The sequence below is a fragment of the Pteronotus mesoamericanus genome, unplaced genomic scaffold, assembly GCF_021234165.1.
Source record: "Pteronotus mesoamericanus isolate MK-2021 breed Mesoamerican mustached bat unplaced genomic scaffold, CSHL_Meso_final scaffold_128, whole genome shotgun sequence".
Classification (NCBI taxonomy): domain Eukaryota; kingdom Metazoa; phylum Chordata; class Mammalia; order Chiroptera; family Mormoopidae; genus Pteronotus; species Pteronotus mesoamericanus.
In genome coordinates this window covers 480199-552287 of record NW_026555305.1, presented here as the reverse complement: position 1 = coordinate 552287, position 72089 = coordinate 480199, and the positions used below count along the sequence as shown (strand labels likewise).

The 72089-nt window shown below is 43.6% G+C and overlaps 2 protein-coding genes and 1 long non-coding RNA gene across 3 annotated transcripts; 1 reads left to right on the top strand and 2 right to left on the bottom strand.

Moving 5' to 3' along the window:
- The first annotated feature begins 9233 nt into the window (after positions 1 to 9233).
- On the top strand, positions 9234 to 13945 carry LOC129082539 (zinc finger protein 154-like). Its single transcript, XM_054588239.1, has 2 exons — positions 9234 to 9384; positions 10598 to 13945. The coding sequence occupies exons 1-2, from the start codon at positions 9351 to 9353 to the stop codon at positions 12154 to 12156; spliced, it is 1593 nt and encodes a 530-aa protein (XP_054444214.1). The 5' UTR covers positions 9234 to 9350; the 3' UTR covers positions 12157 to 13945.
- An 18050-nt stretch (positions 13946 to 31995) lies between these two features.
- LOC129082543 (zinc finger protein 345-like) lies at positions 31996 to 61506 on the bottom strand. The gene is made up of 4 exons (XM_054588243.1): positions 61307 to 61506; positions 59149 to 59275; positions 57007 to 58051; positions 31996 to 33605 (listed from the first exon to the last, which is right to left on the bottom strand). Exons 1-4 carry the CDS (start codon positions 61319 to 61321, stop codon positions 32834 to 32836), a joined length of 1959 nt encoding a protein of 652 aa, XP_054444218.1. The 5' UTR covers positions 61322 to 61506; the 3' UTR covers positions 31996 to 32833.
- On the bottom strand, positions 34964 to 39092 carry LOC129082544 (uncharacterized). Its single transcript, XR_008530424.1, has 3 exons — positions 38501 to 39092; positions 37025 to 37082; positions 34964 to 35245 (listed from the first exon to the last, which is right to left on the bottom strand). It is a non-coding gene; the product is annotated as an uncharacterized LOC129082544 (long non-coding RNA).
- Positions 61507 to 72089: the final 10583 nt, after the last annotated feature.

The window sequence follows — 72089 nt, the reverse complement described above, 5'->3', positions numbered from 1 at the left end:
CTTTTCAATTAAGGCTAAATTATTTAAGTCTGTTAACAGATTTAATCACTTAGAGCCTATCAATTAAGTCTAAACTCTTTAACATCTGAGTTCTCCTATCATTACCCCTGCTAGTTTTTTTAAATTATATTTTATTGATTATGCTATTACAGTTGTCCTTATTTTTACCCCTTTGCCCCCCTCCACCCAGCACGCCCTACTCCCTCAGGCAGTCCCTGCACCAGTGTTAATGTCTTTGGGTCATTCTCAAAAGTTCTTTGGCTACTCCACTTCTACTGTACTTTACATCCCCATGGGTATTCTGTGACTATTTGTAAGTCTTAATCCCCTCACCCCTTCACCCATTCTCCACATCCCCCTACCTTCTGGCAACCATCAAAATGCTCTCTTTATCCCTGATTCTGTCTCTGTTCTTGTTTGCTTAGTTTGTTTTTTAGATTCAGTTGTTGATATATATATATATATATACATATATATATATTTATATTTATATTTGCCCTTTTATTGTTCATAGTCTTGATCTTCTTTTTCTTAAAATTTCTTTAAAATTTCATATAATAATGTTTTGGTGATGATGAACTCCTTCATTTTTTTTCTTGTCTGGGAGCTCTTTATCTGCAGTTTGATTCTAAATGATAACTTTACTGGGTAGAGCAATCATGGCTGTAGGTCCCTTCTTTCCATGGCTTTGAGTATTTATTACCAGTCCCTTCTAGCCTGCAGAGTTTCTTTTGAGAAATCAGCTGACAGTCTTATGCAAACTCCCCTGTAGGTAGGTAACTGCTTTTCTCTTTCTGCTTTTAAGATTCTCTCTTTATCTTTAACCTTTGGCATTTTCATCATGATGTGTCTTGGAGTGGGTTTCTTTGAATCCATCTTGTTTGGGACTCTCTGTGCTTACTGGACTTGTGTGCCTAATTCCTTCACCAAATTAGGAAAGTTTTCTTTCATTATTTTTTCAAATAGATTTCCAATTTCTTGCTCTTTCTCTTCTCCTCTGGCACCCCTATGATATGACTGTTGGACCTCTTGAAGTGGTCCCAGAGGCTGCTTATACTATCCTTTTATTTTTGGATTCTTTTTTCTTGTTATTCTGACTGTTTGTGTTTTGCTTCCTTATGTTCCAAATCATTGATTGGATTCTCAGTTTCATCCACTGTACTGTTGTTTCCCTGTAAATTGTTCTTTATTTCAATTAGTGTATACTTCATTTCTGACTGGATCTTTCTTATGCTGTTGAGGTCCTCACTAAGTTCCTTGAATATTCTTATATCCTGTGTTTTGAACTCTGCATCTGATAGATTGGTTGTCTCCATTTAGTTTAGCTCTTTTTATGGAGTTTTGATCTTTCATATGGGCCATGTTTCCTTGCCTCCTTGTTTTTGCAGCCTCCTGTGTTGTTTCTATGTAGTAGGTAGAGCTGCTTTCATTCTGTGTCTTGGTAGTGTGGCCTAATGCAGTAGGTGTCCTGTAGGGTCCAGTGGCACAGCCTTCTCTATCACCCAAGCTGGGTACTTGAGGTGTGCCCTTCATCTGGGATAAGTACATCCTCCTCTTGTAGTTGAGCCTTGGTGGCTTTCAGCTGACCAATGGGGAGGATTTACTAAGTCCAGTTAACTCCTAGGATTGGCTATGACAACTTACCACCAACCTCCGCCTTCCCTAGAGGATCAGCTGTTCAGGGGCGGGGTGATGGTTCTCCAACATGGTCTGTAACTGTTCACTGGATGTACAGGCTCTGGGGTTTCCCAGGTGGTTCTGGCGCAGTTCAGTCACCAACTGTGTTCTGCTTGGGTTCACCCTGTATGAGCTATAAAGCAGTTTGAGGTGCCTGCTACTCGTGCTAGGCTTGGAGATTCCCAGGCCAAGTCAAGCTGCTCCTAGTGCCAGTATAGGAAATGGAGTAGCCAGAAAGCTTATATGCATGACCCATGGACATTAACAAAGGTCTGGGGATTGTTGGAGGGAGTGGGGATTGCTGGGTGGAGGGGAGCAAAGGGAGAAATTTGGGACAAATGTAACAGCATAATCAATACATTTTAAAAAGAATCACAAGTATCGGGATTGGGATCAGCCTAATTCAAATTTCAGTTTCTCTTGATTAAATTATCTGGCATCTTAAGTCTAATTCCTCCTCTACTGATATTTCCTCAGAGCTTTTTCAACTATTTTTGAATAACTACATAATCATTATTAAGAGTTCTCTGTAAATTGCATTTCACAACTTTTTTCTGGTATATCAATACTCATGAACAAGAGTCCCAGCAATCGCCATCGAAAAGATAATCTCTTCCCTGCAAAATGAGATGAGATAATGGTTTTCAAGTGTTCCCTTTGCGCACGTGATGTGATGAGAATACTGTGGTCACTATCCCATACTCAAACAGAATTCGATAGGTTGTTCACCATTGATGAAATATGTCAGGTTCCTAAAGGAATATTTATCTTAGTAGGATTGAGTAGGATTGGGTATCTTAGTACTATTGATTAGGAAATACTAAGCGGATAAACAATGTTGTTTTATAGATTGACACTGTCACTGAGGATAGTCAGGAGAGATGTTCTCTGTGGGAACCAAAGGAAGAGTTAACTCCTTGTCCTTCTACTTGAGGACGACCGAAATCCTCCTCACCTTTCTAGTCATGGCTCAAACTGAATGTTCAGAAGGTTACAAATTGCATTAATGTTTCTGATTCCATGCAGTTAAATGGCAGAAAATAGTTAATGCATTCTGGCTAAAAGTAGGTGCATTTGGAGTTTCAGCATGAATAGACGTAAATTTGGGTTTGAAATAATACTTTTTGTCTCATGCAGCCAGACAGAATCTGGTAAGACTTTTTTTTTTTTTTTTTTAAGATTACTATCCTCTTCTGTTCCAAACCTCCCCAATTACCTCCAGAATAGACACACAACTTCTCAGTCATTCCAGTCCTGACTCCTGCCTCTCTGCTCTTTTTTCCCACCTAAAGGAGACCTGTGTTTTCCCGAACACTCCTCAGTTATATCTCTGAGCACCTCCCCATCTTGGTACCACTTGCTGGAGGAACCCTCTAAATTGTTTATATTGGTTGCCAGAAACAGGAACACCAGTATATAAGCCTGTCATGGATGTGGCACCCTCAGCGTGGTGGTTCTCAGACCCAAGATAGAGGGAAAGGCATAAGAGCTCAGGGACACCATGATCTAGGGAATATGTTGGTGGGAGTCAGAGCAAGGGAGGGGCTGACCTATGTAGGTTCCATAAGCACTTCTGCACCATGGGAAATTATGAAGTGACTGGCAATTGAGGAAGGGGTATATGTGGGGTTCAATAGGTTTATACTTTCCTGGCCCCTTTTATGTCCTTGGATTTAGGTGACCTTTCAGACTGTCTAACCTTCGTGTCTCAATGTCCAGCATCCTTTTGTACCAGCTGTGTCACTTAAAGATTCAAGATATTAAATAGAGAAAAGTATTGCTCACTGAATTGGACAGGTAGGAGAGATATTTCCTTTGAGAACTGCAGACAGATCTATTAAGAGCCTTGTTAAAACTGTAAGGCAGGCTTTATTCAGGATCACTGAGATATGTGTAGGGACAATGGGGTTTTCCAGTAAGGGATAGAGATTGGCTTCAACTACAAATTTTATTTATTAGAATAATATTTTAAGTTTATTGATTTTAGAGGGAGGGAGAGAGAAAGTATGTGAGCAAGAGAGGAGCTGATGTGTTGTTGCATGAATTTATACATTCATTTGTTGCTTCTTACATGTGCCCTAATGGGAGATCCAACCCACAACCTTGGTGTATGGGGATGACCAATGCTCTAACCAACTGAACCACCCAGCCAGAGATCAACCACAAATTTTAAAGAGAAAGCTGGGGTTTATAGCCAAGGAGCAAGGGTGGGGTAGGTGGATAAAAAATTACTTAAAGAGTAGGGATATCCTTCCTAAACTGACCTAAAAGATCTTGCTTAATGCAGGTCAATGTAATCAGATATAACTTGTGTGATGGTGAGGGATGAGAGATCTTGTATCTTCCTTGACATGGCCCAATCAGAAGTATTTTCTCTCTTGTCCCTGACCCCACTTCAAACATAATATTTACTATCTTATGCTAACAGTGGACATATTTTTTGTTTGAATGACTCTATGCAATATATTTATTTAGATTTGTAGCCTTTGGGAGCATTAGAAATAAGATTTTGGTTTCTGCTCCAAGATGGCAGCCTAGGTAAACATGGTTCACCTCCTTGCACAACCACATCAAATTAAAACTGAAGTATAGAACCACCATCACTCAGACCCACAGAAGTTGGGTTGAATGGAGGTCCTGCAATGATGGAATTAAAGAAGAAACCACATCTATATGGACAGGTAGGAGGAGGACACAGAACAGACTCGTCCTGCACCCCTGTGTGGCAGATAAAAATCGGAAGGGATATCTCAGGAGTGAGGGGTCCCACCCCACACCAGGCCCTCCAGCCCGGGGCTCCCATGCTAGAAAGATAAGTCCCCATGGCTCCAGGCTGTAAAAACCAGTGGAGACTGGGTTGGTGGAAGAAATTTCTGGATTACCAGGCAGTTCCTCTTAAAGGGCCTGCATATAGACCTATTCAAACTCACTCCTGCTGAGCTCCAGCACCAGGGCAGCAGTTTGAAAGGCACCAGTAGCACACAGTGAGGACCTGAAGTGTCTGGCATCAAAGCAAGAGCGGAGGGACAACCTTCTCCAAAATAAAACTGCTAGCAGAGGCCATTGCTCCTCTTCTGAGCCCTCCCCCATAGAGCCACAGACTGTGGTGGGCACCAAATCTGAGATTCTGTCAACTTTGCTCACACTGTTAACCCTGCCCTAGTGATTCCGAGACTCTGTCCCACCCAACTGATGGGCCCACCCAGGTGATTAACAGTGGCTTTTCCATATGAATGACTTATTTTGATTCATGCTTCTGACCTTCCAGTCAGAAATGAAGGATACACTAATTGAAATAAAAAGCAATTTACAGGGAAACAACAATAGAGTGGATGAAACAGAATCGAATTAATGATTTGGAACATAAGGAAGCAAAAAACAACCAACCAGAACAGCAAGAAAAATAAGGAATCCAAAAAATGAGGATAGTGTAAGGAGCCTCTGGAACAACTTCAAGCACACCAACATTCTCATCATAGGGATGCCTGAAGAAGAGAAAGAGCAAGAAATTGGAAATCTATTTGAAAAAATAATGAAAGAAAACTTCCCTGATTTAGTGAAGGAAGTAGACACAAATCCAGGGAGCACAGAGAGTCCAAAAAAAAACGGATGCAAAAAGGCCCACTCCAAGACACATCAGGATTAAAATGCCAAAGGTTAAAGATGAAGAGAGAAACATAAAAGTAACAAGAGAAAAGCAAGTAGTTACCTACAAGGGAGTTACCATAAAATTGTCAGCTGATTTCTCAAAAGAAACTTTGCAGGCTAGAAGGGATTCGCAATAAATATTCAAGGTGATGTAAAGCAAGGACCTACCACCTAGATTACTCTATCCAGCAAAGCTATCAGTTAGAACCAAAGGGCAGATAAGGAGCTCCCCAGACAACAAAACGCTGAAGGTGTTCATCACCACCAAACCATTATTATATGAAATTTTAAAAGGACTTATTTAAGAAAAAGAAGATCAGCCCTGTCCGGTGTGCCTCGGTGGACTGAGCGCTAACCGAAGGGTTGCGGGTTACATTCCCAGTCAGGCACATGCCTGAGTTGCGGACTGGATCCCGAGTTGAGGGCGTGCAAGAGGCAACCACACATTGGTGTTTCTCTCCTTTTCTTTTTCCCTTTCTTCCCTTCTAAAAATAAATAAATAAAATCTTTTTTTTTTAAAGAACAAAGTATGAACAATAAAATGGCAATAAATTTATATCTATCAACAACTGAAGCCAAAAAACTAAGCAAACGAGCAGAAAAGAAAAGGAATCATAGATATGGAGAAAGGTTTAATGGCTGCCAAATGGGAGAGGAGATTGGTGGAACAGATGAAAAACTGAAGGGATTAGGAAGCACAAATTAGTAGTTACAGCATAGTCATGGGGATGTAAAGTACAGTATAGGTTATGAAGAAGCCAAAGAACTTACATGCATGACCCATGAACGTGAACAAAGGTGTTGGGCTGGCCTGAGGGAGTGGGGGATGCTGAATGGAGAAGGACACAGAGGGAAAAACTGGGACAACTATAATAGCATAATCAATAAAATACAATTTTAAGAAATCTTTAACCTCCGGGAGCATGCTGAGCTTCGAAGTCTCAAATAATGTATCTCCATAATCTGGATGACCGTTTGCAGAGAGCACATCGCAGAAATATGATGAAGATCCTCTTAAAGAGGAGGTGAAGCCAACCTACCGAGACGTGCGGTGCCCCGATGCTCCTCCCAGGCGAGCATATAGCCTTTTGGGCAATAAACCCATTAGTCTCTGAATTTTGACTCTGCGGGGACTACATTACCCAGAAGGCTCAGAGACGAGCGGCAGCATCGCTACCCAATGAGAATTTAGGAAAAGGAGACTCCGTGTTGGCTCATTCTGCGGGGGCGGGACTTCTGGTTCTGTCTTGGCGGCCATGTTAGCTGCTCTTGGTTTTGTTCACTGCCGGAGGCTCCCGACCGTGGAGACAGGGTGGAGGTGCCGGGTTCAGAAGGCTCAACAGTCTGCTCCCGCCGCACAGTGGCCGCTGTGAGGCTCGGCGACGCTGCCTGTGTGACCCACGGCGGGGCCAGAGCCGGAGCCCCCGTGCCCGTGCTCCCTTCTCGGCCGCCGCTCCCGCCCCGCTCCGCCTACAGAGTCCGATGGCGGCGGCCGCGCTGAGGCTCCCGGCGGAGGTGAGTGCGCGACCCCGGGCCCTCCCTCCTCCGCCCACCGAGCCCTGCAGCCCCGGGTGCCGGGCGCCTGTCACGTCCTGCAGCCCCAGCCCCGGCGTCCGGGACCGTGAGGCGCTCGAGGGTGATACGGTGTCACGAGGTGGGAGGCGGTCAGAAGCTGAGGAGCCCCTGGTAAAGGATGAGCTGAGCACTGAGGCCCGAGGCGAAGCAGCCGGCTCGAGGCCCAGTCTTCAGGGCGCGGAGGACCGGCTCGCCTGAGCCCGTGGAACCCGCCATGAACTTGTTTCTCCAAGGCCTGCCGCGCTCTGTCCACGTGTGTCCCGGCTGCGGACGCGGTCGTGGAACCACAGGAAAGGGGAGGGTGTCTCCCTCCCTCCCAGGACCCGACCCCCACCCACGTATTCTCTGTAATGTGTGTTTTCCGACCGTGAAGTACTGTCCTCGGTTTTGGGCGGGGAGAATCTGGAGGAACCCTAAGCGCAGGGTCCTAAGCCCACGCCAAGAGTGGTCTCGTTTTTTTGAAGCTAAGGCAGGGGGACAGGAGGCAGGGCTGGAATGGCTACCTGAGAGGTGGGGTGTCTATTCTGGCGCTAATGCAGGGTTTGACTCTGAGCGGGGAGGAGATATTCCCGAAGTCTTACCTGGGTCTTTCTGGCTTTACTATCATTAGAGATTGGGGTTAAGAGAGGAAAAAGGAAGATCGGGGCGGGGCTATTGCCATAGTTCAGCCGAGGGTTAATCGAACAGAGTCGTGGTTTAGGAGATGTGATTGCATTATGGATGTGTATTTTTTTTTAAGATTTTTTTTTTTTTTAATCCTCACTGGGGGACATGCTTATTGATTTTAGAGGGAGGGAGAAACATCGATAGGTTAGCTCCCATATGAGCCGTGTCTGAGAATCAAACCTTTAATGTAGGTATGTGCCCTGGCCGGGAATCAACCTGTGGTGGGGGCCACCTGTTTTCTAACATGGACTGTGAGGGTGTGAAAAGGGACTCAGATAATCCTAGGGGTTTTCTCAGCAGCTGCTAAGAACGGAAGCTCCATCCACTTAAGATGAGGAAGTTAGCCCTGGCTGGGATGGCTCAGTGGATTGAGCACTGGCCTGCGAACCCAGGGTCACTGGTTTGATTCCCAGTCAGGGCACAGGCCTGGGTTGTGGACCAGGTGCCCAGTAGGGCGCACGAGAGCAACCACACATGGATGTTTTCCTCCCTCTCTTCCTCTCTAAAAATAAATAAATTTAAAAAAAAATTTTTTAAAACATGAAGTTGGTAGAAGTAATATTCACAGGAGATACAGGATGTTATATGAGATTTGAGGGTGGGAGCACTATGTGGAGGCATTAAGTGAGCAGCTAAACACAGGTCTGGAAATCTGGGGAAGGGTTGAAGATGGATACATCTAAAATGTCATGGTTGTTGTGTGGGCCAAAGTGAATGATTTGGGTCACTTTTAGGAGTGTTTTTATGGTTATGGTGGTAAAACTGTGTTAGGAAATGGGGAGGTTAGGGGCTCAGAACTGGCTCTTTTGCTTGGATACCTGGGCAACGGTATTGAAACACAGTTGAGGGAGGTAAGTGGCCATGGAAGGGGAGTGTGTCAGGAACAGGACAGTCTGGCAGGTGGCCAGGGTTTCCAGTGGAGAGAGTAGACGTGAGATGGACGCAGCAGCTTAGGAGCAATGAAGGCAAGATGACCCTCAGGTCCATGGTAGTGCTCATTCACCCACCACTCTGTGAACTCCACCAGGGTTTTATGGGGACTTTGGTGGGACCTGAGCTACTGCTGTTCACTCTTTTTCAGGATGCATCCCGCAGGTGGCCCTGTGTGGTGACCTCCTCTCCCAGACTGTGATATTCATTGCCTTTGTACAGAGTCGGGTGTTGTGTGTTTGGCCATCCGTATAACCCAATGATGGGAATCCTACGCTCACCATTGGGGTGAAGAGGAAGTGATTAAAATACAAGTAACATGTGGGGAGGCCAGGAAGATGCCTTAGGTGTGGAACAGTGAGATGGTGGTGACCATAGGCATAGGCATGTGGCTGTGGGATCCAGTCCCAAGAATTATGTGTTCTTGGAGGGGAGTATGCCTGATAACTCCAGGGACCTGGTATCAAGACTTATTTGAGCTTAGCCACACCAGCAGAATAGCCTGGCATGAGTAGGGGGAGCCCTCTATGCAGATTCATAACTTGGATATCTGCTTATCCATATGCCTCCTTGCTGATGGCTGGACCCTGTCATCCCTGAGCCCATGAGGAGACAACAGCACTGATGGAGCCAGGGCTTGGCTTGTCCTTTGAGTTGGGGATATTGGGAGGAGGATGGGCACAGGGTAGATGTTGGGGGGAAGGGATTGTGGGTTCTCAGTAGAGGAACTTTTGTGGTTTCATCTGTCCCCATCATGCCAGGGCAGGGTGACCTTTGAGGATGTGGCCGTGTACTTCTCCTTGGAGGAATGGGATCTACTTAATGAGGCTCAGAGACATCTATACCACGATGTGATGCTGGAGAACTTGGCACTTGTAACCTCCTTGGGTAAGGTTTTCAAACTCACCCCTGTGCCGTGAACTAGTAGTCTCTACCCTTCCCTTCTTCCCCAGGAGCAAGCAGGTCTGTCCTCACAGCAAGACCATGAGCTCTGCTTCCTTCCCTAGGTCCCAGGGAAGGTGCTGTGGTTATTGGGCTGAGGTGTGTGCTCCACACTCTCCTTCGTTAAGCAGCCCCAACACTTGTTTTTCTGCAGACTTGCAGGGAAGGAATCAGGGTCAGGAGTCTTCTAGTAAACCTAGTTGATAACACCTTACTTGCCCTCTTGACCAAGTGATTTTTTGTCCGGATCCAAGGCCCCTGTGTGTCCAGGTTCTGCTTCCTTCCTCTAGCTGACATTTCCTCAGGCCTGCCTGTGCCAGGAATTGCCATCACTGACATGATTACTTCTTATATGGCCCACAGCCTGTTCTTGCAAGGCTCTCGAAGTTCTCTGTGTAGCATTTAGTTTTATTTTCTGTTGGCTATCATGTGCTGAATTGTTCTGGGCCAGTGCTGGCTCCTCATCTGTGCTGCCCTTCCCTTGTATAAGCTGCCGTGAATTTGCTCATTGAAGTTGGGTTGGGTTGGAAAGCAGTGGTTCTCAGGATGAGGCCATCTACATATAGCACAATGGGCTCAGAGGGAGCCTGGCTCTGAAGAGTGGCACCTGGGGGAGGGTGTGAGGTCACTGTTGTGTTCAAATCATACCAGACACCTATTCTGTTGGACTAGTGTTTTGGTGCCAGGACCTATGGCCACATACTGTGTCTAACCCATTTTTTCTTACCACTCCATCTGCAGTGCATTCCTCATTGGCCCCTGTGCATTGTCTTGAGTGGTGTACCTATTCCTAAACAGTCCTTGAACACCAGCTCCCCTGCTGTAGTTGTAGTTTCTTGGGTCTTGATACACCCTTCTACACAGCATTCATGTATCACCAGTAGAGAAGTTACTTTGGAAAGTTGGTAGTAAAGTGAACAGTAGACCCTGCCTATCCTCTGTCACACTGCATGGTTGTGTCGTTCACCTCATGAGGCCTTCCCCCATCCTGTGCTCTGAATAGCCCAATACTACTAACCAGCCCGATCTTCAACCTAAATCAATATCCTGGTCCTGCACACAGTGCCACAGGCTTGCTCCTGGGTTTGTCAGACGCACACATGTGCTGCCCCCTCCAACCAAAGGAAGCATGCACTTGACCAGCACTTCTTGCTTTCAGGTTGTTGGCATGGATCCCAGAATGAGAAGGCACCTTCTGAGCACTGTGATTTTTTACAAGGAGTGTCACAGGTTTGGACTTCCAAGGCAGGTGTGTCTCCCCAGAAGGCCCATCCTTGTGAGATGTGTGGTGTGGACTTGAGAGACATTTTGCACTTGACTGAGCACCAGGGAACACATCATGGGCAGAAACTCTGCAGGATGGGGGCATGTGAGAAACAGTTGTATGTCAGTGCAGAATTTCAGCATCATAAGCAGCACACGGGAGAGAAGTGCTTCAGAAGCAACATGGGCAGAGCATCAGTTGTAAAGGACTGCAAATTGTGTGTGTCAGGGAAGCCCTTTTCCTGTGGGGAGGTTGTGAGGGACTTCCTAGCCAGCTCAGGATTTCTCCAACATCAGTCCACACGCACCAAGGAGAAGTCAAGCAGGAGAATGGAGTGCGGGGCAGCTTCTCACAGGGGAAAAGCTGTATATAACTCTGGAGAATACACGACAAACTTCAATTGCAAACGCTCACTTGTTGAACACAAGAGAGTTTTCACCAGAGAAAGATGCTACATGTGCAGTGAATGTGGAAAGTCTTACAGCAAAAGCTACAGCCTCAATGACCATTGGAGAGTTCACACTGGGGAAAAGCCTTATGAGTGTGGAGAATGTGGGAAGTCCTTTAGGCAAAGCTCTAGCCTCATCCAACACCGAAGAGTTCACACTGGAGCAAGGCCTCATGAGTGTGACTTATGTGGAAAACTATTTAGCAACAAGTCCAACCTCATTAAACACCGAAGAATTCACACTGGAGAAAGGCCTTATGAGTGTAGTGAATGTGGGAAGTCCTTCAGTGAAAGCTCTGCACTCCTTCAACACCGGAGTGTTCACACTGGGGAAAGGCCTTATGAGTGCAGTGAATGTGGGAAGTTTTTTACCTACCACTCCAGTCTCATAAAACACCAGAGAGTTCACTCTGGATCAAGGCCCTATACATGCAGTGAATGTGGAAAATCCTTTACCCAGAACTCCAGCCTCATTGAACACCGCCGAGTTCACAGTGGAGAAAGGCCTTACAAGTGCGGCGAATGTGGGAAATCTTTTAGCCAAAGCTCTGCATTTCTTCAGCATCGGAGAGTTCACACTGGAGAAAGGCCTTACGAGTGCAGTGAATGTGGAAAATTCTTTACTTACAGCTCTAGTCTCTTAAAGCACCAGAGAGTTCACACTGGATCAAGGCCTTATGAGTGCAGTGAATGTGGAAAATCGTTTACTCAAAACTCTAGTCTCATCAAACACAGGAGAATCCACACTGGAGAAAGGCCTTACGAGTGTAGCGAATGTGGGAAATCTTTTAGCCAAAGCTCTGCGCTTCTTCAGCATCGGAGAGTTCACACTGGAGAAAGGCCTTACGAGTGCAGTGAATGTGGAAAATCCTTTACTCAAAACTCTAGTTTCATCAAACACAGGAGAATCCACACTGAAGAAAGGCCTTATGAGTGTAGCGAATGTGGGAAATCTTTTAGCCATAGCTCGAGCCTCATTAAACACCAGAGAATTCACACTGGATAAAGACCTTAGGAGTACTGGAATGTGGGGAGTTATTTACCTGCCACTCCAGGCTCCTAAAACACCATATCACATTGGATGAAAGCCTTGAGTGGCAGTGTGAGAAATTATTTACCAAAGTCTAGCCTTGTTATCTTACATCCAGAGAATTCACAGTAGAGAAAGGTCTTGTAAGTGCAGTGAATAAGAGACAGCGTTCAATTGAAGGACTTGCCATATTGGATACCACAGATTTCAAAGGGAGAACTGCCTTAACTGCACAGGTATATACTATATCTCTGTTCAGTGAGCCGGCACTGGAGGAGATTCTTTATGAAGGTGCCATTTGCCTGTATTGAGCCTCATACATGTGAACATCCACATAAATCCCAGGTATGTGGGAACTGCATTGCACTTTTTAACCTGTCCAGGGCCATGGCCAGATTTATGTCACTGGCAGTTTGTAGCAGAAGCCATTTCATCTCTACCTCCTGGCTGGAGCCCAGGGTATGCAATGTTTATCAATCCCAAAATGTTCAGGGAAATAAACCCCAGTGTGCTCTCATTAGCAGAATGATTCATGAGTAGCCTGAGCACTTAATCTTACCCAGTTTTTTCCTCTCTGATGAATTAGCGAGTGGGCCTTACCTCGTTTTAGCCTAGAGGACTCTGTTGGGCTTTTGAAAAGATAGACTACATTTTTCAGGGATATTGTTGGTCTCACATGACTTCTGTGATGGCATTTTCCAGCCTCCACATCACCAACCCAGGAATTGTGCCTAACATTGCTCTTGTTTGTATGACAATAAAGGTCTTAGTCTTGGGGGTTCTAGTCACTGTTCAGGTGCCTTGAAATTCACTGGGGTTTGTTAGAATGCAGGCGTGAACAGCTTTGTTTGGGATCCCAAACTGTTTGCCTAAGAGTGTATATATTGTATGATGGTAGAATATACCTCTTCAATTTTGACCTAGTTTACATTGCTGCTCAAAGCCTTTAAGGAAAGACTGCAGAGCTTTGGGGTCCTATTGTGTAGCTTGGATGCCATGACTTTTGTAGGTTCAGAGTTCAGCCTGAGGAAGGGGTCCTTGTGACAGCCCTCAGTGCTTCTGAACAGCCCTTGTTCACAGAGGCTATTGTATTGTGCTCAGCACTGGTGACAGGACATCTGTCCCACAGGTCCTGCAGTGGAGCCACGGGCCCTGATGTCCTGAGTTCTCTGGGACAATGTCACTGGTTTTAAGATTATGGGGTCCAGAAGAATAGTCATTGTTACAGAAATAATAGATTAACAGAGTGGAGGAGACTGCTGCAAAACTGGTTAGCATGCTCTTTTATTTATTTAAAAACTTTTTTTCTTTTTTTAATAAAGAATGCACCTCTTCTGAAAGGTCTACAGTGTTTAGTACCTATGGCTGTGAAGGATGAGTGGGTACAGACATTCTCAGGCCCTCCAGAAACTATGTATCTTGTGTAGCTAAGGTCCTGTCAGAGAAAAATCTAAAGGTTTTGTGGGTTTCTGTGGCCTCTCTGGGCTGTTTACCTAAGGTAACTGCTGTGCAGGAACACTAGACAGGAGACCTCAGTCCAGCGATGTGGTCTTTGTGACCCAGTCAGCGTTCCTGTGAGTGAAGTGGAAACAGCCTTCAGTGCTCCCTTATTTTTGCTGCCACTGAGGCAAGTGTCCCCCTCATGAGGAGAGAGACTGTGGAGTCATTTCATTTGCCAGACCTGACTTTCTAACGGGTAAGAAATCCAAACTTTAATTTGAACCTATTTTTAAAGTTTTAATAAGGTATAAACAACATGCAGTACTCTGTCCAGTTAAATTGTACAGTTTTATAAATTTTGACATTCCTGTAAACCTTTGAAACCATCAAACAATAAACCTTTCCATCACCCCTATATTTACCTTGTGTCCTTTAATAATCACTGTCTTCCAGGCAGCGAGATTTGCATTTTGCAATAATAGATTGGTTTTCATTTTCTAAAATTTTACACGATTGAATCAGTGTTTAGTCTCCCTTGGGTGCTCTCATGTAGCGTATTTATTCATCAGTGTTGCTTACCTGAGTCGTTCATTCTTTTTATATTCATAAGCGTGTTACATCAATGTACCACCTGTTTACAGAAATTCTAATTGTTTCTAATATTAAATATCCATAATTCATCTGCTTATGGATATTTTAATTGTTTCTGATTTTGGCCATTGCAGAAATTGGACAAAGTTCATATTGATGTTTCCTTTCTCATGTTAATACCTCGAAGTGCGATACCTGAGTCAGAATGTAGGTGAATGTATAACTTTAAGAAACCAAATTGTCATCTAAAATGGTGGTTCCTTTTGTATTTTACCAATAGTGTATATGGGTTCCAGTTCTCCCACGGCCTGATAATAGTGCATAGGCCTAGCCTTTTAAAATTTTGACCCTTTTAGTAAATGTGTAGCAGTATGTTGCTCTGATTTTGCATGTTCCTGATATTTCATGATGCTGAGCGTAGCTAATGTACAAGAAATACGCAGGAATGGTGAGCATGTTAAATAGTGTGAAAGAAATCAACAAGCCAACTCTAGATTGTGTTAAATTCTAATGGACAGATGGCCTAGCATCTTCACAAATGTGTAATTTCATTCACTAAATGCCATACAGCTTTTAAGTCCATACAGTTTTAAATTTCCACAATTATTTTCAGGCAGGGTCCCGTATGGCCTACTGATGGATTCCACTTGTAGACCCTCCCCTCTTGAGTCTGCCTCACTCAGGCTCTACTCTGCCCTCAGCCTCATCCCTCTCCTCTCTCATTTCAGGATCCATCTGAGAGTAAAGCCTCTGATTCTCTGCTCTCCCAGTCTGAGCACTAAGCTTGGCTAGGCTTCAGGGCGCCTCCGGAATTCCAGACCTGTGAATACAGTTGTCCACGTGCCACCTCCACTTTTGGGGCATCTCAGATTCACCATGCCCAAAATCCAACTCAATTTTATCCCTGAATCCTGTTCCTACCACCAGATTACCCATTTCCATTCTTCTAGATGTTCAGGCCAAAAAAATCGGGTGGTTATTTACATCTTACCTTCATTCACAGTCACATCTGATGTAACAGGAAAACCTGTAAGTTTTGTCTTTAAGCTCTATCAAGAATCTGCACTTACCCCAACTCTACTCCCGCCTCCCTGGCCCACCTGAGACAGGCTAGTAAGCCAGGACAAGAGGAATAGGGAAACTGAGACAGAGTTAAACACCCAAGCAGGTTACAACCATCATAGTAAATCACAAAATCCTATCTTGTCTGACCATGGACACTTAGGAGTAAATGGTTTACACTTCTCTCCAACCAGAGGGTAAATAGCTTAAATCATCCTACTCAGCTAGATAGGTAGCAGAAATCCAGTTAGTGCCATTTGCCTGCCACACCCAAGGACAGATAAAGTTAAGGGAATAAATCTCATTTTGGCACATCAGCACAAAGCTGGTAAATGTCCTACTGAAATCCTCCCATATGACCTCCCCTAAACTCCCAGCCTTTAAAAACCCTCAAAACGAAGGACCCAGCGTGCCACCTAAACCCTAAGGGACTTCATGAGACTTGCAACCAGGGGGACAATGGGCAGCGGCAGCAGCTGTCCCAGGCTGACCCCCTCAACCTGCCTCCAAGGTGCCCGCTTCTCTGACTTTTCAGGGAGCCAAAGCAGCCCCACCTAGGCTCACTTTCCTTTTCCTGTTGCTTCTGTAAGTCCTTGTTTCACTGTCCCCAGCTTTAATAAACGTACTCTCAAAATCACCTAGACTCACGTTGTGACATCTTCCCTGTATGAAGTCAAGAAACCCACACACTACCATGGCTGGTGTGGCTCAGTGGATTGAGTGGTCCCCAGTTGGGGGCGTGCAAGAGGCAGCCACACATCAATGTTTCCCCCTCTCCCTCCCATCCCCTCTTTATATGAATAAATAAATAAAATCTAAAAAAAACTCCCCAAAACCCACACTACAGGACAGCTGAGGCAGATCTGCTCTACCAACACCAAAACTCAAGGGGCCTCCTAACTTCCTTTCCTTCCACCACCATCATGACTTCCTGAGCAACATTTGGAATACTTTTAGAACCATAATTTTTTTTAAAAAAAGAAAACCATAATTCAGACTCCTTCCTCTGTTCCAACTTCCATGGCTCTCAGGAGCCCAACAGTGGCTGCTGGGGAGGCATATTCCATGGCAGGCACAGTCTGCCCCCTGCAGACAGGAGTAGGTTTCCTGACTGCTCCCAGCTCAAGCGTACTTCAAGGCTTTGTGCTTGCTGGTCACTCCAGCTGCACCTCTTCCACACTTCATCATACTGCCTTTCACAAATGGGGACCCCACCCAGGAACACCCTACTTGTTCTGGAGACGGGCCTGAACTGCAGTGATCTGAGCAGGGTGGCTTCAAGATTTGGGTGGGGTTCAGCCAGATGCATTAGCACAGCCATCGCCCTGAATGTGGAGTGGTTTTGGGGAACTCAAGCTGGGTGGCTTGGAAGGTCATCCGGAAGAGACCTCTTGCTCTCCTGCTCCAGTATCAGGCCATCCCACTGACTGGGTGAGCAGGATCAAAAGCAGCTGAAATCACCACTACAAGGAAAACACTGGAAGACCCGTTCCTAAATGGTACACTCACAGAAAGAACCCACTTCTGGGCTTTCCTTAGTTCAGTGCTGTTAGGCACTTACGGGGCACATTCTTCTGGGAAATACAGTTGGTGTTACGGAGGCAGCCCCTGGGAGGGGAGCCTTGTCCTGACCTCCTGCATATTGACTAAGTACTAGGAAAAAATACACCAAAACTTGACCTGGCTGGTGTGGCTCAGTGAAAAATATGCCAAAACTAGAGTGGGAGAAAGAATAGGATCTACTTCACATTTCTCAACATAAAAATGGATGCAGCATTACCGTATATTTAAAATGGGTAGCTCAGTTGCGGTATCCTGATACGCCAAGGTTGTGGGTTCAATCTCTGCTCAGGGCACTTAACAGGAATCAACCACTGAATGCAAAAATAAGTGAAACAAATCAAGGTTTTTCTCTCTCCCTCTCTAAAATCAATAAAAATAAATACAGAGAGTTGGTACAGTTCTTCTATTTATTTTTTTTTACTACGTGTTTTTCCTATATAAAGACTACCTAGATGGAAATCTTGGAGAGAATATTCAAATAAGTCAATAGGAATAAAAATGGAAAGGTAACGTTGGTAGGTTTCATTTTGGGCTAAAATTTTTTTATAAAATATTCATGGCAGACATCTATTATCGACAGTCTTAACTTGGAGTACTTAGTGGTACTGCAAAACGATTGCTATTATTTTGGGGGGCTTCTAATAGAAATGAAAATCTTACATTGTTTCATAAGTGAAGTTTCTAAACACTATAAGGCAGAAATTGATAACAGCTGCTTTAATATGTAAAGTTGGAAATAATTGAAAAGCTATAAAGCATGTTATAAGTCTACATTAAGTGATGTGTCTTAATGGCATGATATTTAGGTTAAAAAGTAGAACACTAGATTCTTGATTTACAACTGTGGTGGTGCTTACAAAATAATTGAGAATGGAAGTTTTTAAATAAAATTTTCTGGGGCCATGTGGTATATAAGTTTTAATTTTCACCAAAGTGCTTCTAGTATTAAAAAATCAAAAATTGAAATAGCAAGCCACATGCTTGAGAAAATGTTTGAATCCTCTATTATTGCTAGTATGTAAATAAATTTAATAAGTCCTGCAAGTTAATGAGAAAAACTTCAAATGCTAATGAGTGCAGAAAGCATGTAGAGTCACTGTAGAAGCATTCCAAAGGACAATTGATTTGGATGGGGGGGAGAGAAACATCAATTTGTTGTTTCACTTATTTATGCATTAATTGGTTGACTCTTTGTGCCCTGGCTAGGGATTGAACCTGCAACTTTGACATATTGGGACAGTGCTCTAACCAACTGAGCTATCCTGCCAGGGCCCAAAGGACAATTTTAAAGAGGTAAAATCCACCTATTGGCAATCAGGAAAATGCAAATTAAAGTCATCAGCCCTGAAGGATATGACTCCATTGGGCATCATCCTGCAAAATAAAAGGTTTCAGGTTCAATTCCCAGTCAGGGCACATAAAATCTTTTTTAAAAAACACAACAAAAAACACCAAAAAGCCAAAGTCATCAGATTGGTTAAACATTGTCAAGTGCTGGTAACACTGAAGAAATTAGTAAATATAAACAACCAGAGAGCATATAGAGTGGCAAGATAATTTCAGAGAATAGTTTGACATTGTAAATTTAAACCAGTGGTCCTTGTGGAAAAAAAAATTTTATCCTTGATAGATACATACTGTAGGTCAATGTTTATAACCTAGAAAATGTGGACTATGTCTGCAGTAGAAGTGCTTATATTTCCCAAAACCATGCAAAAGGAACCCCCCTTCAAAGAAACCTCCAACAAAGAACGTAGGAATACATTTATTCGCACATTCAAGCTATGGACTACTATACAAAAATGAAAAAAGCAGCACTTGTTAAACATGCAAAACAGTGTTAAAATCATGAATATTGTATTGTGCAACTGGAGTTAAACACATAATTATCTTTATCACCCAGTTCCATTTGTACAAGGTTTACAGAAAGGCAAAACTACTGCATTGGTAAGTGTTCGCAGCACAATAAAACAAGATAACCAAGGAAATACTTTAAACATCAAACCATTAGAGGCATGTGACCTCAGTGGAGCTCCCTGAGCTCAGGCCTCTCCAGCCACTGGCTCAGCTGTAGAGCCAGGTGATCTGGGATCAAACCATGACCTCTGGGCCTCTGCTCTCAGTACTCTTAACACCTGTGGGACCTCAATCAAGGCAACCTTCCTGCACCTCAGCATTATTACCCACCCGGATCCAGTCTATTCTGCCACTAAGCACCTAAGATTGTGTCCTTCACAACCCTCTGGTTTCCAGCATCCTGAGAATAACTATACAACTTTTCAGCCTGCCAGTCCCCAAGCCACTCCTAACATTTAATATGGAGCTGGAGCCCTGAGCAGGTAGATCAGTAGGTTAAAGTGTGGTCCAGACATGCCAAGGTTGTGGGTTTGATCTCCCATCAGTGCATACAAGAAGCAACCAATGAGTGCATACATAAGTGGAACAACAAATAGGTGTATCTCTCATCAGTAAATAAAAAATAAAGCTGGCACAGTTGTGCCAGAGGACGACCTTGCATGCCCCCCCCTTTTTTTTTTTAATTAAGATTATTTTTAGAGAGAGGGGAAGGGAGAAATATCAATGCGTGGTTGCCTCTGGTGCACCCCTTACTGGGGACCTGACCCAAAACCCAGGCATGTGCCCTGACTGGGAATCGAACCGGCGACCCTTTGCTTCACAGTCTGGCGCTCAAGCCCCCGAGCCACACCAGCCGGGCTACCTTGTCTGCCTTATGCCTGAAACATTTAGGATGGTCAAACTGAAAAAATACCTTTTGGACTGGACCTAACACAACCTTGGAGCGAAGAACTTTTAGCAAAGATAACAAGAATGCACTTAGTATCCATGGACTAACTCCAGGACTGAAAACAACATCGCTCAAGATAATATCACTTTCCTATCTCACCTGCACCCACGGAAATGCTTGCCTTCTACTGATGGGATGCCCGCCCCATTTTCCCCCAGGTGTACCCATTGCCCGTGTCTCTCAGTGCGAACACTATTTCGGCTTTTGCCCGAATCAACACTTCCCCGGTTGCCGCCGCTCACTTCGAAAGACCTATTTTTAGGTTAGGAGCTCTGTTCCCTGCAGGAAAGAGGGAACCGAGGGTCCGGGATCCTCCCAGCTCTGGCGCCCCCGTGTGTGTGCACACGGCGCTTCAGCCCGTCACCCTCTCTCACCCCGTCACACGTGCGCCTCACTGTCCCGGAAGCCGGGGCTCGGTGGGGTGAGGGAGGAGGCCTGGGGGGATGCGCACTCACCTCAACCGGGCCCCGCTGCGCGGCCTGCAGACTCTGTGGGCGGAGTGCGGCGGGAGCCGGGGTGAGGCGGGGGCGCCCAGCACAGCGGCTGCTGCCTTTGCCCTGGAGCAGGTTGGCGCAGGTCACGGGGCCGGCGTCGCGGAGCCTCCCAACGGACTCTCTTTAGTGGAAAAGCGAATCCTAGGTCCAGTTCTTTGGGTTCCCGCCCCGCGCTGGGGGAGCCAAGATCTAAGCAACCGACACCTGGACTCCCGGCGTCCCGATAGACTCGGAAGTGGCACATCGCATTGTGGGTAATGTAGTCCTCGCCGCCCGGGAGCGGTAGCAGGAGCCGAAAGCGGAGTTGGCCCGTGGCAATGGCACGCAGTCTAGGACGGGATTGGCTGAGAAAACTGAATACCTCGAGGGCCCATGGAACTGTGGACAGGAAGATTTGAAATAACAGAAGGGCTCTCAGCTGGCTGGTTCAGGCTCTCTGGCTCTTCTCCGAGGATGCAAGAGGATGCTCGGGTGATCGCGCCGCCGCTGCCTGCGTTTCCCGACAGACAGCGTTTTGGATGGAAAGTAACTCTGGGCACAGCCTGGGGTCGGGCTGGCCTGCTGAGGGTGACAGCGTTATTCTTTGGGTGTTTTAGAGGGGACAACCTCTGAGACCAAAGCCTGCCATTCTTCCCAAAGTGTGTAGCGTTTGTATCTTACGTTGTTTTAGTTTCTAAACTAACCCTATAGAAATAAGATAATTAAAACTAAGAGAGGGAAAGGATAGAGCTCGGGTGTTAGGGTTTAGCCTTAATTGATAGGCCTAAGTGACTAATACACGTGGAAAACTGTTATTTCAAAATTGTGACGCTTTTGAATAAAAACTCCTTTATCGCCAAACCTTTGCCTCTAGAATTTTGCCTGAAGGGTGATGGCAGGAAGCGGGACCCCAATTGCTATTGGGTAACACGGGGCCTCTGGTATCTGGAAGTCCCCAAAGCCAGACCCAGTCCTGCGAGGGGCTCCTCCTTCCGTGGGCGATTGGGGGTGTGAGCTGAGCAACCGCCAGTGACGCTCAGGTGCCCCTAGAAAATGAAATTATTTCAACCTCTCCCAGAGCTTCAGACCCACGTGGTCAGCTACTCCACCGTCTTTCAGGCGCACCTGCATCCTTGAAGCGGGAAGCGAGCAAATGTCATGTGACTGCCCCTCAAGCACGGTGGCCTGGCGCTTTGGAGTCATCACGGGGCTTCCCTGGGCTGGGTCGGGGTGGAAAAGACTCCAAGCCGCATCTCCTTGGCGCAGTGCCAGAGTCCAAGAGGCCCCAACGGGGCCTAGTCCTGGGTCATTCTGGACTTGACCCCCACACCGGCCGCTTCACCGTTATCCCGGGAAGGCTTCCCTCAAGGCGCTCAGTTGCACGTGCAGTCTGACCCTGCTGGGACGGCGGGTCGCGTCCGGAGGAGGGGTGGGGTGGGGGGCGTCTCTGGCCTGGTCGCTGGACTAGGCCTGTGAGGGAGGAGGGGTGGACTCGTCCTCTAGAGGACAAATGGGGACTCTAACTCGGAAATACAGCTTTCAGGCGGCTAAGTGTGAGGGGCAGGGAGATTGGGAGGATGAAAAGGATGGGGAGGGGAAAATCTTTTCACAGGTTTTCCTGAAGAACACCCACGGGAAAAATCTGTGAAAAGACCAGGTGAAAGTCACAGGTGCAATGGGGACACTGGTATTTGCAATGACGCAGAAGGAAGCGGAGAGCAAGAGCGGCCTGAGTTTCATGCCACCTCAGGCTTTCTCAACTCCAATGTGATTATTTCTCAATTCTGAGAACCTTATACGCTGGCAGCCTGAACAAGTTGCCCAAGTTTTATAAATTAACAAGTAAACTGGGAAACCTTAACTGCTTCAATAAGCATGTGGTAAACGTGTAACACATTCCTTGTATGTGAGATGCGTAGGAGAAGAGCTGTCATCAGAAAACCTCCCTGCCTGCAGCCAGTGTGATAGTTAAGAGAGAGAAACACTAGGCAATAACAAGTAACTGCTTTAAAAATGTAATATGATTACTGCTTAGGGAGAAGAAAAAGGAGCTCACTTAGAGGTGTGAGCAGGAAAGAGTACAGATGAAGTATGAACTGGGCAGTCCCAATTTTAATTTTCTGAAGAAATGCCATACTATTTTCCGAAGTGGCTGCACCAGTCTTCATTCGCACCAACAGTGCATGAGGGTTCCCTTTTCTCCACATCCTGGCCAGCACTTGTTTGTTGCCTAATTGACGGTAGCAATAAATGTTCACTTGGTGACATGTCAGTAAAATCTCACAAGGATGGAAAGGAACAAATAAACAGAATTAATGGGGAGTATTTAAAATATTGCAAGGTACAGTATTAGTAACTATACAAATGTTAAGGATGGTATTAATTCTTCAAACTTTCTGCTAACTACATAAACACATGCAGAGGAAGATATACAGTATGGAGGAGTTGTGAGGTAGCTTTTAAAAATATTTAAAAAGTACACACAAATTAGGGTGGTAAAGATTTCTTTTGCAACACAAGTAGACTCTCTTCTGAGATACAATATAAGCTTTGAGAAACTTGCATTAAAAATAAAACAATGGTTAATGTAAAAGGACCGCTCAGTATCAGCTTTTACCAGATTAATATTTAATAAAATTATTTATATTTTGACCTGTGATATGCAAATTAATAATACCTATACTGATTTCCAATCTGATGAAAATTAAGATTACAAGAATGGTGACCTTGCTGGTGTGGCTCTGTGGATTGAGTGCCAGCTGTGAACCAAAAGTTTGCCGTTTCAATTCCCAGTCAGGGCACGTGCCTGGGTTGTGGTCCACGTCCCCAGTTGGGGGCATGTGAGAGACAAATGTTTCTCTCCCTCTCTGGCTCCTTCCTTTCCCCTCTTTCTAGAAATACATACAAAGTTTAAAAAGAATGGTAAAGTCCCCTGACAGATTGGTTCCTTAAAATAAAAAAATCATAGAAGACAACAAAATATGTAAATAAAAACCCAACTTTGGCATTAAGATATAACGACTCATAATTTTTGTATTAAAATTACACTATTTACATTTTACATAATTATAGCTGTATATACATAATAGACTGTTGACTAAAATTGGTAAAATTTAAGATTATAAAAATTTAAAGATTTTTGTAAAGCACAGAAGAGCACACTGAATTTTGTAGAGAGGAACTGGCCTTTTAAAACTCAGCTATAGGCAAGATGGAGGCATAGATAAGTACGCTTTGCCTCTGTGCACAACTACAGCAAGAATTACAACTTATACTACAAGGCAGATTTTACCTAGATTCGTCAGAAAATTGAGCTGTATGGAAGTCCAACCACCAAGGATTTAAAGAAACCGCATTCACCTAAACCAGTAGAAGGGGCAGAGATGAAGTGGTGCGGAGAGGCAGCGGAAAGGGTGGCCCCACATTCATGTGTGGTGAATAAAATCCCAGAGCAAGGCATCCCAGCTCCAAACTAGACCACCCAGCCCACGGTTCCAGCACCAGGAAGGTAAGTTCCCATAATTTCTGGCTGCAAAACACAGTGGGACTTGGGGCGGCAAAAGAAGCTGCGGGATTCTCAAGAGGCTTCTCTTAAAGGGTCGACAATGGATTTAGGATTCACCCAACCCCAGCCCCTATGGGATTCAGCACCAGAGCACAAGTTGCATACGGGGAGGAGGAGAGAAAGTGAAGTGACTGGCAAGGAGGTCAGAGCCAGGGAGAAAACGTCCTCTCCAGCAATCTCCAGGGGCCAGGCAGCAACGATGTTCCCTCTCTGAGCCCTCCCCGACACAGAGCCACAAAGTGGTGAAGCAGGTTGCCCTGCCCTGGCAACTACCAAAGGCTCTGCCCCATACAATTTACAGGTAAGTGCCTTTTCTACAATAGTCCACACTACTAAAACAGAGAGTCAAAGCAACTCTTCCTAGTATGCAGAAACAAAAACAGGAAGGCTGTCAATTTGAGAAGACAAAGAAATATGTCTTAAATGAAAGAACAGAACAAAGCTCCAGGAAAAACACTAAAGGAAATGGAGATAAGCAACCTATCAAATGCGGATTCCAAAACACTAGTTATCAGGATGCTCAAAGAAATCATTGGGTACTGCAAGACCATAAAAAGGACCCAGGCAAAAATGAAAGTTGCATTAAGTGAAATAAAGAAAAATCCACAGGAAACAAACACTGGAGGGGAGGAAGCCGAGATTCTAATCAATGATTTGGAACAGAAGGAAGAAAAAAAGCATTCAATAAGAACAGCAAGGAGAAAAAAGAATTAAAAAAAAAAATCAAGAATAGAATAAGGAGCCTCTGGGAAATCTCCAAAAGGACCAATATCTGAATCATAGAGATGTGAGAAGGAAAAAAGGAAGAGCGAGAAATTGAAAACTTCTTTAAAAAATAATGAAAGAAAATGTACCTAATGAAATGAAACGAGTTAGCTGCATTGTTTCCTCTTGGACCCCTCCCCCACACACAGCCCCACAAAGCAGTGACCTGGATTGCCCCATCCTGGTGAATACCTAAGGCTCTGCCCCTTCCAATGTTCCAGGCGCACTGAGACAAAGAAATATGGCCAAAATGAAAGAACAGATCAAAACTCCAAAAAAAAGAACTAAGCATTGAAGAGATAGCCAACCTATCGAATGCAGAGTTCAAAACACTGGTAATCAGGATGTTCACAGAAATCGTTGAGTATGGTCACAAAATGGAGGAGAAAGTGAAGGCTATAAAAAGTGAAATAAAGAAAAATATACAGGGAACCAACAGTAAGGGGAAGTAAATCGGGGCTCAAATCAAAGATTTGGAGGAGAAGGAAGGGAAAAACATTCTACCAGAACAGAATGAAGAAACAAAAATTAAAAAAAAAAAAAAAATGAGGAGAGGCTTAGGAACCTCTGGGACAACTTGAAATGTTCCAACATCTGAATCATAGTTAAAATGTTCCAGCATCTGAATCAGGAGTGCCAGAAGGAGAAGAGGAAGAATAAGAAATTGAAAATTGATTTGAAAAAAATAATGAAGGAGAATCTGGCCAAGGAAATAGACTTTCAGGAGACCCAGGGAGCTCAGAGTCCCGAAGAAATTAGACCCAAGGAAGCACACACCAAGGCACATCATAATTACATTACCCAAGATTAGAGATAAGAAGAGAATCTTAAAAGCAAGAGAAAAAGACAGTTATCTACAAAGGAGTTTCCATAAGATTATCAGCAGATTTCTTAAAAGAAACCTTGCAGGCAATAAGAGTCTGGAAAGAAGTATTCACAGTCAGGACAGGCAAAGACCTACATCCAAGATAACTCTACCCAGCAAAGCTATCATTTAGAATGGAAGGGCAGATAAAGTGATTCTCAGATAAGGTCAAGTTAAAGGAGTTCATCATCACCAAGCCCTTATTATATGAAAGGTTAAAGGGACTTATCTAAGAAAAAGATTAAATACTATGAACAGTAAAATGACAATAAACTCACAACTGTCAACAACTGAACCTAAAACAAAAACAAACTAACTAAACTACTAGAGCAAGAACAGAATCTCAGAAATGGAGATCACAAGGAGGGTAATCAGCGGGGAGGGGGGAGAATGGGGGAAAAGGTGCAGGGAGTAAGAAACATAAATGGTAGGTACAAAACAGACAGGAGGAGGTTAAGAATAGTATGGGATACTAGCTAATAAAATAATACTTTCTAGAAGGAAAAAGAATAGTATAGGAAATGGAGAAGCTAAAGAACTTACATGTACGACCCATGGACACAAACTAAGGGTGGGGGAAGTGCTGTTGGGAGGACGGTGCAGGGCAGAAGGGAATAAAGGGGAGAAAAAATTGGGACAATTGTAATAGCATAGTCAGTAAAATATACTAAAATAGTAACAAGAATAAAATAGTGATGAAATTGAGGAAAAAAATTACCACAAAATGAGTGACTTAAAACAAGAGCAGTTTATTCTCTCAGTTCTTAAGTATGGAAACTGGAAGTATGAAATGAAGATGTCAATAAGGCCATGCTTCTTCTGAAGGTGCCAGAGAAGATTCCTTCCTTGCTTCTTCCTAGCTTCAGACAGTTCTTGTCTAGTTTTTAGTTTTAAGCAAACAGGGAAATACCTCTGCTTTCCTTCCCTTCTTCCTTTCTTCCTTCCCTCCCTCTCCCTCTTTCTCTGTGTATGCTCTTGCTTCCGGCATTCCAAATACATGTATATTAGACCATTTGATATTTCCCTGCAAGTCCCTATTGCTGTTATTGTTTATTCATTTTCCCCTTTGTCTATATCTTTAAATGCACTTCTCTCTTCATCTGCATTATCTCATCTGCTTTTCATACATACCATGCAGTATTTTTTAAGATATTGTATTCCCCATAAGTTCCATATGTCTATATTTATATGTTTACCTCTATTTGTCTTTCAAATTGGTGAGAGAGAGATTGCTTTGTTTTTCCATTTATTTATGCATTCATTGGTTGATTCTTGTATGTGCCCTGACTGGGGAATTGAACTGAAAACCTTGTCTCACAATATTGGGATAACACTCTAACCAACTGAGCTACGGACATGGCCTACATCTATTGCACTCTTAATCAAGTTCTTGTTTTTCCCATACTACCAAGAATGAATACAAGATATTTATAAAAACTATTTTAACGTTTGTCCACTAATTTTCTCATTTCTGTCATTTTTGTGCTTCTATTGTTTTAATGCTAATATGCTATATTTCATATTCTTGCTTCTTTGTGTACCCAGTAATTATTGAGTACCACACAAGATAAACTGTACTTTGGATGGTGCATTTGCTTGTATACCTTTAGAAAGTGTCAGATTTTGACATGATTTTCAGTAAAGGTACTTAACTACAGCTTTTCCTTTGGACACTTGCTTTTAATTATTTTCAGGGTGGGTCCACAGCAGGTTTGTTTCTGTGTGTAATTAAGCCCCTCTATCTAGGTGAAATATTCCTGAGAATCCTACCTGCTGTCCTGTATACCTACTATTCGGTGCTTCCACTCCAGCAGACAACAAGCCCATCTCCAGTCCATGTGAGCTCCAGGAATTATTTGGTACACTGCCTTCTACTGGTACTTTTCCAAACCTCAGCTACTTCATTTATTTCATTTGTACAGATCAGGACATAGCCAACAATTTCAGTGGATCTCTCCTCAGTTCTCCACTTCTTGTCTGTGTGTCCTTCATCTTTGTTTTTAATTTTAGAGAGACAGGAAGGAAGAGAGAGAGAGAGACCAAGAGCAGCACTGATGTAAGAGAGAAAAATCGATGGGTTGCCTCTTGTACATGCACCGAGAGGCCAGGGATCAAACCCACAACCTAGGTATGTGCCCTGAGGACTGAACCCGCAAACTTCTGGTGCACGGGACAACGCTCCAAACAGCTCAGCCACCTACCTGTCCAGCATTTTACCTCATCTCTAGTTCCCTACCCTCCCATTCTAGCCACTTGAATTCTGGTCACATTGGCTTTCACATTTTTTTGCCTCCAGGTTCTCAGTGCAGGGCAATCACAGGGCTCCATTCCTTTGTTGCCCTTCTGGCAAGCAAAGTGTTCCAGTGGCTACTTCTGAAAATCTTAAGACACCTCCAACAGCAGGAAACAGAGACCAAAAAACAGGAAACGAAATAAATAAAGATCTTTGCCAGGCAGAGGGAATACTGAATACCAGAGAATGAAGCAGTCTGAGAGCAGTCTTTCTTGCTGAGGAAAAGACTTGAGCATTTGCTTGAGGGTGGCCTCCACTTTTACCTTATTCAAAGTATCCAGTAAAATACCTCCCCCAGAACTCACCCTGAATTAGGTGAGCCTGTTGGAAAAAGTTGCTGCTACCCTTGAATGAGATGTAGCCCTCTCGTTTACATTGGTACTACACACCCCAGGATTGCCCACAAACACCTACCCTGAGGATGTCTGCACTTCCTGGTCCATTTGTACCACCTTCTCTCACTCTAGATCTAACGGAGCTACAACTCTTATTTGAGAGCTGTCTGTGGGGTGAGGAGTGATTTTGTGGCAGGGCTGGAATGCAAAGAAGAGTCACAATAAAGCCTTGAGGTGCTGGGAACTAGGGCAGAGGGCCTGGGTTGGAGACGAGGTTGAGGTGGAGACCAGGCAACAGGAGATGCCAGGTGGGTCACTGGGGCCAAAGGTGCAGTGGGCATCTGTGCAGGAGTGGGTGCAATTAGCCACCTTGAGGACGCAGGTGGCAGACGTGGGAGAGCACAGGGATGAGGGTCCAAAGCAGGCTGGGAGGCTGGGCTGTGGAGGGAGCTGCAGAGGGAGCTGGCTGCCAGGATGCAGGAGGGGCCAGGGGAACCACAAGGGCAGGTGGATTGGGAGTGTATGGGAGGGCCAGGGAGTCAACACTTAACTCCCAGGCTGTGGAGACCCTGAAGCTGGCTGCTGGGGATTGCAGTCGTCAAAGGCCGCAGAACCGGGCACCTGGAAGCCAGAAAAGCTGGCAGTGGAGCGCCTAAGCTAGTTAGACCAGAGTTCTCTCTGGGCTCTGCGCCTGGGCACCCACCTACTTGAGACCCACTCCCTAAGCCAGCAGTTTTATTTCAAAGGTTTGGCTTCCTTCCCCTTCGAACAAAAGACCAAAACTCCTGGCTCACCTGTGCGATACCCTGCACCCAGAGACAAGAGGGGCAGGTGGCGGGGTGGCACTGAAAGTGGGGAGGGCGGAGCTCTCCCAGTTCCTGGACCTCCAGTGATTCCAGGAAGATGGCTGGCTGTGTTCCTTTCCTGAGGCCCCATGAAATCAGATTCCTGCTCATTTGGGTCGCTGGCAGAATCCAGCTCCATGTACTGTAGGACTTAGTGTGTCTAAGCGCCCTAGAGGCTCTGGTTGTATGGAGCGGATACGAGAAGTCGCAGTCACTTTCTTCATTGTCTGTCTGAACTGGGTCCTTTTGATCTTGCTGAACTATGGCTGACCTCAGCTCCTAGGGTTCCTCTCCAGTGCTGGCACACAGCTGTATCCCAGAACCAGCAATAGGGCACCAGAGTCTGATCATACATACCTCTTCTGTCTGCATCCTTCTCCCTGCAGCTGAGGAAGGGTCTTCACTTCTGAAGACTGGTGTGATTAGATTGGGTCCAACTGAGGTAAAGTCTCCTTGGAACGTGCATGTTACTTACACAAGCAAAGTCCCATTGGCCGTTCTTGGACCTGCACAAGTTCTCATGATTAGGACATGGATAATTTGGGGAGCAGTTATTCTGCCCACTACAGTTTATCCTCTGTTCCCGATTCCTATCTGTTCTGCTTGCAAAATAAACCTACCCCAAGGCCCTAAAAGGTCTCATTCCAATATGGACTCAACATTCAAACCTCATGAGCTCAAAAGTCCCAGACCTCATCATCTAAACTGTTGAAATCAGGTATGGGTGAGATTCTGGGTGTAATCCACTCTGGGATGCATTGAGAGAATGAGCTATTCATAAAACATGGATGACTAAAATAACTTTGCTGCATGAAAGACAGCAGACAAAAATACTTTTAAAGTTGACTTAAATACAATTCTAGAGAATGAAAATTTACCTATAATGAAAGTAATAATTGCCTAGAGATAGGAGGGGAAATATTAGAAAGAGCACTGAGAGTTTATGAAGAGGCATAAGTTAACTATGGAAGTGATGGATACATTCAGGACTATGGCTAGGATGTTTCACGTGTATATTAAGGTTTACCAAACTGTGCACTTTATATTGCATGTTGACTACACCTCTAAGAAACTATTGAAAAAAAATGATTCCACCTAGAAGTCTGGGTCTCCCACTTATACGGGAAAACCAGAAGACAGCATCAGTACAGTCACTGTGCCATCTCATTCCAAATGCCTTGTGAAGAGAACCTCTTCCTCAGTAGCAAGGAATGAAGGCTGTTTCCCAGTGAGTCACCAGAAACTGGCTGGTCACAAAATCTACATCTTTGGACCACAATCTCTCTCTCTACTCTTGGTCACAGGGTTCCTGCCCTTGCAGCCAAGACATCAGGCAGAGCCCAGGGAGGCACAGGTGTTGAGGAAAACTTCACACTCTTTCCTCTGGGGCTGCCGTTAGTCATTTGAGTGACAACCCTGGAGATCATGAGAATTTCCATACACACAGATCTCATACAGCCATGGTGAGCAGAATGTTTTTTACAAAGGGGACCACCACTCCTCTTTGCTGTGGTCTCTCCAATCCCAATTATTCACACTCAGCATTTTTTGTATCAATTTTGTTTCCTTCCTGGACACAACAGGTTTTACAGCCAGTGATTTGTGTACTAGATTCTGGTCTTCAGGGTATATGGCACTTGTCAGGTTTTGAAGGAACAGTTTCTACTCAACAGTGCTGAGGACTATGGGTCATATGCTAGAAATGAGACACTCAATCCATGCTGCTTCCAAACACACTGTAATCTGTTACAACAGCACCTTCCTTACAGTGATGTCTGGGCCCCCAAATAATTCTGAAATCCAGACAAAATCAGTCCCACCAAGCCCTGAATTCTCACATAGGAAGGTTTTCTCATGCAAATTAAAACAATGAGATACCACCTCACACCTGTCAGAAGAGCTATCATCAATAAATCAACAAATAAGCACTGGCAAGGCTGCGGAGAAAAGGGAACCCTTGTGCACTGGTGGTGAGAATGCAGATTAATGCAGCCACTGTGGAAAATAAGTGTGGAGTAACCTCAGAAAATTAAAAGGGGAACTGCCCTTTGACCTAGTAATCCCACTTTTGAGAACATACCCAAATAAACCCAAAACACTAATTGGAAAAAAAGTATATGCACCCCTATGTTCACTGCAGTGTTATTTCCAATGACCAAGATCTGGAAACAGCTGAAGTGCCCCACAGATGAACAGATTTAAAGAAAAAAGGGGGGAGGGGCCCTGTGTGGTACATTTCCACAATGGACTGCAACTCAGCCATAAGAAAGGAAATCTTACCTTTTGAGATGAATCTGATTATGCTAGGTGAAACAAGCCAGACAAATGCCATCATTTCACTTGTGTGTGGAATCTAATGAACAAAATAATCTTTAATGAACAGAAAAAACAACAAACCCCAGAAGCATAGCTATATAGTCTAATAGCTGTCAGAGGGGAAGGAGATTGGGTAAAAAAGGTGGTTATTTACACATACACACACACACATAATGCAGACATTGCCAGAAGAAAAGGGGATAGTGGAGGGAGGAGGAAGAGGGCAAAGAAGGGAGAGACTACTTTTGTCACTCAACATAGTATGCAAATGTGTTGAGTGGTACATTTCAAACATGTAAGTTTTAACCAATGTCACCAAGAAATTTAAAAAAAAAAAAAAAAAAAAAAAGAGAAGGGAGCAGGCAACTCTACCCTCTGATAAAACTTGTTTTATCCGATGTTTCTCTCAGCCGCCTAGTATTAAGTTATGTTGGGTTTTTTCACTACATTGAAATTGTGAATGGCTTACTTTTGAGTAAAAGTATTAGTTTAAAAAGACGGAAGGCTAGAAATTCCCATGAGATGCTACTCTCCTCTTTTGGTTATAAACTTAATTCTAATGCACATTACTTGTACTTTTTTTTCTCTGTTGATTTTTTCAAAGCACTATCTTGCATATTTCTTAATTGTTTTCTTAAGTTCTTAATGTTACTTTTTTCTGTTCCACTTTTCCTTGGTTTACTAGTTTTACGAATTATTTTATATATTTTCCTTTATTGTTACAGCTGTTTTATCTGTATCCTAAAACTTCTGATTTTTAAAAGATTTTATTTTCAGAGAGCGGGAAGGGAGAAACATTAATGTGTGGTTGCCTCTCACATGCCCCCTACTGGGCCCGCAACCCGGACTTGTGTCCTGACTGGAAATTAAACTGGTGACCCTTTGGTTCACAGGCTGGCACTAGATCCACTGAGCCACACCAGCCAGGACCCAATATGCTGTTTTTAAATTTTGTATTTCTTCTTGATTGAGAATTTATTTATTAAAAAAGGGAAGAAAAAAGCTTTTCTCAGCAATGGAAATTAACACCAAAGCTACACTGATGGACTTGAGAACTCTTCTCTGCCAACCTGCTGTTCCATTTGAGGCACACAAAGGTTGGAAGCACCTACACACACTGTTCACCTCTTCAGTTTTGCAGAACTTGTTTTCAAACCAGTGAAACACTAAAACCACCTCTAGGACTAAAGGTAGCTCAAATAAGAATGTCTTTATTATCACACAAATCAGAGCAACATGAGGCAAGTAGTTCTTCAAGCTGAGTCATTTAGAAGGCTGGAAAAATCCATCAAAACTATCACATGAGACAACGTCCATGAGGAAAAGTAAACTTTTCATGCTACCAGAATATAACTCAGGTCCTCTTGGTTAAAGATGGGTCATGTCCACACCTTTACCAGTCAGCAGGGAGGAAATGAGCCCAGGTTTATTATAATTCCCCCAGAGATCAGAGACAGTACAAACGTCTGTCTTCTCTGAGGATTATCAGGGTAACTAAGCTGGTAGAGTTGAAATGTTTTCAACTACAGACATTGAGCAGGTGCCTAGCAAGGCACCTGAGCAGGTCTGAAAGTGCAATACAGCCCCTGAAAACTTTCCTTGTACCCATCAGTCATATGGTATCTCCCCAGTGTTAATGTTCAGATACATGAAGTTCAACGTCTGACTAATGTCTTCCTCTCAAAGGGAAATCACAGAGCTCCTCTCCATATGGATGTTGTGTTGACAGCACTCCTAAAGCCTACCTGCAGTGTGAACTTTCTGGTGCCGAATGAGGTGGGAGCTTAAGCTATAGGACTTCCCACATTCATTGCACTCATATGGCCTTTCTCCAGTGTGAACTTTTTGGTGCCGAACAAGGTGGGAGGTCCTTATGAAATCTTTCCCACATTTGATGCACACAAAAGGCCTTTCACCTGTGTGAACTCTTTGGTGTGCAATAAAGTCAGAGCTTCGGCTAAAAAATTTTCCACATTCAGTGCATTCAAAAGGTCTTGTCTCAGTGTGAATTCTCTGGTGTTTAATGAGGGTGTATTTGTGGCCAAAGGATTTTCCACAATCACTACAAACATACGGATTTTCTCCAGTATGGATGCTCTCATGCTGAACAAGTGTAGATTTGTGTCTGAAGACTTTCCCACAATCATTGCACTTATAAGGCCTTGCTCCATTGTGAACTCTCTGGTGCACAATCAGATTGGAGTGATGACTAAAGTATTTTCCACATTCAGTACACTTATAAGGCATTTCTCCAGTGTGAATTCTTTTGTGCTGTGTCAGGTTGTCTTTGCGACTAAAGGATTTCCCACACTCACTGCACTCATAAGGCCTCTCTCCGGTGTGGATTCTCTGGTGCTGCACAAGTGTGGCTTTTCGACTGAAGGCTTTCCCACACTCACTGCACTCATAAGGCTTCTCTCCAGTGTGGATTCTCTGGTGCTGAACAAGCGTGTCTTTGCGGCTGAAGGCTTTCCCACATTCGCTGCAGTTGTAAGGCATCTGTCCGATGTGAAAAGCCACCCCAGTCTCAGGGCTGCTTGTCTTCCTCTTGCTGCGGGGTGCTTTCTGCTGGTGACTGCCCAAACATGCCTGGAAGTTTTTCTGTTCCTCCTCACATGTGAAGGACTTCTTCAACAGATGAGGTTCTTCACAAACTCTAGAGTTCTTCACAACTGAGGTTTTGCCTTTGTCTCTCCTTAAGGATTTCTCTACATCGTACTGCTTCTGGTGGTGAAGGAAGTTTGCACTAAATGAATATTGTCTCCCACATGCCTCACACGTATAAGGTTTCAGTGCATGGTGTGTTTCCCGGTGTTCATCCAGGCACAAAACATCTTTCAATATGGGGCCACATATGTCACAAGGATGAGCCATCTGGGCCGATGAACCTGTCTTGGAAGTATTATGAACATGTGACACTTCCACAGACTTGCCCTGCTCAGAAGTTGCCTCTTCATCCTTCACTCCAAGCCAACAACCTGAGGGCAGAAAAACATTGTTGAAGTGCATGCTGACTGGTGAAAGGGAGCAACCCCATCACAAAAGTGTTCAGCATACCCAGAACTCAGTCCATGAAATAAGTGGTTGGCAGAATGGCAGATTTAGGATCAGGTTAAAGAAAGAGCTGCTGTGCACTGCTAGACTCTAAGGATCACAGAGTGGGGAAAAGTCTCACAAACGACAAAGATATAAGGCTGAGATGTAGCTTAGGGAGAAGAAGCGGGCAGCATCTCTAACCTCCTTGCAAATGATTTTTAAAAGGGCTTTGCCTATTGGTAACACATGAGTGCTATATAGAAATGTATGTCCAGGCCCAGGAAAATGTGACTTAAAATTAGTAACTGGTAGTGAAGAACTATTTAAGGATATGTATACGTCTCTGATACATAAGCATTGTCCAATATAGGTGATGACCGCAGAGGGAGCAAGAGAGCACACTGGTGAGTGGGGTGTAGAGCCCTGGGTCAGAGGCCAGAATAGAAATGGCAAGTGTGTTAAGCGTCCAGAATGGGCAAGAAAAACAGAAATAAGGTATGGCCCAGGCATCAAACAATAGTGGGCACAGGATAGGTTTTTGGTGCCACTTGATCCCAACCCTGAAGTCACACACTCCCCAAGCTCTCACTTACCAGGGCCCGTCCATGCCCCCTCTGCTGCAGCTAGAGTCATGACCTCACAATCAGGTACTCAAGAGTTCTCTTCCCTGCTACTATTCAGCAACCACAGAAGATCTGGAAGATACAAGTCATACAGGAAAAAGGGCCAGCAAGTAAGGAAGCACTGCCCCAGGGCAGCCTACCCATGAGAGACATTAATATCCTGCAGAAACAACCGAATGGGTCCCAGAAGCAATGACTACGACTGTAATTCATGACACAAGTATGTCCAGGGAAGTATTGATTAAAGAAAAGGGGCACGGACAAAGCAATCCAACCTGGGAGAAGCCAAGTAAGGTAGTATCCATTGGGCTGACCACAAAACTCCTGACCTTGACACCCTACCTGGCAAGGGTTTGGTGCACCAAGACTTGTGAGCACACAGGGAGTGGAGGAGACAGTACCCACAGCTGAGCCCCGAGGACCAATGTGAGGGAATGATGGAAAACAGCGGTGTCCATGGTCCAGCTACAAGAAGGAACAGCAACCTCTGGGGTAAAAGGAAAAGCAGAGCACAGACTGGAAAACTGGAACACACAGAACCTTATCCAGGATGACCACAGAAAGTCTCTGAGCCTTATCAAGTAATCCCTACTCCTCCCAGGAGAAAAACACAAACATATCCTCAAAAGTCACACGACCCCACATGAAGTCAAGACAACTATGCACAGGGGCAGCCTGTCTCCCCAGGACTCCTGGTCTATCCACCACATATTCACCTTCCTTCCCAGCTGTCCAAATCAGACAAGATACAGGGCCTTTGTGTGACTGGTGCCTGCTCTTCCCTCATTTTCCATGAATCATTCCGTGCAGCCTAGACCAGGCCAGTGGACAGATGAACAGACACCACATAGTTTGGGCCTGGCATGCAGAGCCCACCCTTTCCTGGAGCCCAGAGGTTATACAAATTTGAGTTTGGCATTCTCCCTAGAGCCCTCAGGCCATAAATTAAGATTCCATTTCCACGTATGGTGACTCTAAGTTTAGATCACATTACCCTCTTATCTATGGACACCTACAACCTTGGTATATTGGGACAACGCTCTACCCAAATGAACTACCTGGCCAATCCCCATGAACTTAGCTCTGCAATCCTCTGCTCCTTGACTGAACATCAGCAATCCAGAACCATGTACTGGTATCAGACTCATCCAGCCCTTTTCCACTTTGCTGTTGCACACTGAGCCAGTCAGAAGCTTAACACTAAACACTTATTTAAGGCCACACTCATTGGCCTTCTACCCCAAGTATAGTGATTCTACCAGCTGACTCAATTGTCCCTGGGTTAATTTGCCAGCTTGACTGAAACTCCATATCCCACCAAATGTCTCCACAAAAACCTGGGAAGCACAGAGAGGGAAATAAGCCAGCTCCGGCCTTTCATCTCGTCTCTCTTACAGTACTACACCTCAGGATCCACCTCATGTCCACTCTTTCTCGGAAAGACTTCACCACCTGTCAGATTGTATTTCCCCACCTCCCCCGACACCCATCACAAACACTAACCCTGTTTCTTCTCTCTCAGGTGACTCCTATTCCCAATCTGCTGTGCCCATCCCCTTTCCAGACCTCTAATGGCACTGCCACCATAACATAAAGGTTTTCTTTAAAAATCTGATACATAACTCTACCCCAATCCACATGCTGACTGCCACCTTGTGGATGTCTCCAACTTGAATCCCTCCTCTGAACTTTAAACCTATGGGTCCAGCTGTCCATTTGACAACGCCACTCAGACATTTCACCATCTCAACTGAGAATTTTTCTATCCTTACACCTTGTCAGACCCAAAACTGTGGGGTGATCTCTAACTGCTCCCTTCTTTTACTCATCCTCAACATCAGACAATCACTTACTCATCCTCCACATCAGACAATCACTCCCTCCACTGTTCCAAACTTTCCATGGCTCTAACCACTCTCGGCTCCACAGGGTGTCATTCCATAGTTGAATCTTGCCACCCACTCTTTGATCACAACAAAATGGAGACCTGAGGTTTTCTGAACCAGTGTTCAGAAAACCTCAGGTGATGCATTTGTATGTGCTGGTTCCTGTGCCTGGGACATTGTTCCCAACTTCACCCTATTACTTGCTTGAAATGGCAACCCTTTCATGTAACTCGAGGATGAAGTCAAGATCTTCCGTGACACGTGGATCCCCAAACTCAGTGGCAGATAGAAGGTAGGTTCAGAGTCCTGAGACACTATTTATCATAGTGGGTTGCTAAATATATGGGTGAAGATGGGTTGAATAAGGACCACCTGATCACCTGCACATTCTGCAGTCACCTATGCGTGGATCTTGAGCACTTCTTCTGCCACAGCAACCTGGATGAGGGAGGTGGGAGTTACCACAGTGGGGTCACATGGACTGGTTCCCTAACACCTCCCTGCCCTTTGAAGATGATTTCAGGATGTCTGACCTCAGAGACTCACACCTCAGTGCTGCCTCCTACCATCTACGTGATCTTAAACAAAGAAATGTCTCACTGTCCTCACCTGTAGCGCTGTGATTATAGTGGTACCCACCTAACAGAGCTGCTGTTTTATATCAGACATGTTGTTACATGTTAAATACTTTTAAATTAGTGTCCGTAAGTTTAACACTTGCAAATGACTTTACTGCAAATGAACTGATTTTTGAAAGTGTGTGTTTATTTCTAATCTTTTAAGATGTGATATTTGAGACCCTCATTTTGTAATGAAATATTTAGAGGCAAGAACTTCAATCTATTATTAAACATGGTATAAATCTGATTTATCGTTATCTACATATTCTGATTTTTAATTGCCTGCTTATGTATACTTGTCAGGTGTACACTACTAGTCCTTTAACCAAATCAGCCTGCCTGGCACATACACCTCTGAAGGTAAGCCTGCTAGTGGTTCTTCATTAGAGATGTTCATCATCTCACCTGCACAATTAAGGAACTGATATACCAGAGCCCTGGACTGGGTTGGGACTGCTCCACTAGCCTGGCTGGCTTTTCCTCTGCTCCACAGGCAGTGCCTATGGGGCGTGCTGAGTCCACACTGCGGCAAATCTTTATCATCTCACACTTTTACTCACCCTCGAGGTCGGGACCCTAGTACCCTACAGAGCTCTTCTGCTCACATCAGCCAGATCCTTTTCATATCGCAGGACCCGTCCTTTCTGGAAGGAATCTCTGAATATTCATCGCTTCCCCCCATGCCCTCAAATCTCTCACCTCGGGGGCCAAATAAATCACATTCTTAATATTCTTCCTCTGAATCTTATCTCCGGGGTTTGACCTTAGGCCTCAATCCCTCAGAGGTGTCCAGCACGGCTCACTCTGCAGAAATGCACATCCAGGTACCCATGTAACACCTCCACTGAGAGACACTTCAGACTTACCATGTTTAAAATCCAACTCTTGATAGCCCTGAAAGGTGCTCCCTGCCCCAGCTTACCCGTTCCCAGTCTTTCAGATGTTCAGGGGAAAAACAACACAAACGCTTGGGACAGACCCTCGTGCCCTGTTTCCGCTTACAGCCCTTGCTGGCCCAGTAGCAAACCCTGTTGCTTCTATCTGGTAAACCTCTCCAGGACTGAATGACTCCCCCACCCTCAACTCCTCCTGCCCCTGCTCTGGTACGGCCACCACCACACACTACTGGTGTCCGCTACCTCCTCCCAGCCTCCCTGTCTCCGTCATTATCCCCACCCCACCCTACCCTTATCCACTGGAGTACTTCCGTACCCGCAGTGAAGGTATTCGCCTCACCCTGCCACTCCTGCCATGACTAGTGCTCACACGCTGCTTCTGCTGCAGAGGCCAGGACCGCAGTTTCCAGAGCGCTCCCAGATCGGTCGCTCCTCCCACGTCTCATCCCACTGGCTGTTTGACATGGGATCTCCATCCACAAACGCCCTGGAACCTGGGCTGCAGTGACTTCAACAGCGACCGCTCGCTCATTCGGGGCCTTAGCATTCGGAGGTGAGGGTCGGGCTGCATCAAGGTCCGGGGACACAGCACCTACCTAGGCCGGGCCCATCCCCGTAGCCGCCGCCATCACCGCCTGGACACCGTAGAGCCGTGAGGATCCCAAGTCTGGGTCCAGGCCTTCGCGGTCACTGCGGCCGCAGAGACTCTTCCTAGTGAGGACAGGGTCTCTTCCCGGGCCTTCCCGCTTTCCTCACCTCGGAACCGAACTACAGCTCGCTAACTATGCCTACCATGAGCCACAAGATGTCTGCCGCGAGGAAGACGCCGGAAGTCCCGCCCACGCGCCTTCCGCACGTACGGAAATGCCAAACACAGCGCCCCAGCGCAAAGGCCACTGGGTACTGTAGTTCGCTGAAGATTACCTGGCGCCGACTCCCTCTGGAACCGCAAGGCGTGCTGGGAAATAGTCTCTCCACATCGCTCTTCCCATGAGTGGTGGAATGTTTAGAGAGACATTCTTTCGGGTAGTCCCAAAGCTCCAGAACCAAATCCGAGAGTCGCATGAAATGTCGCGGAGTTCACTCATATGTCCTTGCTTTTTAGAAGTGTGGAGGGAAGCTTTAAGTCAGTTTTGACATTCAGTTTGGTCAAGGGTTGAGAGAGTTGTCTCCGTACGGGGCTGTGGAATGTAAGGAGGCACGTGGCTGGGGCTCCCTGGAGCTAGTGACTACCTGGAGTACTTCTGCCTGCTAACCTAAACACAAAAGGCTTTTCAAAGTGAGAGGCTCCAAGAGTTTATTTGAAAACAATGATAATGGCTACTTGGAAAGCACTGATTCAGGTGGGAGCCCAAGTAATGTTCCCATTGGGAGACAAAGGCAAGGGGTATTATGAGAAAGTTAAGGGGAACAAATACATCAGTGGAAGGCAGGCACTGCTATTGGTGCAGGTAACATAACATAATGACATTAATTCTAGACGGTGTTTTTAATTTCCAGTCAGGTAGTCATCAGTCCAGTAGTAATAACTGTTTTCTTGTTATTTTTGCAAACAGTTCTTTGGGGCGCAAGGCTGTTTTAGGATCGGGGTGTTCAACCTTCTGGTGTCTCTGGGCCACACTAGAAGGAGAGTTGCGTTGGGCCACACATGAAATACACAAACACTAACAAAAACTGATGAGAAAAAAAGCTTTTAAGTAAATTTACAATTCTGTGTTGGGCCACCTTCATATCCACCCTAGGCCACATGCAGCCCAGAGGCTGCAGGTTGGACACCCCAGCTTAGGCCCAGCCCAAAGGTCATTTTGGCCCCCGCCAACCCTTTTAAAAAATTATTTAAAAGAGAACTTTTATAGTTGAAAAAACTTAAAACGTGACAGAGCTTTATAATTTTTGTAGTATACATTTCATCTTTATTGTATTTTTTCCATGACCATTTAGTCCCCTTATAACCACCTTCCCCCCAGCAACTGCCACACCGTTGTCCATGAGTCCTTTTTCCTTTGTGCTCAATCCCTGCACCCCCTAACCTCCCCACCACCACTAGCTTCCATCTGTTCTCCATCTATGAGCCTTTGTTTTGCCTATTAGTTCAGTTTGTTCATTAGATTCCACCTATGAGTGAAATGATATGGTATGTCTTTCTCTGACTGGCTTATTTCAATCAGCATCATAATGTTCTCCAGGTCCATTTTACCCTGTTTTAACATAAAAAGGTTTAAGGCTTCCTGGCTGGCGTGGCTCAGAGGATTGAGTGCCAGCCTGTGAACCCAAAGGTCTCCAGTTCAATTCTAAGTCAGGGCACGTGGTGGGTTGCAGAGCAGGGCCCCGGTGCAAGAGGCAACTGGTGGATGTTTCTCTCCCTCTCTTCCTCCCTCCCTTCCCCTCTTTAAAAATAAATTAACTAACTTTTAAAAAAATGTTTAAGGCATAAGACATACAAGACAGCTCCTTTGGCATGGCAGCTACAACTCCACTTTTTAAAATTTTTTTTATTTTTAGAGAGAAGGGAAGGGAGAGAAACATTGATATGAGAGAGAAACATCAATCGACTGCTTCTTGGATTTGCCGCCACAGGGGACCAAACCTGCAAGCCAGGCATGTGCCCCAACTGGGAACTGGAACGGGTGACTATTTGCTTTGTGGGACAACATCCAACTGAGCCTCACTGGTCAGGGCACAACTCCATTTTAAAATGCCTCTCTACATTATTTTTTCCTATTTATTTCCTTTTAGGAATGTACTGCCTATCTGAAAAAGAACACGTTACAAGTGCTCTTGTGTGCCAGGACAGTGGCTGACATGGTCATAGTGGTAACATATTTGCAAAGGTGACATCTGGGCATGGAAATAAAGATTTGGAAGACCATTGTTGGGCAGGATAGGTAGTAAACCAAGGCAGGAAGGTGGAGGGAGATGTGTTTCACCCATTAACTCAGTAGTCCTGAGCCTAGTCCGGTCCGGTAAGATTGCCAGGTGTTCTGAAAAATCACAAGAAAAACCATGAGAGCACAAGAAGAAGGGAGCCCCTGAAATTCTGTTTCATTCCCACTATCTGGAAAAGAAAGCTTTTGAAACTGTGTATTAAACACAAGGTCTGGAGAGGGAAGGAGGAAGGGGAACCAAGAAACTGGCTACAAGCATAAAACTCCTAAAATCCCAAATTGGTACACTCAGACTGGCTGGGTACCCACTTGCAGCTTCATACTCATGTTTTTCATAAATAAACTTACTATCTCATTTACACTGTATGTGTTGTCTCTCACCTGAATTCATCTCTTGTGAGCAAGGCAAGAACAGAGGAGAGGGAACCCCTAACTCAGGACTCCCTGGTAACACCATGACCTCATTTCTTTGCTGGGAATGGATTCTCATTTCACTTGCAATTACAGGGCCAGTGTTTGACTTGGGAATTGAGATTATTCATGGTAAACCAAAAAAAGAGGGGGCGGAGAGAAGGAAAGAAAGAAAAACAAGTATTTGTTAATTAAGTTACTGGAAGTTATTAAGAACAACTGTATAATTGCCCTGGCTGGTATGGCTCAGCGGATTGAGTGCCAGCCTGCAAACTAAAGGGTCACCGGCACGTTTGATTCCTGGTCAGGGCACATGCCTGGGTTGTGGGCCAGGTCCCCGGTGTGGGGCATGTGAGAGGCAACCAGTCAACGTATCCTCTCACCCACCGACGTTTCTCACCCTCTTTCTCTCTCCCTTCCAATCTCTCTAAAAATAAATAAAATCTTTAAAAAATTTTTTAAATAATAATTATGTAGTTATTCTCAAATATATGCAGGAATGGCTCTGGGGAACATATCTGACAGGTGAAAAGAGTTAAAATGTCAGCAACATTTGATCTGGGACACTGAAGTCTGAGAAGTGAGAGAATAAAGCTGAGCACACAGTTGTGTTGGGACTTGAAACACAGCTGTGAGACAACTTTGAAAACAAGAGACAAATACTCTAGCTATAAAGTAGCTTACACTGTATTTAAGAAAGACAGAGTAAGAGGATAGAAGAAAAAAAAGAAACAATTATATAGAATGTTAGAATGTGGTAGGCACATGGAAAAGAAAGAAGGTGAAAGCACCAAGATGTAGAGCATGAGTTGTAATATTATACAGGCAAAGGAGGCTGACTTGTGCCCGGGTCTTAATTTATAAATGTGACTAAGTGACACCAGAGTAATGCCACTGAAAAAAAGTTTCACGTTATTCACAATTCCCCTAGAAATGAGAGACACAGAAGAAACACCAGGTTTTGGTTAGTAGGCAGAAGCAGGAGCCATGGGAAAGCGTAGGCCAGAGCCTTCAATGTCTCTTCTGTGGTAAAGGTAAGGGAGGGCAGAGCAAAGAGCTGAGGACTGGCTAGTTTGAACAATTTCAGTAGACTTTGGGTTATATTGCCTGGTACCTGGTCCTGGGATGATTTAGGTTACAAAGATAAGCTACTAAGTACTTGTGTAAAATCATGAGCCCATGAATATACAAACATAAACTCCTTAAATGAATAGATTTTCAATTGATTAGAGGAAAATGGGCTAAGAAAAAACAGCTCTTTCTATAAGACACAATTTTGCTCTCAAGTTTATTAGAGGCGAGAAATTTATTTCATCATGATTTATCATTCGTAACCATATTGCGTAAATATACTGGATTAAAATATTGATTGTGGAGAAATCGCCTGGAACAAAAAAACTGAACAATGGCAAGAGAGGAGCCTTGTAACCTGGGAGACAGAAGAATCGGTTTTAGCGCCATCTAACTGGTAAGGAGTGCGGTACAGAACTGAGAAGGCAGGCGGGGCGCCCATGGGTGGCAGCACCAGAACAATATTGAAACAGTTAGTTGGACCCCATTCCCCAAGAAGAGCGGGGTCTAAAGCAAAAGTGGGGATCTCTACCCCACAACACCAGAGCCGAAAAGATACACAGGAAACAGCCAGCTGTGAAAAGGAGCAGGGTTGCTCTCTGCCAGACACAGGCGGCTGGAGATGCAAAGAACTGTTTAAAGGGCCAACGCATAAATTTTTATTTGAGGCCACTTAACCCTGGTCTCCGGCAAAAGCAGGGGAGAGTGGGCTAGAGACACTTGAGGAGACTGGGGAAGGAGGCTTTGGGGAGAGAACTGAGAGTAGCAGCTGGTGGGATCTCGGTGCTGACTTATCCCCCATGCAGCAGGGACCATCTTGCTCAGGTGGAGACCACACCCCCTGAGCAGCACCAGCATCAAAGGACCCAATAGCCCCACCCCCAGGTGGGATTCCACCCCGCCCTGTGCTGTCTAAGCCGCCTGCTGAGTGCAGAGTGGCAGCCACAGACAGTAGATCCTTGGCTAAAGGCACAGAGACATCTGGCGACACTTGAGGAGAGACTGGGGACAGAGGCTTTGGGAAGAGAACGGAGAGAGTAGCTGGCGGGATCCCAGGGCAGACTCCTCCGCCATATGGCAGCAGCATGAGTGGACCCAATAACCCCGTTCCCAGGAAGGACTCCGCCCTGCCCTGAGCTGTCTAAGGCAGCCTGCTGAGTGCAGAGTGAATAAATTAACAGCTGAAGGAGACAGCCACAGACAGTAGATTACTGCAAGTCTTGAACAGACTGTCTAAGATCAGACAGGGTCAACATCTGACAACATCAGAGACAGATCCAGAAAGTAAAAACAGCGGTCTTTTACCAGAGAAACCATAGAAGTTCACACCACAAAGTCAGGAGATCAAGACAGATCAACTTAAGAATCAGAAGCAAAAGAGAAGAATCTCACAAGTAATGGGAAGACAAAGAAATATGCCCCACTCGAAGGGAAAGGAGCAATCCCTAGAAAGAAAACTAAATGAAATAGAGGCAAGTAAACTATCAGATAGTGAGTTCCAAACAATGGTTCTAAGGAAGCTCAATGAACTCAGTGAGCTCAGAAAAAATTACCAAAAACTACAGGGAAACTACAAGGAACTTACTGCAAATTATATCAGCATGAAAAAGGACATAGAAACTATCAGTAAGAGACAAGAGGAAATGAAGAATACAATTTCTGAATTGAAGAACACAGTAAAAGGAATCAAAAGCAGGCTCGATGAAGGTGAGGACCGAATCAGCGAGCTGGAGGATAAGGTAGAAAAAAGCTCCCAGAAAGAGCAAGAAAATGAAAAAAGACTCAAAAAGCATGAAGAGGCATTGAGGGAAATGCAGGACAACCTGAAATGTAATAATATCCGTATAATAGGGATACCAGAAGGAGAAGAGGGTGAGGAAGGGATAGAGAATCTGTTTGAAAAAGTCATGATGGAAAACTTCCCTAATTGGAGGAGAGAAAAAGTCACACAAGTCCAGGAAGCACAGAGGGTCCCATTCAAGAGGAACCCAATGAGGCCCACTCCAAGACACATCATCATTAAAATGGCAAATAGCAAAGACAAACAGAGAATCCTAAAGGCAGCAAGAGAGAAAGAGGTAGTAACATATATGGGATCCCCAATACGGCTAGAAGCTGACTTCTCAACAGAAACACTGCAAGAAATATTCCAAGTAATGAAAAGCGAAGGTCTGCAACCAAGACTGCTCTACCCAGCAAGGCTCTCAATTAAAATGGAAGATGAAATAAGGAGTTTCCCAGACAAAAGAAGGCTAAAAGACTATACCTCCACCAAACCAGCACTGCAAAATATGCTAAAGGGACTGCTTTAAGATGAAGAAAAAGTTTCTATGAATACCCAGTTCCTCTAAGAGTTGCCAATATTTGATATTACCAATATTTTTAATACTCATTAATCTGATTGTGACAATGTTATTTTAATTGTTCCTTTACTATTTGTTGAAACTAAACCTGTTTTAGTATATTTCTTGCCTATTCCTATTTAAGAAAAAAGCTTTAAATGACCTTTTGGTTTTCTTTATCCATTTATTGATTAAAGGTTTGTAGAACTTTTTTCCCTTAAAAAAAAACAACCTATTAACCATGTTTTAGATGTGTTGCAAATACTTTTCTATTCTATTCCTCATCCTTTAACTTTTTTAGATGTATATTACTATATAGTTAAATGTTTCATATAGTCATATTGTCAATATTTATAACTTCTGGGTTTGAATATTTTACGTCAGGTCATGAAAAATATTAGTTGTATTTTCTTCTAAAACTCCTTAGAGTTTACATATTGATTTTTAACTCACGTGAATATTTCTTGTATAATGTGTGAAATAAGGCTCTATATTTGTTTTATATCAAGTAATAGTGGTCCATGCACCTTATTTGTTGAATAAATCTTATTTTACCCATTGATTTGAAATATCAACTTAATCATATATTATATTGTTAGACAGATATGTTTGTCTCTAGAATGCTTATATTTCATTGATCTACTTGATTATTTCTGTGCTGATGTCATATTGGTTTAATTGCTGAGACTTCATAATGGTTTTTAAATTTTTTTAATATTTTATAATTAACTTTGACATTTAAAAAAATAAAATCAATCTTCATTAACAAAACAAAAATAAAATATTTAGGTACTTTAGGTATAGGCTTTATATATATACTATCCTACATGAGTCACTTTCAAATATATAACAAAATTAATTTTTAAATATAATTTTAGTTAAATATTGATAGATATCATAAGAATGCAGAATTGTACATTTAGCAACATGTAAGGTATTTAATGACCAGGTATTATGTTTATAAAGTTAGTGGTAATAAAGTCAAATGATTATTTAAAGATGAAAAATAAAGATGAAATGAAAATAAAACTCTTTTTAAAAGTTTCCTTTAAGTACCAATGACAAATTTTTTTAAAGATTAATTTTATTACATAAAAAATGATTATTTTAAAGATCTGGATTTGTTTTAAAGAAAACCAGAGCTGACCAGTAGTTAAAGCAGTAAAGTGGATTTTCATCAGAAACTATTGGAATGAACTTCACAAAGAACTGGGCTAAACTCCAAGTACAGCACGGACACGATGGGGTTTATAGTTGAGTCAGTAGATGGAAAATTACTAGGAGGAAACGTCAGGTGTATGGAAGGATCCTTGCTAAGCTGACCTAACAGGAATCTTGCTGAAGGCAGGCCAAGGTAATCAGCTATCAGCTGGGAGATGATGGGATGAGGAATTCAATCAGTTATTGAGGGTGATGAGATACTGAGGTGAAGAGGATTGTGGCTAAACCAACTTAATAGGATTCTTGCTAAAACTGGGCAATGTAAAGATGGCACAGAAGTCCAAAGGCGAGGCCTAGTTGGGAAGAGGATTCAGAGGAGTCTGACTAAAGTTAGATTAAGGAAAGACTGGTGAGATCTGATCACTGTATATTGGTAAATCGGAAATACATTATTTTACTACTAATTTCTTTTTTAATCTTCACCAAAGGACATTTTTTCCATGCCATTTTTTTTTGAGAGAAAGAAACATCAGTGTGAGAAAGAAACATCAATTGGTTGCCTTCTCACATGCACCCCGACCAGGGATAGAACCCACAACCTGTGTATGTGCCCAACCTGGAGTCAAACCTGCAACCTTTTGGTCTATGGGACAATGGTCCAACCAACTGAGCCGCACCAGCCAGGACAATACTTACTTTACTAAGGAAAAAATACTGTAAAATTTAAAAGTGGTAAACTATAATGTATACTAAAGTAAATTTACTTGAATTATTATTTCTTTTATCACAAGCAATTTTGATTATTCACCAACTGGACCAAAGTTCTCAAGAGACTCATGATCTCTCCTATGAAAAGTTTTGATCATTACTGGGGCCCCCACCTCCTGCCAGAAGAAGCTACAACCTACTTTCCCTTTCTTCCTTTCTCAAAGCACTGTGCACCACACTCTGCCAAATACTGTGAACCTCCAGCAACTCAATTTTAAGTCTCCCAGTGCCATACCAATCCAGGGTATCCCCAGGTCATTTTCTTTCCATATGAAACACCTTTAGCTTAAAAAAAAAAAAAGAAAAGATTTGACAATGCCCATCTTTTGGATTTCACTTCAGAGTTTAAAGTGTGTGTATACTCCAGCAGTCCGACCCACTGACAAGCCCCCATGTCATTATCAGTATTGTCTGACTTTCCTCCAATGAAGAGTAATCCATAATTTTATTTATTTATTTTAAAGATTATTATTTATTTTTATAAAGAGGGGAAGGGAAGGAGATAGCGAAGAGAAACACTAATCGTTGCCTCTCACATGCCCCTAAATGGGGACCTGCCCATAACCTAGGCATATGCCGTCAGGAATTGAATCAGCGACCTTTCGGTTCGCAAGCCAGCACTCAATCCATTGAGACACACTGACCGCCAGGGCGCAATCCATAATTTTAGAAAGTCATCTTTGAGCCATGATTTACACTGTGTTCATATGTCTAAGCAGTATGAGGCCAGGATTATTTCTGCTGTTATTTCATACTGAATCCTAGTGTGGTGACAGATTATGTGACACAAAACATGAGCCTATAGTCCTGGCCAGGTAGCTCAGTTGGTTAGAAGGTTCTTGTGATACACCAAGGTTGCAGGTTTGATCCCCAGTCACGGCATGTACAAGAATCAATCAATGAATGCATAAATAAGTGGAACAACAAATCAATGTTTCTCTCTCTCTCCCTCTTTCTCTCTGTAAAATCAATAAACAAAAATTTTTAATTAAAAAAAAAAATGAGCCTACACACACACAGAAAGTGGTTTAAGTAAGTGATAAGAGGTCTTAGAGGGAACTTACTGCCCAGAACTCAAACTTCAACAAATTATTTTTCTAACCCGAAAAGGCAGAGTGGAACTGAGAGACATGGTTGTCACTGCCAAGGATCACCAAGGGGCTGAATCCTGGGAAGCATGAACACACCACCGCAGAGGTGTTTATCACCCACTGGCTTGGGTTCACACTCAGGGTTATACAGTGAGACAAAATGGGAGAGAGAAAATAAAAGGTTACTATGCTGACCAGAACCAGGATGGTGCATGTGGCTCTGGTCTTATGGGAGGGTCTCGGGAGCATCTGTTACCGTGAATGTGCTGCACTCCCTGCTGGTGCCTGCACAGAACGAAGACCACAGAGCCACTCTAACAGGCCACAGGCTCAAATATGTAAAATCAGTGAAGGGGAACATGACTGCATGTGTGAGGCTACAAATTTGTATGGAATAGAATTACAGCATCCATAGGTTTTCTCCATACTCCTATTTTAGTCCAGTAACATTCATTGTAATAAAGATATTTAACAGGAGATGCAGAATCCAGGAGAATAAACAGCAGAAGACAATGCACCTTGGGATCTAATCTTAAGCTCCATCCACTCTGAGGTATTAAGAATGAGCTTAATGGCCTAGATGCCACTGAGGTGACCAGGCAGTGCCCAGGGAAACCCCTCTGACCACTCTGTAAATAAAAGACAAGTTTACAACCAATACCTTCCAGGAAATATTTCAACCAAATGCTGCCACTGTCTGAGGAATTCCTTTGTGAAGAAGAACCAAGGTGTTAGCTATGACTAGGTGGATGAGATCAAATCTGTGGGTCTCAACATGTCCAGTTAGCAAAGCAAAGGTATACAAAGGAGGGAGGAATTTCCAGTGACCCCAACTCCAGTCTGAGAGAGGAAAATAACACCTAAATTTAAATTAGTAGAAACTGTTTCACCAATTTAAAGTATGGATATTGTTGACTGATTTTATCTGAACCACGGAAAGACTAAAATGGAAAATTTGGTTACTCTCATTACACCAAGAAAATTCCTTTGATCACGTAATTTTTCAACTCATTATGAATATTTAGACATGCACTCTATATGTGCAAAACAAATTCTTGCAGAATTATTTGTCGTAGCAAAGAGAGGACCCCGGAGCTGGCTGGTATGGCTCAACTGGTTGGGCATCATCCTTCAAACTGAAACGTTGCTGGCTGGGGCCCATGCAAGAGACAACCCAGTGATGTTTCTCTCCCATCAATGTTTCTCTCCCTTTCCGCCTCCCTTCGCTTTTCTCTAAAAAGTAAATTAATGAAGTTTTAAAAAATAAGAGTGGACACTGCCCACTATCAATCAATGGGAGACTGATGCAATGACTCATAGGACTTTTGCACAATGGAGCACCAGGCAGCAGCGATGAGGAAAGTTCCCTCTACTGCTGCACTGCCAGGATATTATGAAGTAAAAAATAGAAAGTACCAGAATATTATATGCAGTTAACATTATTTTCCTAATAAAGGGAGTAAAATTAATGGATTATCACTTATGTACATGTATAAGGAATTTTTAAATAGAAGAATGCACTGAAAAATTATAAAAATGAGTATTAGCAGAAGATGATGGAGACATAGTAGAGGAGAAAGTATTGTTAGACTATCATCAATGTGTCTAGTTTATGGCTTTGTCCTAAAGGTTTTTATAAAAACATAAAGACAAAAATAAAAATAAAAATAAAAAATTTTACATACTTATTCTAATGATATATGGTAGCAAAAAAATAATAAAACATAACTCAGGTATATAAACAAAAAATAAATCTAAATGTACGTCAAGTGGGGTTTACGACAAATGAAAAGGAATTACCTCTCATATTTTAAACACTATAGTTTGAACATATGTTTTATATCAATAAATATGAGAACAGAGTAAGAGTAAATTATTGCACTTGTGAGTTAAAACTGATGTTTTAATTCTGTGATTTTATACACACATATATACATATATACACACACATACACACAAAATAAAATGTATCCATACCACTTCACTGAAATAAATCACAGCTTCTTGAAGAAATAAATGAATCCACATCTGGAGTAGAAGGTATAGAATATGATTTCAGAACTCATTGTAGAAGAAAACAAAGGCTATGCTGTACAATTGAAACTAACACAAAATAATACTGAATGTAAATTATAATTTAAAAATTTAAAAAACAGAAAAGAGGCACTCCAAATCACTGGGATTATGTCAATAGGACCCAACAGTTGACATGAAGGATTCCCAATGGCAAACTGTGGGACATTTTCAGTATCGAATAGTTATTTATTTATTTTGCAGGAGCGGGGGGATGGGTGGTAGGGGGGGTGGAGGAAGGGCAAAAGAGAGGGAAACATTGATGTGAGAAACATCGATTGGTTGCCTCTCAAAACATGCCCTGACCAGAACAGAACCTGCAGCCCACGCATGTGCCCTGACCAGGAACTGAACCGGAGACCTTTCACTCTGACAGCTGATGCCCAATAAACTGAGCCACACTAGTCAGGGCTCAAACAGTAACTTTAATGAATTAAAACAAACATGTTTTTAAAATACATTTTTACTATTTAAGAAAATAATCATGCTTTTAAAAAATAACCTTACATTTAGTAGAGAACAGAACAAATCAACACATTGAAAAAGGAAAAATAAAGGGTTAGAATTAAGTTGTTCTTCTATCTAAACTTTTCCTCAAGAAACCTTTTTTTTTGGAGAAGTTTCTACCTAATAAGGGAAAAGGGAAACAGGAGCGGAACATCACATAAAGTGAGGCAATAATCATTAATGACTATAGGACCCCAGTAGGGAACATGTTGGGGTTTTTTAAACATCTTTTTTCAACTACAGTTTACATTTAGTATTATTTTGGACAGAGGGGAAGGGAGGGAGAAAGGGAAGGAGAGAAGTATCAGTGTGTGGTTTCCTCTCGTGAGCCTCCCCACAAGGGTCCTGGCCTGCAACCCAGACATGTGCCCTGACTGGGAATTGAGCCAATGACCCTTTGGTTTGCAGACTAGCACTCAAGTCACTGAGCCACAACAGCCAAGTCCCAGTAGGGAACATGTTCTTAATGCCTACCATAACGGACGGGTCCACAAGTCTAGAGGGCAATTTGAGAACCCATGAACATTTGTCACAAGAAAGATGGGGAGGTTCACAAGTGAAATGAGTTAGACATGGGTTGTAGCTATGTGTTGGGTTCTTTTGGTTTATATCATTATCCTCTTCTCTTTTGTAGGTATTTTTATTTTTAAAAAATATTTTATTTATTTACTTTTAGAAAGAGGAAGAGAGGGGGAGAGGGAGAGAAACATCCATCGGTTGCCTCTCACACATCCCCAACTGGGGACCTGGCCTGCAACACAGGCATGTACCCTGACTGGGAATCAAACCAGTGACCTTTTGATTCATATTCCAGTGCTCAACCCACTGAGCTACACCTGCCAGGGCTTTTTGTAGACTTTTTTTTTTTAAGGGTCCATATTAAAGCTGTAAAGTATTTACCGCAATAATTGAAAAATACTGAGTTTGTTCTCTGCTACAACTTTCTTTTATTACATACAGCACCATACCTTATTTTGCATTATTTACCCTGTCATTTTCAGATAGGAGTCCACTGGGGTCTCTTTATATTACTTTTTTTCTCAAGATTTTCCTGAGCCAGTGGTAACAACTTAAATGCCTTCATTATCAGGAGAAGGAAGTGGAAAATGCAAAAGCCAACACTGTAGGTGGAGGTATCAAGTGGAAACAAGACCCAACTAAGTGGGGTGGTGTTTTCTAGCTCTGACCTATTATTCACTTATATTACCATATCAACAAATTCAGGTTGGTTTCTACAATATTCTCAATTTTTATAAAAACAACATTTCAATTAGAACACTAGGCAGTAGTATCTGGGCTCCCAATCACGGGTCTTAAAAATAAATAAATTGCAATATATTAAGATGACACTACCTCACGCATCCAAAGTTACTGGATATTGGTTGTTTTACCTTTTTTTTTCTTTTTTGTTTTGTATCACAGTGGTTAAATATGAGTATCACTTAAAAATTGTTCAGACATAAGATCACAATGCTATACACCATCATTCTTTGTTCAACATTGTTTGGGCACAGTGCATCAATAAAATAAAATATAACTCTGGATGTATTATAGAAATCACAAAATCACATGTTTAACATTCAGAGAGGATGCCAGGTGCATAACTGCTAAATAACATGAATAAAATGAATTCTTATCAATGCTAGTAAAGATTTAAAATATACACAAATGCTAGGTTTAAAAAGTAGTAATTACATTTCTTCTATAGAGGCAGTACTGTATTCATAAATATGAGCAAAAAGTACTATTAATGATATGTTTAATTATGCAATTCAACCATAAAATTACAGACATGTGGAAGAACCACTGAAAAAAACTGCACAACTTAAAAAACAAAGAAAAAAGACCTAAATAAAGCAAAGATAAACCATGGTCCCATGTGGGAAGTTTTAACATTAGAAATTAACCCATAAAATAAGTGTGCATAAACAATGTAACATAACCAAATAATATTTACACGTTTCCTGTGCTAGTGAAAAAGAAATAAAGGAAATAGAGTTTAATGGCAGGATTAACTCTACTAGTTATTTGAAAAAAGGTATTACTGTTAAAAAAAAAGAAAGCTTACTGTTAGTCAATAATCAGAATAAAACTGAGGCAATGAAACAGACTATGAAAAGAATGCCTATAAAACGTTGTAAAGTATTTGAGAGGTAGAGAGGCAGGCAGGTAAATATAGATTAAAATTGGATAGATCTTTTTGTATATAAATTAACGATGTATAGGTATTTAGTGTAACTAAAAGGAATTTAAAAAATAGTTGGGAAATAAAAGCTTATTTACTACGTATGAAGATATCTGCATACTTATTTGAAAAAAATGAAGCTAAATTTCTACTGCATGCCATTTAGCCAAAAATATAACATTACAGACTAGCATATATATAGAAAAATCTAAATCTAACGGATAAACCATATAGGAGTATATATGTATTTTAAAAGCTTATGATAACTACTTAGTAAACAATGCATAACTTATTAGAATATGAAAAAAGTACAATTTATATGAGATGAAAGGCATAAAAATATTAAAATATAAAGATGAAGTGCAGAATAGAAAACATTTTATTTTACATAAGAACAATTATATTCTAAGTGCCCACCTTATTCAATGAGATAGATGATCATAAATTTTCTAACTTTGAAAGTATATAAATCTTTCTGAAGAGAACAAAATAACAAATATAAAATACAATTTTTGTTAGAAATTATAAGGAAAATGAATAATAAATTTAAAAGGAGCCCTGGCTGGTATGGCTCAGTGGATTGAGCACTGACCTGCAAACCGAAAGGTCACTGGTTCAATTCCAGTCAGAGCACATGCCTGGGTTGCAGGCCAGGTCCCCGGTTGGGGGCATGCAAAAGGCAATCAATCAATGTGTCCCTCACATATCAATGTCTCTCCCCCTCTCTTTCTCCATCCCTCCCCTTCTCTCTGAAAATAAATAAATAAAAATAGATGAACAAATCCAAATAAGAGATATGAAAATTGTTCATGAATGGTGATCATAATAAAGATAAATCATAAAAATGAATTTTAATAATGATTAAATATGTCAATTGAACTGGAGTAAGAATAACAGAGTTTAAGTAAATAATGTAGACATGAACATCCTGTGAACTCTGGTCCCACGTGCCCTTTAAGAAATACAGACATTCATGCACAAATAAAGCCCCACCTCACTTTTTAGGTCCAATTGCTTTCTACTGAGGCACAATTAGGAGCTACGCTGCACTCATCTTACTTCCTGGAAAAAATGGCAAGACAATCCCTTTCAACAGCTCCTCGTTCTGCGATCTTGGTGGTCAGGACAGACCTCGAGGTTAGTTTGCGATAATGGCTTTGGAAACCACACAAATTCAAAGCAGCTGCTAAAATTCAGGGACTACCAGAGGACCTCTACATCTAGTTAAACATCAGGGTTTTAATGTAGTAACATTACCTGGTGATTCCTGCTCCCTAACCCTGGAAATTCAGAGAGCTATGACAGAGGCAGAGGACAGATGGCAGACAGCCCAGGGACAAGAATGCTGGGTCTCTATTCTTGGGAGCCCTCAGAAAATATCCCTTCTGCACATGCCTGTGTCGATGTTCTCACTCCAGAAAAATACGATTATATTTACACACATTTCTTAAGATATTCTCTAAGCAATGTCATATTCCTATGAAAATCTATTTAAAAGGACGCTCCACTTACCAAATGTCATTACCTGCTGGAATAGTAGGTGTCCTGGTTGCACCTGGAGCATGTGTGCAAAGGGGGCATCTTATCCCTGAGATAAAGTTTTGTGACCCCATGAGCTCGTCTCCTTGCTGGGTAGTAATTACCACATCACCTGTAATGGCAGTGAGTGTCTGCACGGGGAGCTGAGATTATCTCTGAAAAAAAAATGTAAAATGAAGCTATTACTAGTGAATCATTTATTTAGAAAGAGAAGCAGAAAGAGCCAGGGAAAACACAGTGAAGTTGTCTGAAAAGTTATCAGGTAGAGATGACAGATGAGACAAGGACACTATGATGCATGAAATGAAAGAAGGAAGTTTAGCTCAAGGCTGGACTATGTTTCTGGCCAACCTGAAGATTTTTGCCTCCCATATATAATTTTTTACCTGAGAACCCTACCCAAATGTAGCCTGGAAGGCAGAGGAAAAGCATGGATCAAGTAAAAGTTGTAAAACTGTTAAAAATAAACACGAAGAGAGACAACTTTAAAAAAAAATTATTTATTTTACAGAGGGAAGGAAGGGAGGAGAGAAACATCAATGTGTGAGAGAAACATCTCAGTTGCCTCCCCCACACCCCTAGCTGGGGACCTGGCCTGAAGCCTAGGCATGTGTCCCGACCGGATGTTGAACTGGTGACCCTTCAGTTTACAGTTTGGCAATCAATCCACTGAGTCACACCAGCCAGGGCTCCAAGTTTTTTCCTTTTAAAGATTTATTTTTAGAGAGAGGGAAAGGGAGGGACAAAGAAAGGGAAACACTGATTGGCTGCTTCTCACATGCCAACCAGGGGGCCTGGTCCGTGACCCAGGTATATGCTCTGATCAGGAATCAAAACCAGCGAACTTTCAGTTCAAAGAATGGCATTCAACCTACTGAGCCACACCACACAGGGCTTAACTCCAAGTTTAATGGTAATTATTGATATAAGGATTTTTAAACTGGCTTTAATATTCAGGTATTTCACAATAATTTCAGAGCCAAAGTTTAAGCACTTTTTGTATTCCTGATACATTTTAGATAATCAGGCTTTAATAATCTCATTTTGCACCAACTCAAGTGCTGCTGATTTCTCTCACTGTAACAGAGAAATCACTATAGGTTGTCACAATTGCACCCTCTTCAGATCTTTGGGCCTACAAAAACTCCTGGCAAATCAGAATGTCTGCAGTCTTTTCCAAAAGGCCTTGTGCAGTGCATGGCTTCTCTTTCCTTTTCTTTATATTCTTTATTGAGTCTATTGGGGTGACATCAGTTAATAAAATTAAGTAGGTTTCAGGGGTACAATTCTGTAACATATCATCTGTATATTGTATTGTGTGTTCACCATCCCAAGTAGTGTGTGGCTTTTCATGACAGCAAATACCACAATTCCCAATTCTCCTACAACTCCATTGAATTCAATTCTGACACTATGTGGAGTTAGCGCAGATCCCACAGATAAAGGACTCAGCCCCACAAGATTGATTCCACTTCAGATGCCAGGTATAAATGGGGGTCCTTCAGTGACCCACACTTCTCCCAGGCCAAACACAAATCTGGAATTCCCATGAGCCACAACGTGCCCCTGCCACGGAGGTGCGATAATGTGCTTACAGAATTCAGGAAGATCCCATACTTCGGATTACAGTTTCTTATAAAGGACACAATCGACAACCAGATGAAGAGACATACAGGGCGAATTTTGGAAAATCACTAAGTGCAGGAGCCTCTATCCCAGTGCAGTCAGGGTACACCCCTCTTCTGGTTGAATGTGTTCACCAACCCAGCTGCTCCTCAAACCCTCTTGTTTAGAGGATTTTATCAAGGTGTCATTAAAGAGGCAAGGTTGAACACATCACTGGTCACTGGTGACTGAATTCAATCTCCAGCTCAACGGCATCCCCAGGCCCACAGGTGGGGATAAAACTTTTAACCCTCAGATCTGGGGGCCAGAGCCCTTCCTGAAACTCTTTATTGGCGCCTACCTTGAGTCCTTTCATTATCATACAAAGATGCTCTTCTCACTCAGGGGATTTGGAGGGTTTTAGAACCTCTGTGCCAGGAACTGGGGACAAACAACATAGGTTTATTTTTATCATAAAAGATTAGGCAAAAGCTGTACTAAGAGGTACTCTCTGACATCATACGGTCCCCTCTAAAGATCTCACGAAAACTGACCACCTCCTCACACTGGCAGACCCCAATTCTGTTCTCAACCTACCCCACACAATGACTATAACTCTTAAGGTTAAAGGCGGCTTAAACAATTAAGAATTATTACTGCACAATCCAGGGCAATGTGAGGCAGAAAGTTTCCAGGTTGGTCTCGGAAGGGTGGAAAATCCATCCAAAATACCACATGAGACCAGCAATGACACAAAGAAGGTGAAATGTCACCAAAAGTTCTCAGGCTGGGCCCTTCTTTTCTGACCATGTTGTGGTGATTGATACATGCTGTGAGGACCTGCCAGGAGGTAGAAGTGAGATGACTTCTGTCACGGAAGCTGGCATCATTCTAGCAGGGGTCCTGAGCAGGTCCCAATATAAAATGCAGTTCCTGAAAACTCACATTCTTGGAGCTCAAGGTAGATGGCCCCTCAAGGTCTAATGCCATTCATTATCATTTGTGGAATTCTCACACTGAATTCCAAAGACTCATATGCATGGTAAAGTTTTTGGTGTTGGATCGGAGTGGACTGTTAGATGAAGGTTTTCTCCTGTTGGGTGCACTCTTAAAGCCTTCCTCTAGTATGGAGTTTATGGTGTTGAATGAGGCTATAGCTTTGGCTAAAAGATTTTCCACATTCACTGCATTCATACAGTCTTGTTCCTGTGTGAATTCTCCTATGCAGAATGAGGCTGGAGCTTTGTTTAAAAGATTTCCCACATTCACTGCACTCATAAGGACTTTCTCCAGTGTGAAATTTCTGGTGCTGAATGAGGCTGGAGTTTTGTCTAAAGAATTTCCCACATTCACCACACTCATAAGGCATTTCTCCAGTGTGAACCCTCCGGTGCTGAATTAGGCTGGAGCTGTGTCTAAAGAGTTTCCCACATTCTGCACATGCGTAAGGCTTTACCCCAGTGTGAATTCTCTGATGCCGAACGAGTCTGGATTTAAATCCAAAAGCTTTCCCACAGTCACTGCACTCATAAGGCCTTTCTCCAGTGTGAATACGTTGGTGCTCAACAAGTTTATATTTGAACCTGAAGGCCTTCCCACATTCACTGCATTCAAAAGGCCTTTCTCCAGTGTGGATTGTCTTATGCTGGACAAATGAATGCTTGTAGCTGAAGGTTTTCCCACATTCACTGCACTCATACAGTCCTTCTCCAGTGTGGATTCTCTGGTGCTGAACAAGTGTACGTTTGCGGCGGAAAGCTTTCCCACATGCACCACACATATAATGGCTTTTTCCATTGTGAAAGGCCTCCCCACACCCGGTACTGCTATGTATACTCAGTAGCGCTTTGGGAATGGCCTGGTGCTGGAAAAGACCCACACTGGTGAAGAAATCCTCTCCAATCTCCGTGAAGGTGAAACGCTTCCCTAATGAATGACCTCTGTAGCTCTTCATAGAGGTCATGTCCACCTCTGTGCTGTAGGCTTTCATTACATTGTGCTCTTGATGTTGAAGATTTGCACTAAAACAAAACTGTTTCCCACATGCCACACATGAGTTCAATTTCTGCCCAGTATGTGCTCCTCGATACTCAGCTGGGGACGAAATATCTGCCATGACCGGAACACACATTTCACAGAGAGTAGCTGTCTGGATTGATGGATCTAGCTTTGGAGTCCTGACTTGTGGCAATCTTCCCAGGGAAACACTCTGTCCAGAAGGTGGTTTCTCAATCTCTAGGCCACACAAACAACCTAAAAACAGAGAAATATTAGTAAAGTACATGTTGTCTTTGGGGACAAGTGGCAGCCAATTCATAAATATGTATATATGTTTCTGACACATCAGAGAATGAATACATGAGGTTGTTTCAAGATGAGGGAGTTGGAGTTACTGTTCTAGGACTATTAAGGAGATGTGCACACCACCTTAAGAGTGTGCCAAGAATGTGCACCACACACATTCTAAGTGTGAACCAAGGTTGGAGAACACTGCAGAGGCAGCAGTGAAGAGGAATGGGTAACAGGTGGAGGCAGGAAAGTTGGGAGTAGACAGGGGCTACAAATCAGCAAAAATGACAAGCTGGCCAAGGACCAAGAATGGGGAAGGAAAAACAGAAATGGTCACACCAACAATGGAACCAGAATACTAGTTTGAATAGGTTCCTGGTAAGATGTGAACACAACCCAGAGGACTTGTCTTCCCTCAGCAGGGCCAGGCCCCATTTAGCCCATCTTTCTAAGGTGGGGTTGATATCCATTCTATGAAGCACCCAGGACTCTTTCCCACTATCAACTCAAGTTGACCAATTACATGGAACTTGGACAATGCAAGTCCTAAGGGAGACAGGACAGTTAAGCGGACAGAAGCAGCCCACGGAAACTTATCACATGACTGTCCACAGAAAACTAAATGTTCCAAAAAGAACCTTGGATGAGGTTCTCACAAGAACAGCTCATGGTACACGTAAGGAGTGCCCACATCAGAGATAACACTTCCTTACACAGGCAGTCATGAAGAACTGTCAGTTAGAAGAAAGGAGCAAAACCTGGGATACACAAGTACCATGGATCACCCAGCCAAGGAGAGGGCAAGCAAGGTGAGATCCACCCAGCTGATTCTAAAACTAATTACCACCATCTTCTCCTGCTAGGTTTGGGGCAGCAGGACTGGGCTGCAGGAGAGAGGACAACAGTGTAACAACCCAGCCCAAGCAAAAACAGCACTACTCCGGATACTAGAAAAAGAAGTAGTGTCTATAGCCTCAGGTAAGAAGGATGGAGCAGCCCATAGGAAAAAGCACAAAGGCAAAATCTAGTCCAGGGCACTGAGGTGGGTTTAAGAGTCTTACCCAGTGAAGATATAAGTGCCAAGTTCTCCAGCATCACATCATAGTACAGTCGTCTCTGAGCCTCATCGAGGAGACCCCATTCCTCCCAGGAGAAGTACACAACCACATCCTCCAGAGTCACACTGCCCTGTCATGACGGGGACAGATGAAACCACAGCCTCTCCCCTGAGGACCCACAGCCCACTCCCACCCCCCAACATCTACCCCATGCCCATCCTCCTCCCAAGTTCCCCACCTTAGACCAGACACCAGGGTCTGATGCAACTGGTACTGCTGGCTCCTTACGGTTCCTTAATGTGCCCAGCCCTCGGCAACTACAGGTCGGTAGGCAAATAGACACCAGCTGAAGTCAAGAGATTACATTGCAGGGCCCCATCCATTCCTCTCAGGCGATTTCCTTGTGGTCCTCCATATCATGACTCAAAGCACAGCAGCCTTGGGGATCTCCCATCACCTTTTAGGTTTCCAGTAATAGGAGCCATTTTTTCGCATTCTCTCTCTCTACACATACCTCCCTCACATCTTCAGACCCACAGTTGCAACCCCACAGCCATTGCCAACTCCCTGACCTCCCTTCGCCATGGTCATCCTACAGCAGCCCCCCCAAGTTATTTGGTACATGGCATCTAGCGAGAGCTTGGAAAATTCAAACACCATCCAGTACTACCCAAGATCTCCGATGGATCCCAACACCGGTGTAGCTCTGGATGCTGCTTTGAAGGCCTCTCTGCCTGCTCTAATCCTCATTTCCATATTAGTCACACAGGCCATACATGAAATTTCAGAAACCCATGACCCCCTTTCACTTTGGCATTGTACTTGTCCCCTCAGCAGCTACAACTCTCCCCTCTCCACCTAAGTAACCCTCATTAACATCCCAGCTACACTGGTACCCACACGAGGCATGGTCCTCACAATGACCACATTTGCCCCAACTGCACCCACCACTGACACACCCCATATCCTGCCAAAGCTTGCTACAAAATTCTGGAAAATCCATCTTATTTCAACTAGTTCTATGCCTCTGCATCTGTCTCATGTTTCCTCTCACTTTTTCCCAGGAAATCTATACTTCTTTCTACTGGTGAGCAGAATAGGGAACTCCTCCATACAACCTTCAGCCAGGGCTCAGGGGGGGTCTCGAGGACTTCTCCCAGGTCCCCAAACCCAAGGGCTGGGAGAATGGCAGCTAAAGAACCCTCAAACACCACAATCCCAAAAGTCAATATGGGTGGGATCGCAATCAGTGAGGGCCTGGGACACCCTCCACTTTGCTGGGTAGGAGTCATTGAGTGTTTCTTCAGCTACAGGGACCTGTAAGCAGAAGCAGGTCGTAGAAGCTGCGACAGTGGGGTTGCAATGGGCAAAAACCTCCCCTACCCTCAGGACAAGGGACCTGGGGTTCAAAGACTAAATTCTGTGCTTCAGTCCTCACTGCTGTCTCTCACCAGCTCTATGACAAGGATTTACCATCTTTCTGTGCCTCACTCTCCTCATCATCCACAATGCAGTCGTTTCCCCCGGGAAGCTCTTGGGAAACTTAAAACCCTAAGTCAGCCCTGGCTGAGCGGCTCAGTTGGATGGAGCGTTGTCGGTGCACCAAAAGGTTGCGGGTTCCACCGAGTGTCAGGGCACTTACCTAGGTTGCAGGTTCGTTCCCTGGTCTGGCTGTCCAGGAGGCAACTGTCGGTTTCTCCCCCCCCCCCACCTCAAAAATCAATAAATATATCCTCGGGTGAGGATTAAAGAATTAAAATAACTAAAATCAGAATTTACTATAAGAAAGAAAAAAAAAACCTAAATCAGACCGTGTTCCTCCTCTCTCCTTGGTTATCCATGGCTCCCCAAATCATCAGAATGGAGGTACTACACCCCAAACTGACAGTCTGGGTGTGATTCCGCCTCACACTCTGTTCCAAGAGGACACTGAAGGGATCCCAGGTTCCCGGATCCTCCCGGCTCAGCCGCCCTGCGCATCTTTACACACCGGCCCCACAACTCGTCACCTTGCCCCACCCCCGTCACACTGTGTATCACCCACGAGCACCCCACTGTCCGGAACGCCGGGGCCTGGCCGGCAGGACGTGACAGGCGCCCCGCACCGGGGCTGCAAGGTTCGGTGGGGTGAGGGAGGAGGGCGCGGGCGACGCTCACTCACCTCGGCCGCCGCCATCGGACTCTGGGAGTAGCGGAAGCGGCGGCGGTGGCGGCCAAGATGCTGTCACGGGATACTCGGGCGGCGTCGCGGAGATTTAGACCCGCGTTTGTGCTGCGGACACCACAGTTCTCGGGCCTTTTCCGTCAGGTACCTCCATTCGAACCACCCCTACGGGACCAGAACAGGTCACGGAATAGCCAAAATGACCGTCAGCGAAGGCCGGAAGTCCCGCCCCGTCGCGATGCGCACGCACGGAGACGCTGTCACCTTGGGCCTTCATTGGCTCAACTGTACTGCCTCTGGGCGCGGTGCGGCGAAGTGTTCTCTGGGTAATGTAGTTCCCCGCGCTCGAAAGGCCTGGACTAAGGGTGTCTCCACCCAAATCCCAACCCCGTTGCTCCCCGAAACACACACACTCTCCACGGCCATCCTAGAGGCGTTAGTGAGGGGTATGATACAGATGGGGGGAGAGCTTCACTACTTCTTAAAAGAGCTGCACGCTTATGTATGGGAAGTGCTGTCTGCAAGCGATCACCTAAAGTTTTTAGAAATATTATTTCAGACCCCATAAAGCTCAGCACTTCAAAAGACTAAACATATTTTAGATGTCCCCAGAGACTACCAATACAAATGGACATAACACTCCATTAAGTCATTCAGATATAAAATATATTCATTCTCAGATGGAAGCTAATAAACATCATCTTATCGTTCCTCAAATGTATGTAACCTGAAGAAAGCACTGGAGTCATTTTTGTGAAAAAAGCGTTTCTCCTGTTTTGAAGGGAGAGTACCGTATGGGGAATTCAGAATATCTCTTTATTTTTAAATTTTCTTCAGATTATCTTTTGAAAAACAGTTGTGAAATGGAAGTTGCACAAAGTTTTTAATAATGTTTATGTGGTTCTTTAAAGGTAGTGGTAGAAAGCTTCGGGAAAACATCAGAGAAGGGTGAAATCATTTAAGACCCCAACGAAATTTGGTAAGTTATGGAAGTCTAAGAAGAGCTAGAATCGAGCTGAGTATGTGAATCTTCTGGAACCTTAGTCACCCTGAAATACTATCTCCAAAACCTGACTGCTTTTCCCACAAGCACATTGAGCAACAACATTTTATGGAAAGAGTTAAAGATGACGTTTAAAAATCTTTAAAATAAAAACAAAAAAACTCCCTGGCTGGTGTGGCTCAGTGGATTGAGCACCGGCCTGTGAACCAAAGAGTTGCTGGTTCAATTCCCAGGCAGGGAACATGCCTTGGATTGCAGGCCAGGTCCCCTGTTGGGGGTGTGCAAGAGGCAACAGATTGATGTTTCTCTCTCTCACTTTCTTCCCTCTCCTCCCCTTTATCAAAAAAATAAATAAATAATATCTATTTAAAAAGAGAGAGAGGACATTTAGACTAGCCACAAGACTACCCATAAAAGAGGGATTTTGAGTTGTCATGTTTATTCAGTGTTCTAACAAATATTCATTGATCACATTTAAAAAACCATATAGAATTATACAAGTATGTTTATTAAAGCTGAGGACAGTGAAACAAGAAGGGCTTAGGACAAAAGCAGCAACAAGAGAGAGCCTAGGCATGGCTGCTCTGGCTCACTGAGAAATAGAAGTGACAGTAACAGAAATGAGACAAGGCAAGGACACTGTCAGCTCACTGAGAAGTCACAGAAAACGGACTTTGGAGACAGGATTAACCCGGGGCAAACTGCTGCTGCCCACTGCTCCCTTGGCTGCAAGTCTCTTGGGGTTCCTTAGAGTTCATGTGATGCACTCCTGAGATGAAGGAAGAGGAAGGGAAAGGCATAGGTGTGCTCTTGGGAGGAAGAGTGCCAACACTTCTGATGGCAGATATTTTAGAGCTGGATCATTATGGACAGAAGCACAACAGGCTCACAACTGAATACGTGAAATCCAAATGTGTGTGTCAGCTCTTGTGCTCAGACCCTGAGCAACTCCGCAGAGGTGGGAGCACAGCAGCAGCACCTAATTTCTGGGCACGTGTCTGCAGTGTGAAGTGTTTAGAGTGAATGCCATGAGGTTCAGCATCTTTAGTCAGATAAAATGAAAAGATTTCACAGAAGCTGTAACTGTAAGGAGAGAGAAATATCAGGCAGCTCTAAAGAAGTTGAGCAAAGGGGGAAGCATCATTCCTCACTATATACGAAATGTATTTGTGTTCCAATCCCAGAAAACATTATCAGAGAGAGAGATTTATATTTCCCCCTTTTTTTTTTACTAGATTTCAGTGATATAAGTCAATGAATCTGACACCCATCTAAAAAAAAGACAATTACCAAATGATATTTGCAGTCAGGACAGCAGGTGCCAGAGTAACACCTGTGCAGGTGTGAAAGGGGCATCTCAGCCTGAGATAAAGGTTTGGGACACCATGATGTCATCTTCTTGGTGTAAAATGATTATCAAGTCACCTGTAATTTCAGTCACAAGATCTTCATAGGGAGTGAAGATGATATTTGAAAAACGTTTCCAGATTGTACAAATTACTGAAAGCAATTAATATTGAATTTTAAAGTTTTGTATTGAAAAGTGTAGAAATAGCTGGGAAACAACTTACCTGTGAAAGATTTTAAAAAATTCTAAATATCAAATCACCATTTTGTATACCTGAAACTAATATAATATTGTATACTGTTTATATTTAAATATAATTTTTAATGTTTTTTTAAAAGATTTTATTTATTTTTAGAGAGAGGAGAAGGGAGGGACAAAGAGAGGGAGATAGACATTGACATGTAGTTGCCTCTTGCACACCCCTAACTGGGGACCTGGCCCACAACACAGGCATGTCCCCTGACTGGGAATCAAACCAGCGACCCTTTCCTTTGTAGGCCAGCACTCAATACACTGAGCCACACCTTCCAGGGCTAAATTTACATTTTAAAAAAATCTCAGGGAACATCAAGCAGGCCAGAAAACAATAGGATCTAGTAAGTGAGAGAATGAAACTGAGCACTTCCTTAACTGTAATTATCAATCACTTTGAAAGTTTTTCTCAAAACATGAATCCATTCCTGAGTTCACCAAAGGTACTAGAATTGAAGACAGAGCAGTACATTAAATAGAAAGAAAAAGAAGTATCTGGTTCAAATAAACAGATATCTGTGATGTCATTCATTAAGTGTTCTTCCAGACAGCTATTGAGGTTCTTAGGTTTTTTGGGCACTATGGCAGCTACGCTGAACCATCAGTAGGCTAACATGGAACCTAGCTTCTAGAGACAGGAATGGGCATTAAATAAAAGTAAATTACCAAATTCTTTTGTTTTCTGAGGGTGTTATGTTCTGTAGAAGATGGAAAAAAGTAGAGCCCATATGATGAAAAATTTTGTGGTTAAGGAAGTGTTGTCACATTAAGGATATTCACTGTAAGACTCATAGGAAAGGTGATACTGAAGCAAATATTTTAAAGATGTGAGGGGGCATGTTTAATTTTTTCTTTTAATCTTTAAATGCCCATTTAAAGAATTTGCTTTAGTTCAAACAATATGACTACAATAGATGGAGCTACTATGGCTGCTTTCAGGCTAAATGCATACATGGCAGAAACAGAGAAAGAAGGAGGTGGAGGCAGAAAGCACTTGAGTGCTTTCTGGTGTCACTTCCTAGAAGGACAGAAATGCTGTCATATCCGTGTCCCAGCCTTATGACCTTAAAGTTTACCTTAGAAGCCCTCTCTCCATACAGCTGCGTTGAGGGTTAGGGTATGAACACATGAATTCTGCCCATAAGTTGGTAAAAACTCAGGCAAAGAGGCAAAGAGCATAGAATTCAGCATACTGTACTGATTTATTTGATTGATTTGTCCGTCTTCAATCAGAGCCACCTTCCCAGAGGGAGGATATCCGTTTACCTTGGGACTTCCATCTATAAACCAAGCAGCTCTTTTCAGTCAATCAAGAGCAGGTTATAGGACACAATGTAAGTAGCACATTGGCCACTGGGTGTAGTACCTCCTCCAGTGGTTACTTGGGTATTTTCTGACAACACTTAAGAGTGTCTGACACCTACTGGGCGCCCTACTGTTCAATCCTATTCTGACACTATCTGGAGTCAGCGTCTGACTCAGTCTCACAAAACTTCCCTTGTTTCAGACACTGGTCAAAGTCCCATGTTGTGCATTCTAAAAAATGTGGGAAAAGCCCTGGCTGGTGTGGCTCAGTGTACTGAGTGCCAGCACGTGAACCAAAGGGTCTCCAGTTTGATTCTCAGTCAGGGCACGTGCCTGGGTTGAGGGCCAGGTTCCCAGTAGCGGGTGTATGAGAGGCAGCCACACACTGATGTTTCTCTCCCTTTCCTCCTCCCTTTCCCTTTCTAAAAATAAATAAAATACAATGTTTTTTAAAATGTGGGAAAAATTATGAAGCTCCTTAAATGTTACATCAGCTGATTAATAGGAGACAGTCAGAGTGACACTACTTGGCACTACTATCTTATATCTTTTAATGTAGAGGCTTTATTTATTTTGCTAATGTAGAACCCACTAAAAGACAATGTAAAGGGGGAATCATGCAAAGGTTCAAAGAGTACAAAATAAAGGTTCTGAGGGCAACAAAATAGTGAGGAGACCAAAGAGATCTGGGGTGACTTTACATGGGACAACCCTGAAAGAACTCAGATGAAAGGATACTGGTTCCAGCTGGCCATGAAGGAAGGGAACCATGAGGATGTCAAATGAATACATAAAATCCCTATGGTGAGAATTCCGGTCAAGATGGCAGCCTAGGTCGACATGGCTTGCCTCTTCGTACAACCACGTCAGAATTACAACTAAAATATAGAACCACCATCACTCAGAATTGTCAGAAGTCGAGTTGAATGGAAGTCTGACAACTATGGAATTAAAGAAGCCACATCCAGACTGGTAGGAGGGGCACAGACATGGAACCAGCTGGTCTCTCACCAACATGTGGTAGATAAAAATTCAGGAGGAATATCTTGGGAGCAAGGAGTCCCAGTCCCACATTAGGCCCCACAGCCCAGGGTTCCAGTGCTAGGAAGGTAAGTCCCCAGACCTTTTGCCTACAAAAACTAATAAAATGGCAAAAAATACAAATCTATCAACCATTGAATCTAAAAAACAAACTAAGCAAACAAGAAGAACAGAGACAGAATCATGGATATGGAGAGTATTTTGATGGTTGCCAGATGGGAGGAGGGTGTGGGGGAATGGGTGAAAGGGTGAGGGGATTAAGAACAGGAAATTACAGAATAGCCATGGGCATGTAAAGTAAGTATAGGAAATGGAGTAGTCAAAGAACTTATACGTGTGACCCATGGGCATGAACAAGTGTGGAGAGATTGTCTGAGGGAGTGAGGGGTGCTGGGTAGAGGGGGACAAAGGGGGGAAATCAGGACAACTGTAATAGCATAATCAATAAAATATAATTTTAAAAAATCCCTCTGGTGACCAGGGCTACGGTGAGTGTAAACAGGGTTACATGCTATAGAGTAACCCTGAGGCAGGTTATATTTACATCCTGAGACAAAACTCTCCTGCACACAACCATCGAAATATTTTAATGGATTTATTTTTCAAATATAAATATCTTAGAGAAACATATTCACTTTTCTAAGAGGTAAGCCAGCTCCACTTTGGATAAACAGATGGCAACATTGTAAAGATAAATCCACTGACCTACTTGGTTTTACCCTGCACAGGAGCCCTCTTCTCCTCAGTGTATGAAGAGAAATACTAAAAACCAGCTGATCTGGGGTTCACACACAAACTTCAGGCACAGATGCCTTGAACAGCAACTTCTATAGGGATCACAGTGCTTCTGTGCAGAATGCACCACCAATTACATTACTGAGAGGGCTATGCATGACTGGACCCCTGGACTATAAGTCCCAGAAGACATGGAAACACCAGCTCTCTAAGGGAGGTTTCAGGGGACAGCTCACCAGGATGTGCAGGCACTATGTCCAACACTGGAAGGCCCAAGCATGCGAAAAGCTAGAAAGATGGGCCCTGGCTCTCCCCATCTTTTGTGGATTGAACGTCAGCTTGAGACCAAAGGGTTGCTGGTTCAACTCCCAGTCAGAGCACATGCCTGTGTTGCAGGACAGGTCCCCAGTAGGGGGTGCACGAGACACAACACATTGATGTTTCTCTCCCTCTCTCCCCCCTTTCCCTCTCCAAAATAAATAAATAAAGTCTTAAAAAAAGAAAAGAAAACCCCCAAAAGCTAGAAAGATGAATGGATAGGGCTAGAGTCCCATCCCTATAAGAAACATGGGCTTGAGCAGAAAGAGGGGGTGGTCTTTGAGACCAGAGTCCACCATGGCACCTGAATAAACTTCTTTCTTTTTGCACCAGCATCTGTCTTACAAAGTTTGGCTTTTGTTGCAGCAGGCAGCCAAAACTGTTTTGGTTACAATTTCTGGATACAAGTGCAGATCCAGCACTGGATGGACACCTGATGAGCATTTTGTCTATATGTGACTTCAGTACTCTTATTAGGTTGAGCAGAGTCTAATATGAAGCTGGTGTGTCAGGGAAAACTGGCAACTGTGCATCTAACCTGAAAAATCCATTCATATTGGTTAAGCAGGGGGTGGAGAAAGAAGTTGTGTGTGTGTATGTATGTGTGTGTTTTACTCCTTTATTTTACCATTAATCCAATAAATGGTACACAGGATCTTGGTATTAAAGTCAGACCAATCGCAATATTGAGTGCTCCAGAAGACATGGACATGATCTTGTCTATAATAGTTTAATAATTACTATAATCACTTTAAAAATTTTTGTCCCCTACCCTATAAAGGACATTACAAAAGCAGCTCTCCCTCATGTGTACCAGGAAGCATAGGCAAGAATGTCCACTATAGCACACCACTTGGAGACAGTCCAGAAAAAAGGATGGATAGATAGGCTTCTGCACCTACTGGGGCCTTCTCCATAGCTCAATAGTCCTCCCCTGTACAGATGCAGTGAGGAACACAGGAAATGTTACAATTTACCCTACAGATGGCCCCCTTCCATGATTCAAGCCATTCCTACAGGGCACCTTCCAGTTTCTCAGGACTGAGCCCCAGTTCCTAACGGACACCAGCTCACAAATGGATTCTGAATAACCAACACACGTGCTTTTGCCTCTGTGCTGCACAGAATCTTTTTTCTCCAAAATGCCTTTTCAGACTGGTTGGGCAAATAAGCTCATTCAGCCACCTCATAGTCACCATCTTTGGAACATAGGGATGGAAAACATTAGAATTTTATGGTATCTGTTCATAAAAGAGCACTTTGCAACTTTCAGTCACCACTCATATTCACATCCCACTTAGCTATTGATATTTCTAGTGGGTTAAAGAAATTATTATATCATTTGAATATAATGGTTCCCTTTCATGGACTAAGGCCTATCCCCAGGTTCCCACTTCCCCTCCCCACAGATTTAGGTGCCTGTGGCTGCACTAAAATAAAGGGTGTGGACAGAAGACTGGGTAGTAGGTAGAGTTTGTGTCCTGGCACCGGAGCTCACTGTCTTTTCACATAGGACACATTCCTGGATTTTAAAAAGTAAACAACACAAACATTACACTTTCATTTATTCAATAGGTATTTATTGGTCATTTACAATGTTTCAGCCACTTGAGATGTTTAGGCACCTGAGATGCTTTGGTGAACAAAAGAAAAATTCCCTGCCCTCCTTTTTTCTATTTGAAGTTTTGATTTATTTATTTTTCAAGAGAGGGTGAGGGAGGGAGAGAAAGAGGAAAAGAAGCATTGATGTGAGAGAGAAACAACAATCATCAATGTGAGTTGCCTCTCACATGCATCCTGACCTGGGACCAAACCTGCAGCCCAGGCATGTGCCCTGACCAGGAACGGGACTGGTGATCTTTCGCTTGGCGGGATGATGCCCAACCAAGCCACACTGATCAGGGCCCCCTGCCCTCCTAAAACTTAACATTTTAGAGGGGGAGGTAATGAATGAAAAATACCGCCTCGAAGTTATGAAGTATGTTCTAAATAGAGTAGTACTATGGAAATATATATATTTGCAGATGTGTATATGCATTACCAAAAAAAATGCATAACCTCTTCAAAACCCTTTTTTTTTAAATGTAAAGTCTCTTTCACAAGGCCAGTAACTTTCACACAAAATAAAAATATTTTAAAATATTGATGGCCAATTTTCTCAATTGTCTTAGCAATGAGTTGTTTTATTAAGCTAGACTTACTGCTATCAGGATCCAGTGAGAACCTGTGAGTTTCAGTAGCTGTCTCAAAAGTCTCCTATCCTATGGTTTTGAAGTACCGTTCTAATCATTTGCTGAAATTGCTGAGGCATTTGCACATTAGCATTTCTCATTTCTTAGATGTGGCTTGGTGACTGTCTGGTGCTGTTTAACTGATCACCCCTGCCCATATTTCCTATACACTAGATACTGATGGGATGGGTGGGACATTTGGTTTCCGCAGGCAGGTGTGTGATGATAACTGCTGGGAATATAAAATATTTTCCCAGCCCAGACATTCTCATAGTACAGACAGAAAACACTTTACTATTGAATAAGCATTAAGCCAGAAAGAGATGTGTGTCACAGGTACTCTGCTAAGAAAGTACAAAAAACAAACAAAAAAGGAGAACCCGCTATCAGGGGTCCCCAACACCTGGGGCCGTGCACTGCTGTCTGTCTGCAGGCCTGTTAGGAACCACCCCATCAAAGCTCACCTGAGCCCCGCCTCCTGTCTCTTCCCCTCCCTCTCCCATCCCAGCTGGTGAGTGAAGCTCACCTGAGCTCCCCCGTGCCTCCTGGTATCCCCCCACCCTCCACCCTGTCTTCCACGAAACTGGTCCCTGGTGCCAAAAAGGTTGGGGACCACTGCTCTATATAACTAAGCTGATACACATATTATAAGTTTTTAAGATAAAAACAGAAGAAAAACACTGTATGAAGAGGGGTAAAACACATATACTAAACAGGAGGTAGTTTTACAAATGGACACAGCGCCCCCCCAGGTTAGCCTCCTCCCCTCACAGGGACTGGGAGCCTGGACTGACAAAATGCTCAGCTGGTCTTCAAAGGCACACACTTTACAGATGGGAAAGTACGTACAGGTTTTGAAGGTAAATGCTCTAAGACAAGAAAAGGGAAGAACATCTTTTCCCATTTTCAGCAGAGAGTTAAACCTCTTGTTTTTATTTTGTATTGGTCCCTTACTGTTTGCCAAATGTAAGTAATTTCTATTTGACGTGCGTGGAGACACAAATCTTGTGACTGTTTCGCAAGCACACAGGAGTACAGCCTGGATACAGACATTTCAGGTATCAGATGGGATGGGGACCCTGTGAGAAAGTCCTGTGATACTGACACTCAGCACAGCCTGGACACCTCATATACACCATGGGGACAGTGTGACAGGTGTGAGATGCTGTCATGTCCCATGTGAGAGGTGCAGGCTGTAGAGTGGGACAGTCTTGGTCTGCTCCCTTGGTTAGGGAGTGGTTGGTCTAGTTCCCCAGCGGGGAGAAGGAAGGTTCTTAAGGATTCACAGTAATTGTCAGTCATTGATTTGCACTTTAGCTAGAAGGGGAGGAAGTCAGGGCTAAGGTCACCTGCTGGGGCTGGGCATGGAAGGGGGCGTGGGGAGGAGGGAGGGTTGGGGGGCGGAAGGAAGAGCCTGAACTTCCTTCAGTGCTTCAGCATGTCTCTCAATGTCCACAGAGTGAGAGTAATTACTTGGTGACACTCAGGACTGATGGTACTGATGGGAGGGAGCACCCCACAGTGATATTGGGAGGAAGACCAACAGGGTTTAAACACAATCATTCAATGTAATGATGAGGGCCAGTGATGTGTTTGAGGTGACAGTGATGACCCTGTCTGGGATGCCAGGGCGATAGTGTGTGGCCTCCGTGGACACAGGAGGGCAGGAGTTTGCAGTGAAGGTGCAGTATGTGGGGGGGAGGGGCCCGGGGGCCTCAGGTGATGTTAGGATGTTGTTTCTAGATGGTCCCACCTCACAGGAAAGGAACCTGAGGGTCTGGCTGGAGTCTGCTGTTTCCCTCGGGGAGAGGATGCAAAGGAGCAAGGTGAGCTGACTCAGGTGGCCCACTAAATCTTTCCCAGCTCACACGCTTGCAGCTGGGCACCCTCTCTGAGCTGCAGATCCCTCCTTTGAGAAGTAGACATAATAAATAGTTCCCCTGCTGGATAATTTCAGGGGTGTTAAATGAGATAGTCCTCTGGAAAGGTCCTTAATGCTAGATGAACGGGGGCTGTCATGGGCTGAACTGCTAGCCCTCAATCCATACTCTTAAGTCCTAACCCCAGTATGTCAGAATGTGAATGCATTTGAAAACAGGATGTTTTAAAGGTAAAGTAATCAAGAGAGTGAGCTGGCATCCTTACAAGAAGTTAGGTCCCGGACACATACATACGAAGGGCCATGTGAGGACAGAGAAGATGGCCCCCTGCAAGCCAAGGAGAGAAGCCTCAGGGAAGTCCAACTCTGCTGACATCTTGACCTGATTTCATCTCCAAGTATGTGAAAAAATAGGACTCTGTTTTTCAAGCTGCCCAGAGTGAAGCACTTTGTTATGCCAGCCTGGGCAGACTAATACAGGGTCCATTGTCATCTGGGAAGGAGAGGACCTGCAGGGCACCTTCGGGATGAAGGGACACCCCAAATGGGCACACTAGGAGGCAAAATATTACAAGGGACACAAGTACTATACTCAGTCTCTATCACAAACTTAAGGCCACCTTTTAATCCAATAAAGAATTACAAAAAGCAATGGCTGCCTTGGCTGG

Coding starts and splice junctions, on each gene's coding strand:
- LOC129082539 (XM_054588239.1), top strand. CDS start 9,351: ATGCTGGAGAACTTGGCACTTGTAACCTCCTTGG. Junction 9,385..10,597: donor GGCACTTGTAACCTCCTTGG/GTAAGGTTTTCA, acceptor TCTTGCTTTCAG/GTTGTTGGCATGGATCCCAG.
- LOC129082543 (XM_054588243.1), bottom strand. Junction 58,052..59,148: donor GGCACTTATATCTTCACTGG/GTAAGACTCTTA, acceptor CTCTGTTTTTAG/GTTGTTTGTGTGGCCTAGAG. Junction 33,606..57,006: donor CTGCATAGGAGAATTCACAC/AGGAACAAGACT, acceptor GGCTTTTCACAT/CGGACAGATGCCTTACAACT.